Raw genomic sequence first — 71,565 nt, 5'->3', positions numbered from 1 at the left:
AGATTGAGAAGTTGCAAGAAGTGTTTAACAAAGACCTAGAAGAACTAAAGAACAAACAAACAGAGATGAACAATACAATAACTGAAATGAAGAATACTCTAGAAGGAATCAATAGCAGAATAACTGAGGCAGAAGGACGGATAAGTGAGCTGGCAGATAGAATGGTGGAAATAACTGTCACAGAGCAGAATAAAGAAAAAAGAATGAAAAGAAATGAGGACAGACTCAGAGACCTCTGGGACAACATTAAATGCACCAACATCGAATTATAGGGGTCCCAGAAGAAGAAGAGAAAGAGAAAGGGCCTGAGAAAATATTTGAAGAGATTATAGTCAAAAACTTCCCTAACATGGGAAAGGAAATAATCAGCCAAGTCCTGGAAGAACAGAGAGTCCCATACAGAATAAAACCAAGGAGGAACACACTGAGATACATATTAATCAAACTAAAAAATTAAATACAAAGAAAAACTATTAAAAACAGCAAGGGAAAAGCAACAAATAACATAAAAGGGAATCCCCATAAAGTTATCAGCTGATTTTTCAGCAGAAACTCTGCAGGTCAGAAGGGAGTGGCAAGATATATTTCAAGTGATGAAAGGGAAAAACCTACAACCAAGAATACTCTACCCAGCAAGGATCTCATTCAGACTCAATGGAGAAATCAAAAGCTTTACAGACAAGCAAAATCTAAAAGAATTCAGCACCACTAAACCAATGTTATAAAAAATGCTAAAGGAACTTCTCTAGGCAGGAAACACAAGAGAAGAGAATAAAAGAGGAAGTGAAGAAAGAATACCTACATAAACAAACCCAAAATAATTAAGAAAATGGTAATAGGAACATACATATTGATAATTACCTTAAATGTAAATGGATTAAATGCTCCAAACAAAAGACATGGACTGCTGAATGGACACAAAAGCAAGACCCATATATATGCTGTCTACAGGAGACCCACTTCAGACCTGGGGACACATACAGACTGAAAGTGAGGGGATGGAAAAAGATATTCCATGCAAAGGGAAATCAAAAGAAAACTGGAGTAACAATACTCATTTCAGACAAAATAGGCTTTACAATAAAGACTTCAAAGAGACAAGGAAGGTCAATACATAATGATCAAGGGATCAATCCAAGAAGAAGATATAACAGTTGTAAATATATATGCACCCAACATAGGAACACCTCAATATATAAGGCAAATGCTAACAGCCATCAAAGGGGAAATTGACAGTAACACAATAATAGTGGGGAACTTTAACATCCCACTTATACCAACAGAGAGATCATCCAGACAGAAAGTTAATAAGGAAACCCAAGCCTTAAATGACACATTAGACCACATAGACTTAATTAATATTTATAGGACATTCCATCCAAAAGCAGCAGAATACACTTTCTTCTCAAGTGCACATGGAACATTCTCAAGTATAGATCACATCTTGAATCACAAATCAAGCCTCTGTAAATTTAAGAAAACTGAAATCATATCAAGCATCTTTTCCAACCACAATGCTATGAGATTAGAAATCAATTACAGGGGGACTTCCCTGGTGGTGCTGTGGTTAAGAATCCACCTGCCAATGCAGGGGACATGGGTTTGAGCCCTGGTCCAGGAAGATCCCACATGCCACAGAGAAACTAAGCCCATGTGCCACAACTACTGAGCCTGCATTCTAGAGCCTGTGAGACACAACTATTGAGCCTTCATGTCACAACTACTGAAGGCTGTGCACCTAGAGCTCATTCTCCACAACAAGAGAAGCCACCACAATGAGAAGCCTGCGCACCGCAACAAAGAGTAGCCCCCTCTCGCCACAACTAGAGAAAGCCCATGCACAGCAATGAAGACCCAATGCAGCCAAAAATATATAAATAAAATAAATAAGTTTTTAGAAAAAAGAAATCAATTACAGGAAAAAAATTGTAAAAAGCACAAACACATGGAGGCTAAACACTGTGCTACTACTAAACAACCAATGGATCACTGAAGAAATCAAAGAGGAAATTAAAAAAAAATCTAGAGGCAAATGACAATGAAAACACGTTGATCCAAAATCTATAGAATGCAGGGACTTCCCTGGTGGAGCAGTGGTTAAGTATCACCTGCCAATGCAGGGGACACAGGTTTGATCCCTGGTCCAGGAAGATTCCACATACCGTGGAGGAACTAAGCCCATGCACCACAACTACTGAACCTGTGCTCTAGAGCCTGTGAACTCTATATCCTGCACACCACAACACTGAGCCTTCAGGCTTCAACTACTGCAGCCTGCACTCCTAGAGCTCATGCTCTGCAACAAGGGAAGTCACCACAATGAGAAGCCCATGCGCCACACTGAAGAGTAGCCTCTGCTCACCACAACTAGAGAAAGCCCGCATGTAGCAACAAAGACCTAAAGCAGCCCAAAAAATCAAATCAAATAATAATTTAAAAAATTAAAAAATAAAAACAAAACCTATGGAATGCAGCAAAAGCAATTCTAAGAGGGAAGTTTATAGCAATACAATCTTACCTCAAGCAACAAGAAAAATCTCAAATAAACAACCTAGTCTTACACCCAAAACAACTAGACAAAGAAGAACAAACAAAACCCAAACTTAGTAGAAGGAAAAAAATAAAAACCAGAGCAGAAACAAAAAATAGAGATGAAGAAAACATTAGCAAAGATCAATGAAACTAAAAGCTGGTTCTTTGAGAAGATAAAAAAAAAAGATAAACATTTAGCCAGACTCATCAAGAAAAAAAGGGAGAGAATGCAAATCAATGAAATTAAAATGAAAAAGGAGAAGTTACAATGGACACCACAGAAATACAAATGTTCATAAGAGACTACTATAAGCAACTATAAACCAATAAAATGGACAACGTAGAAGAAATGGACAAATTCCTAGAAAGGTATAACCTTCCAATACTGAACCAGGAAGAAATAGAAAAAATGAACAGACCAATCAAAAGTACTGAAATTGAAACTGTGATTTAAAAACTCCCAACAAACAAAAGTCCAGGACTAGATGTCTTCACAGGAGATGTCTATCAAACATTTACAGAAGAGTTAACACCTATCCTTCTGAAACTCTTCCAAAAAATTGCAGAGGAAGGAACACTCTCAAGATCATTCTATGAAGCCACCATCACCCTGATACAAAAACCAGAAAAATATATCATGAGAAAAGAAAATTACAGGCCAATATCACTGATGAACATGCAAAACTTCTCAACAAAATACTAGCAAACTGAGTCCAACAACACATTAAAGGGATCATACACCCTGATCAAGTGGGATTTATCCCAAGGATGCAAGGATTCTTCAATATACACAAATCAATCAATGTCATTCACCACATTAACAAACCGAAGAATAAAAAACATCTGATCATCTCAATAGATGCAGAAAAAGCTTTGGACAAAATTCAACACCAATTTATGATAGAAACTCTCCAGAAAGTTGGCTTAGAGGGAAACGACCTCAACATAATAAAGGCCATATATGACAAACCCACAGCTAACATCATACTCAATGGTGAAAAGCTGAAAGCATTTCCTCTAAGATGAGGAACAAGATGAGGATATACACTCTTGTCACTTTTATTCAACATACTTTTGGAAGTCCTTGCCATGGCTATCAGAGAAGAAAAATAAAAGGAATCCAAATTGGAAAAGAAGAAGTAAAACTGTCACAGCTTTCAGATGACATGATGCTATACATAAAAAATCCTAAAGATGCTACCAGAAAACTACTAGGGCTCATCAGTGAATTTGGTAAAGTTGCAGGATACAAAATTAATGCACAGAAATCTCTTGCCTTTCTATACACTAACAATGAAAGATCAGAAAGAGAAATTAAAGAAACAGTCCCATTTACCATATCATCAAAAAGAATAAAATACCTAGGAATAAACCTACCTAAGGAGGCAAAAGACCTTTACTCAGAAAACCATAAGATACTGATGAAAGAAATCAAAAATGACACAAACAGATGGAGAGATATAAAATGTTCTTGGATTAGAAGAACCAATATACTCCCCAAAGCAATCTACAGATTCAGTGCAATCTCTATCAAATTACCAATGGCATTTTTCACAGAAGTAGAACAAAAAATTTTACAATCTGTATGAAAACACAAATGACCCCGAGTAGTCAAAGCAATCTTGAGAAAGAAGAACGGAGCTGGAGGAATTAGGTTCCCTTGTTCAGACGACACTACAAAGTGACAGTAATCAAAACAGTATGGTACCAGCACAAAAACAGAAATATAGACCAAATGAACAGGATAGGAAGCCCAGAGATAAACCTATGCACATATGGCCACCTAATCTGTGACAAAGGAGGCAAGAATATACAATGGAGAAAAGACAGTCTCTTCAATAAGTGGTGCTGGGAACACTGGACAGCTACATATAAAAGAATGAAATTAGAACACTCCCTAACACCATACCCAAAAATAAACTCAAAATGGATTAAAGACCTAAGTGTAAGGCCAGATACTGTAAAACTCTTAAAGAAAACATAAGCAGAACACTCTTTGACATAAATTGCAGCAATATCTTTTTCAATCCACCTCCTAGAGTAACAAAAATAAACAAATGGGACCTAATTAAACTTAAAAGCATTTGCACAGCAAAGGAAACCATAAAAAAGACAAAAAGACAACACTCAGAATGGGAAAAAATATTTGCAAACAAAGCAACTGATAAAGGATTAATCTCCAAATTATACAAACAGCCCATGCAGCTCAATATCAAAAAACAACAAACAACCCAATCGAAAAATGGGTGGAAGACCTAAATAGACATTTCTCCAAAGAAGACGTACAGATGGCCATCAAACACATGCAAAGATGCTCAACATCACTAACTATTAAAGAAATGCAAATCAAAACTACAATGAGGTATCACCTCACACTGGTCAGAATGGCCATCTTCAAAAAATCCACAAACAACAATATTGGAGAGGATGTAGAGAAAAGGGTACCCTCCTACACGGTTCATGGGAATGCAAATTGGTTCAGCCACTATGGAGAACAGTATGGACTTTCCGTAAAAAGCTAAAAATAGAGCTACCATATGATCCAGCAATTCCACTCCTGGGCATATATCTGGAGAAAACTATAATTCAAAAGGATGCATGGGGGCTTCCCTGGTGGCGCAGTGGTTGAGAGTCCGCCTGCCGATGCAGGGGACACAGGTTCGTGCCCCGGTCCGGGAAGATCCCACATGCCACGGAGCGGCTGGGCCCGTGAGCCATGGCCGCTGAGCCTGCGCGTCCGGAGCCTGTGCTCCGTGACGGGATGCTGCAGCACTCTTTACAATAGCCAGGACATGGAAACAATCTAAATGTTCATCAACAGAGGAGTGGATAAAGAAGATGTGGTACATGTGTACTCAGCCATAAAAAGGAAAGAAATAATGCCATTTGCAGCAATACGGATGGATCTAGAGATTGACATACAGAGTGAAATAAGTCAGAAAGAGAAAAACAAATATCATATAATATTGCTTATATGTGGAATCTAGAAAAATGGTACAGATGAACTTATTTGCAAAGCAGAAATGAAGTCACAGAGGTAGAAAACAAACTTATGGTTAGCAAGGGGAGAAGGGGATGGGATAAATTGGGAGACTGGGATTGACATATATACACTACTATATATAAAATAGATACCTAATTATTTTATACTGTGATAATGGGAGGAGGACCAGATCTGCCCTGGAGTGGAGTTTGGGACAGGAGGAGATTCAACCTCCTCCTTGAAGCATTTCCTGATAACCCAGACAGAAGGGCTCTTTCCCTCTTGGAGATTTGAAAACTCGGAAAGATTGTATCTTGTTCAATCTTTAAAAAAAGAAAAAAATCTTATGGGAAAATTGAAGAGCCAAGTGAGCCTCTTTCTGCATCCCCTTTGCACTAGAATCTGTCCCATAACTAAATAGTCATGAACAGTGGGATGTCCACCTACCCTGGGTGTGGGCAATAAGGGAGAATATTGTCTGTACAGAGTGTTAAAGCAAATAAAAGTTGGTCTACTTTTAATGATCACCATGTACCAGCAATTCTGAAAAATATCAGTGATAAAATGTTCCCCCATCCCCAAATATTTTGGTCTAAGTTCTAAATAATGACCATGGTTACTCCTAAATTTTAATAATATGTATGTAAGTTTCAAATTAGCACATTTTCAGTACTTCCCCTTTAAGAAACATTGCATCTACCTGAAAGTTAACTCAGAGAACTTCAAATTCAGCTATATGTGTTCACTTCAAGAGCAAATTCATAAACGTTCAGAATCACATGAGCTTGCTCTAGGCATAGTTTGTGTCTCCAACCCCTGTGGTACTATATATTTCTACATTTAAACAGTAGATTTTAAATAAACAACAATACCACAGTGATTAGAGAGCCAGAAACAAAATGTGTGTTGTTTCATTTCTTTCATTCTATGCAACCATTTTGAATATTTATTTGTTTAAAATTTAAAACAGTGAAACAGAATACAAACTGTGAGATACAATTGTTTTCTCATGCATGAACTAAAGTTTATATCTGAACTGTTTTATTGATTAATATCTTTATAATTTATAATCTTTAAAGTGTTGTTTTAAAATTAAAGAATGGATCAAGAAAATAAAACTTTACATTAGCGATTAAAAAAAAATAGATACCTAATGAGTACCTACTGTATAGCACAGGGAATTCTACTCAATGCTCTGTGGTGACCTAAATGGGAAGGGAACCTAAAAAAGAGTGGAGACATATATATATTTATTTATTTATATATATGTCACTTTGCTGTACAGAAGAAACAAACACAACATTGTAAAGCAACTACGCTCCAATAAAAATTAACTAAAAAAGAAAACAACTTCTAAAAAAAAAAAAAGCTACTAAGGGCTTCCCTGGTGGTACAGTGGTTGAGCGTCCGCCTGCCGATGTAGGGGATACGGGTTCATGCCCCGGTCTGGGAATATCCCACATGCCGCGGAGCGGCTGGGCCCGTGAGCCATGGCCACTGAGCCTGCGCGTCCGGAGCCTGTGCTCCGCAATGGGAAAGGCCACAGCAGTGAGAGGCCTGTGTACTGCAAAAAAAAAAAAAAAACTTCTGTTCATCTAAAGACAATGTTGAGATAATAAAAATGCAAAGCATCAGAGAGAAGAAATGTTCACAATATACATATGTGACAAAGGTCTTGCATCCAGCCTGTATAAATAACACCTACAAATCAAAAGTTAAAAGACAGCATAATAAAACAGTGTGTTAAACACTCAAACAGATACTTCAAAGTAAGAAGATATACAAATGTTATAAAAAACTGCAAAGTAAAACCACAGTGAGCTACCACTTCACACCCACTAGCAGAACAAAAATTTAAATGAATGAATAACATCAGGATTTTTGCTTCCATGGAGTAACAGGGAGTGGATTTACCTTCCTATCTAAAACAACAGCAACAAAGACTAAAAAAGAAAAGAAATGGGCAAAATACATAAAACAACAGACAGTGAGTGTGAAAACAGTGCAAGACAGTGATCCCTAAAAGAGGGAAAGCAAGCAAGGTCAGCTCTACAATTGCTCAGTTGACTGTCTGGGGAGAGTCCACGTTGAGGTAGGGAGAAGGACCCAGAAGGAGCCTGGGGTCATCCTGAGCTGAGGATACAGAGTCGGGAGTCTAAGAATCCAGACTGGATTGAGTTCACAACACAGAGCACTGGAGAGGAGAGAGTTGCATGGAGAGTGTTCTTGAGAGTTGCAGAGGGCTCCCTCAAGTCATCCATGACTGCTGATCAGCACATACATGCGATGAAACTACTCAAAGCCAGAGAAGGGACCACCTGAAAGAATCAGAGAAATAATCTCCATAGCTCACACAGGTCAGCAACAGTTTATGTTCCCAAGAGCCAGACTGGAAAAGCCTCATAATTCAGAGGACATCAAATGGAGTCATCAGAAGTACACTGCCTCAGTGCTAGGGAAAAGTTAGCCCTAGACTAAATCCTGCTCGGGTCCTGACAAACAAAGCTTTAAAGAAAGCCTCAGAAGAAGTGTTCAAGTAACTTAACTGTATTCAGAATAAAGCTGAAGAATTTTTATAAGAATACAAAAGTATTCAGCGAAATAAGCTAAAATTCACAATGTCTCTCAATTGAAAATTACCAGACCTGCAAGTAAGCGGAAAAATGACCCATGATGAAGAGAAAAAGCAATCAAGCAATAGAAATAGACACAGATGAGACAGATGAGAAAAATAGTAGACAAGCACATCAACACAATGACTGTAGGGATTTCACATATTTGTGAAGGTAGAGGAAAAACTGAACAGGTTATGTAGAGACAAGGAACATAGGAGGGTAATCACACTTCTAAAGTTGAAGACTACAATATTTGAGATGACACATACACTGGATGGGATTGATGGCAGATCAGACATGGCAGAAAAGAGTATTAGTGAACTAGAAGACATAGCATAGAAGAAAAGGCTGAAAATACGAACAGTGAATCAGTGAGTTGTGGGAGAACTTCAGGCAAACTTGTATAATTGGAGTCCCTGAAGTTAGGACACAGATTTATTTATTATTAGAATTGCCTTTTACATTTGTGGAGGCAAAACAAATCCAAAACCCACAGAAATTTAGGAAGAGATCACAGGAAGTTTCAAACCATGGGCTCTTTGAAAAGATCACTCTAACCAGACTTATAAGGAAAAAGAGAGAGAAATTAATAATACCAAGAATTAGAAAGGTTACATCTCTACAGATATTAAAAATAAAAAATATTAACATCTATATGCCAATAAATTTAACAACTTCTATGAAATGAACAAATTCCTTAAAAGACAGACTATCAAAGCTCACTCAACAAGAAACAGATAACCAAAATAGCCCTACATTTATTATAGAAATTAAATGGATGGTTACAAACCTTCCTATAGAAAACTTTTCTTCCTGAGAACACTTGAGGCACAGAAGGTTTCATTGGTGAATTCTACCAAACATTCAAGAAAGAAATAATAGCAATATTCCACAAATTCTTCTAGATAATTAGGTTTGGTAACACTCATGAGTAGTCTATGAGGCCAGCATTATCCTGATGGCAAAATCAGAAGAAGATATTATAAAAAAAATAAAATATCAGACCAATATCCCTCATGTACATAAATGCGAAAATTCTTAATTAAGTTTTAGCATATCCAGTTGAACAATATATAAAGAGGACGATACACCATGACCAAGTGAGATTTATCCCAGAAACGCAAAGTTGGTTTGACATTTGAACATCAATTAATTAACTCAGTAAAATAACAGACTGAAAAATAAAAACCATATAATTGTCTCAATAGATGCAGAAAAATCAATTGACAAATTATGACGTTTGTATAAAAACTTTCAGCAAACTAGGAACACAAGGGAACTTCCACAACCTGATAAAGGACATCTCTGAAAAACCTACCATTAACATCATACTTAAATGAAACACTGTGGGCCTGTTCCCCATTATCAAGAACAAAGCAAGGATATCTACTCTGACCACTTTTATTCAAAATTGTCTTAGAGTTTCTAGCCAATGCAACAAGTCAAGCAAGAGCTGAAAGGCATCCGGAATTGAAAGGCAAAAGTAAAAATGTCTTTATTCACAAACAACACCATTGTCTATGGAGAAAATCCTACAGAATCTATGAAAAAAACCACACTAGAACTAGCAAGTGAGTTTAGGAAGGATACAAGATCAATGTACTCAAATCAATGGTATTTCTATGTACTAGCAACAAATAATGGAAATAGAAATTGAAAGAAACAATATCATTTAAAATAGCATCTATCTCCTAGACTAAGAGGAAAGAGCTGGTCTAGAGGGCAAGCGGAAGATTTAAGAGAGAGAAGAGCCTGAAGACAACGAGAACAAATGTCTGCTGAAACTTCTGGATGAACTGGGCTGGTGGAAATTTCATCCTCTGAGGCAGGAGAGATGGAAGCCCCACAGCAGGTCATATGGGGAACGCTGATGTCCTCGATTTCCCAGTACAACCCTCTGGACGACATGAGAGAGGAGGGATACCTATTGAGAGCAGGCAGAAGGAGCTGCACTGGTAGGGGGAGGTGGGGATGCTAGGTAGAAAGGCTCTGCAGAGCAGGGAGGTAGGGAAAAGGCCCACCAAGAGGCTGATGGCCTCGTAGGAAACATATTGTCAAGTCTCATTGGAGCCAGAGAACAGCAAGAGGGGAAGGGAGTGGTCAGAGAAGACCTTGGACAGCCTCAGCCCCCTGCCCCTCCCTCCCATGATCACGCCTCACCTTTCCTGACCCACTGACCACGACCTGGAGGTGTGGGAAGGTAACACCCCAGCCTCGCTCAGCCCAGGGAGATGGCAGCCGATGGTGCATATTCTTCCCCCACCATCACTGATGGAGGCACCAAAGGTTATGCTGAGGGTTCAGTCCTCCAAAGGAGAGGGCAATCGAGTGCAGAGGGAGTTGCAGACTGTGAGCCTGGGCTACAGGGAGGCAGGAAAGATGCTGCGTAGGAGGCACCCAGTCCCTAACCCTAACCCTCTGAATGCCAGCCCCATGGATCTTGCGCTCAACTCCTCCAGGCCTCAGCTCTGACTCATGTCCTGAGGATGGTAACACCGCTTCTCAAGTGGTTCTGGGACCAAGTGATCACCCAGCTTGCCTAATGCAGACCAGCCGGGACTGTGGTCACTGCCATTACCAGGAGGAGGATCATCTGCGCTCAAGACTTGGGAACACCAAAGGCTGGGGAGGTGCTGAGGCTTGTTCCACCCACAGCTGTGCCCAGCTGGGCACTGACTGCAGGTGAGGGACCTAGGAGTGGCCCCAGGTGTCCCATCCGTGCCACCTCATTCAACATCTCCACATGGTGGCAGTATTGTCCTAGAAGCGGAATTTTGGCAGGTGGCCCCTCAAACACTAATGGCACCACGGGGAGGCTGTCACAACAAAACTTAGCACATTAGAATGGCTGGGATAGGACTTCCCTGGTGGCCCAGTGGTGAAGAATCCACCTGCCAATGCAGGGACATGGGTTCGAGCCCTGGTCCGGGAAGATCCCACATTCCACGGAGCAACTAAGCCCATGTGCCACAACTACTGAGCCTGAACTCTAAAGCCCGCGAGCCACAACTACTGAAGCCCACACACCCTAGAACCCGTGCCCCGCAACAAGAGAAGCCACCACAATGAGAAGCCCGTGCACTGCAAGGAAGAATAGCCCCCATTCTCCGCAGCTAGAGAAAGCCCTCGCACAGCAAAGGAGATCCAACACAGCCAAAAATAAATATAAAAATAAAAATAAATTTTAAAAACAAAAGAATGGCTGGGATAATATAGAACCCTCATTTTACAGGTGAGCGAGGCCTCAGAGTCAGGATTCTAGGCCCCACAGGAAGCCAAGATTCTGGGACAATTAATCTACAGATCCTAATTGTTGTGATGAGAGTCTAGGATTCCAGAAATTCCACAATGTTGATTTTGAAATTCTTTTTTCTTATGGTTCTAAGACTCTATCTGTGGCTTCCTGCTTTGAGAATCAAATGATGCCAAGATGTGACGACTCTACTTATTCAGCTGCTCTGGGCCTCATGATTCTATGACTGAGTGCTGCCAGCATTTGGAGAGTTCATTCATTCCTTTAAGCAGAATTCACCACATGGCTACTTAGGAAGTTAGAAAACTCAGCAGCCCTACTTCCATGACTCTTGGATTCCACCCTCCCTTCGCTCCCCACACAGAGATCCACAATTCCCACAACATCAGGCCACCTCTGTCCATCTGAGGAGAGCAGGCTCAAGAATCATGCAGCCTGGGAATTCCCCGGCGGTCCAATGGTTAGGACTCGGCGCTTTCACTGAAGTGGCTCAGGTTCAATCCCTGGTGGGGGAACTTAGATTCCGCAAGCTGCATGGTGTGGCCAAAAAAAAACCCCAAGAAGAATAATGCAACCTGGAACCAGAATAGGACCAGCCATGTCTCTTGCGTTCCAAGTCCTAAGTGGAGGGGATGGAAGGTTAGGGTGCTAACACAGAAAGACACATGAGGTAGGGCTGCACACTGGAGACTGGATTATGGGGGCTATTTGTCCCACAAGCCTTTGATGATAGCTTCCCATTCGACATCCAGAGGCTAGGTGCTTGGTGATCCAGGAGCAGATGTCCTGAAAGGCGTGAAGAATCCCTGGGGTATGAGATCTAGAAACCAGGGTGCATTCATCCTCACTCTCTGCTGCTCACCCTGAGCCTACTTTCTCTGTGCAAAGAGGGGGCTGACCTAAGGTTCCAGTCATTTCCATAAATCAGACCCTGTGATCAAAATCAAAATGGAACTCTCAGGGGAACTTAGAAGAGGTAACCATGTGAGGGGAGAGCCAGCTATGGGATGGTATCTTGAGACAGATGGATTTGTTCTCAAAGGGACTTCCTCAAACCTCTGCAAATGCTCTCTCCAGGGACTCCAGAGGGCAGGTAACCCAGCCCAACAGGTACCTCACCCTTCATCCACAGGAGTCAGCTCAGAAAGATGAGCAGACACAGATCAAGTTTGCTCTCCTATGGACACATGCCTCCCTGCATGCCCTCTCCATCCCAGCCATAAGATTTTCAGGCTCCTGCCACACAGCCTTCAGAATTATGAGTCCCGCCACCAGTATTCAAATCTTGGAGGGACTTACTCTTGTGAGGAACACATTATCTCCAGATACACAAGTCTCAGAGAGACTGAGACCCCAATCCTTCCTTGACTCCCTCTGGGGACCCAGGGAGAGTTGTGTCATAACCCTCACTGAGCCTCCTTGCCCAGAATGCAGAGACAGATGCTTCTAGGGGGTGCTGGGTGAGACCATGGCCCCACAGCACTGGGCAGAGCCCTGGGCACCCAGAGCATTTGGTATTGTCACCATCTCAAAGAGCACTGGGGAAGTCATCTGATCCAACAGCCTGTCTTTACAAGGAGAACCTTCCAGAGAGACAAGAGGAGGCAAAAATTTCACCAGGGATCTGAACTGGAGAGGAGAGGCTCTTAGAACACTAACAAAACTACAGACTAAGATGGAAAGATGTGGACAATAGTAAGAGCCAATGAACACACAGCAGGATTAGACACAAGGTAGGACACATGAAGAGGTGCACCTGCAGCAAAGAAGGGGATGGGGGAGGCAGAAAAGCCAAGAGGACCCATGCACCTCGAGCCCACCCAAGAATCATGGTTCCCAAACTTTGTGCCAAGGAACTCTGGGGTGCCACAGCAAATTCCCAGGGTACTGCAGGATATTTTAAATGTTCAAGGAACACGTGGTGATATGGTCCTCTCTGTAGGACAGACACCTACTGGCTCCAGGCAGTTCTGTTTCAGCTTGGACGGTGGCACATTCCTTTGTGAAGCTGAGTTTCTGGCTTTTGCTGTGATTAAAAAACAAGTACCAGACTTCCCTGGTGGTGCAGTTGTTGAGAGTCCATCTGCCGATGCAGGGCACACGGGTTCGTGCCCCGGTCCGGGAAGATCCCACATGCCGCAGAGCGGCTAGGCCCGTGAGCCATGGCCGCTGAGCCTGTGAGTCCAGAGCCTGTGCTCCGCAACAGTAGAGGCCACAACATGAGAAGCCCGCGTACCGGAAGAAGAAAAAAAAAAGTACCAAATGAAAACTGCTGAAGAACAGAAAGTAAGCTGTCCTCCCTGGGGCTGCAGGCACACACTTCCCATTGGTAAGTAACTGCAGTTATGTGACAATGAAACAAAAATAGTATTTTTTCTTTTAACTTATAAACATTTCTTTTCCCAAGAGCTACTAATTAATACATTATTTGGACCTAATTGTTTGCTAAACAAAACTATTAGGCATTTCTTTTGGCCTGGGGCACTGTGAAAAAAATGACAGAGCATGGACAGAAAGTCTGCCTCTGAGTACAAGTACCCCACCCCTGAAGAGCAGGTGTTTCAGGAATGACAGCCGCCCAGGCAGGTCAGGGAAGCTTCCAGAAGGGGCTTAGAACCAAATGGGCCTGGAGGTAAGAAGAGCACCCACTCTTCTGACCCTAGACCTTCATCCTGTCTGCTTGTGGCCCCTCTGAGGTGACAGCTGCAGGGCTCCTCGGCTTCCAGCCACTGGCTACCCAGAGCCTTTCCTGCCCCCCCTCAACTTTTTAGCAAAGAAGGAAGTGAATGAATAATTAGGCAGTTAGTGTCTGAAAGTCTGGCTCCCTTCTCTCCAGTACAGGAAGGACCACTACCTAATACTTGCCAGGCAGGGATTCAAATGCTACCACAGATGACAGTTCACTACCTCAGAAAGCAAAGTGCCCTCTCATCTGGCCTCTTTCCTCCACACTAGGTCCTTGCCTTCCCTCCCCCACCTCCCAGCAGGGGCCTCCAAAGCTCCTGGGTCCATACCTTCCTTCCCCTCCAGGACTATTCTGGAAGGAACACAGCCCCAAAGGGGCCTCTGGAAGACCTATGGTGAGGCAAAAAAAAAGATCTTTTCTCCAGGGGCATCCATAAATTCTTCAGAATGTTGAATTAGACCTGTGACCAAGGGTCCGCCATGGAAGCTCCCTCTGTGTGACAGCAGAGGGCGCTGCCAGGAAGACATCCTCCCCTTCACCTTCAGGGAGGGAGCCCAGACTCCATGGCCAGGGTGAGCAGCTGCGTGGAGCAAAGGCATGCCGCACCACCAGGTTGACTCTATCCTTAAGTCAGGTTGCAGAATTTCCAGCTGAACATCAGGGAGCAGGAAAGAATCCCACTCACTCAAGTTATGATAGAAACATCCCCCTCCTGCACCTGCATTCTCTCTACCCCAACCTGGGGATGGCCCCCATCCCCATGCTCCTGGGCTTCTGGGAAACAGACTTAGGGAGCTTCTATCATGCCCAGAAAATGGGGTGGGACCCCCGTTCCCCCATGCCGTAACCTGTATGTAAGTCTCACAGGGTCTGTGGAGGGCTGGAGGCCCCTGCCATCCAGATTCAGGTGGCACCACTCTCCAGCCTTCTCTTCGAGGTCCCGCCACCTGTCTGGAGATCCCTGCTCCCCCTCTTCTGTGCACTCACATGGGTTGTTTGAGGTCAAAGCTTTCAAAAAGACCACAGGATGGGGACAAAGGAAGAGCGCCCTGCAAGATCACCATGTGGAAAGGGCCAGCTCTGGAAGCTTCCAAACCAGTGCCATCATGCAGCTTGCCCTGGTTGCAGCTCTCCCAAAGGAACGCTGTGATGCACATTTTTCAAGGAACTCTAAAGAACTGGGAGTCTTCACGTGGGAGCGGGAGCGGGGCAGTTCTCAGCTCTCCCTCTCTCTCCCTGCACCATGGGAGGCTCCCCCAAGCTCAGGGTGCCCAGCTTACTCTCCCTCCCTACCACCTAGTGTAGGCAGAGGGCAGGGACCAAATGAGGGAGAAGAAAGCAGCAAAAGGAAGAAAGAAGGGGTCTGGCAAGTGAGGTGGCAGGAGGGAGGACTGAGGCGGCAGCGCCCACCTGCTCCATTCTCTGCAGAGCCCATCACAGCGGGACAGCCAGTCCTTTGGTCCTTCGGGAGGGCACAGCCACCGCCTTTTGTGTGTGAGGAGCCAGCAGCCTCTAGGGGGCTCCTCATAACAGCTCTAATCCCAGGGCCCCACAGTTGGGAGGGCGGGGGTGGGAGCCTGCTGCACTGGGATTGGCCCCCACCCCACTCCCACAGCCCCGTCCCCAGTAATGCGATAATTGGGTGGGATTTTCACTGAGAGAGAGGGGAAGTCCAGGGGAAGACGAGCTAACTACCCACCCCGCCTCATTCCAGAATTCTTCCGTCCTTCCCTCTTCAGGTGAGGGGGCACAGTGACTCAGAGGAGGGGTAGAAGGACAAGGCATGCGTAGACTCAACTGGATCCCACTGGCAGTGCAGAGAAAAGAGAACATTCCTTGAAAGAGAATGGCTTTCCCTCCACATCTGGGAAGGAGTCCCTGATGCAGTCACCGAGGTGACCCCTGGTCCAGAGTCCGCAGGACCCCACAGGCTCCCTTTACAGATGGGAAAACCAAGATGGATAGGGGCAGCATACCGTGGGGTACGGCCTGCCTCTTGTTCTCCAGCCACTGCCTAAACCTGGAGGGTTGCTGAGTCACTCCCTGCCCCGAGAAGCAGCCACATGCCAGCCAGTGGCCTCTCCATCGGGCCCCCACATTCTGCAGGTCACATGGTAAGGCAAGGCTCAGGCACAGTGGAGGAGCCGATGTCCACTTGAAAAGAGACATCATAGAAGAGCCTGGAGTGGGGATTTTTATTCACGGCTCTCCTCCCCTTAGTTGCGAAACGGTGACATGGATTCCTGCTACCCTTTCTTCACAATCACTGAGACTGACTGGGTCTCCTGCTAATGCACAAGGTGGGGGAGAGAAGGGAAGTTGGGAAGACATCTCGACTTGGATCTTCCTCTTCCTCTCCCCAAATAACCCTGGCTCCTTTCTCCCTGGGCTGCAGGTGAATATGCAAACAGAGCTTTGCGTTGGACTGGGAGCTGGAGAACTGGCTAGCCACTAACTTTGTGACCTTGGATAAGTCACTTTCCCTCTCTGGTCTTCCCTTTCCCCATCAGCAAAAATCGTAAGGCTTACCTAAGTTGTCAGAAATCCCTTCTGGCTGAAGAGGCCAGCAGCCCTGGGCAGACTCGGCGGTCAGTGGTCCCAGAGCCAGGGCGCTAACCGGCTACACTGTCCCTGGGGACCGGAAGCACCAAGACTGCCGTTCCCTTCCCTGGTGGGGTGTAGGGGAGAAAGAGGAGCCGTCAACACCTGGGCCCTAAACAGAGCTGGACTGTTTCCCAATAGTGACTTTCAGAAACGTGGTTGCACCCTAGATGCCCACCCAGCAGCTGTCCCCAGACAGGCCGCCCCCATTCTGGCCGCTCGCCATCGGCCCAGCTCCCAGCGGATCGGCAAGGGGCCGTTCGAGGAGACAAGCCTCGGACGAACGGAACCCCAGCAAGGAGATGGACGAAAGGGAGGCGCAGCGCGACCACCTAGAGGGCAAGGGACAGAGCGCGCGACAGAGCAGGGGCAGGAGCGAGAGCTGGACAGCGCGTCGCACGGTGAGCGCAGGGCGCGCGGGGCTCCACACCTAAGGAGCCGCCCATGAGCCCCGAGGGGGCGCGGCCCGGGAGGTCGGAGGGGATACCTGCGGACCATGCAGTCCGGGGCGCCGGCCGGCCGCCAGGCCAGCTGCCCATCTGGCACAGCGCAAAGCTTGGAGCCGGCGCACCCGCGCACCCCCGCGCACCCCGCGGCCACGGGAGGGGCCCGCGCTGCAGCCGTCACCGAGCTAGCTCCCAGGGCCCCGCCCGCCCCCTGCCTGCCCCGCCCCGGCCCAGGCCCCGGCGGGCGCCCCCCGCGGCGCTGCCCCGCCCCCGCCGTCCCGCGCCGCCCCGGGCCCCGGCCCGCCGCCCGGCCGCCGTCCCACCTGGCGCAGCGCCGCCCTCGGAGCCCGCGCACCCGCGCACACCCGCGCACACCCGCGCACCCCGCGCACCCCGCGGCCGCAGGAGTGCCCAGCGCCGCCGCCCGCGAGCTCCCAGGGCCCGGCCCGCTCCGGCGCCCGCGCTCTCGGGGCGGACTCCTGGCCCTCCGAGATCTCCCGCCCGGCGATGGCCCCGCTCGGATATTTCATATTCCTCTACGGCCTGAAGCAAGCGCTGGGCAACTACCCGATCTGGTGGTGAGTGAGCCTTCCTCACGTTCTCCCCGGCCTCTGTGCGTCCCCCAGCCGCCGTCCCCTCGGGCAGGGCCCCGCGGTGGCCCAGAGCCCGCGCTCTGTCCAGCCCTCCTGTTCCGAGGGTGGTTTGTTTTCCTTGGCGGCCAATTTCGACCTGTTCGGGCCGGGGCTGGGACGCGGGTGGCGGAGTTTCCGCGGACATTGATCCCTCGGGCATAGAGGGGCTCCCGGCGTCGGACGGGGCGAGCAGTGAGCTGGGGAGAGGCAGGAAGTGGGACAGCACAGATGGCATGAAAGCTCGGGCACCAGAGGCCAAGAGAAGCCAGGAGGGCGAGCTGGGAGAGGGAGATCCGCCTGAGACTTTCCTTAAGGACATGTCTCACACACACACACACACACACCTTAAAACAAAGTCAGTGAGACAAGACCGAACAGCTCGGAGCAGCGTAGTTACGTAAAGACTGCGGGGACCCGGCCGGGAGTGGCGGGCGCATTGGGGCCAGCACCCGGCCCTCCTGCGCCTTCCTGCCGCTGTCCCGACCGCGATGCTAAGGAGGGGCTTCTGGAGAGGTAAAGAGGGAGAAAGCATCGCGTTTGAAGGCTCCTTAGTGAGAGGCTCCGCGAACCCACATCTGAGAGGGCTGGGGCGTTCCGTCTTCCACCCCAGACAAGACACATTCCCGTGAGACCCTCCTAAATCTGGCGATGGAAGTGCAGATAAACCAAGGGAAGGGTCCTGAGGGTCTGCAGCACATATCATGAGGGGAGGAGGGAAGCGAATTTGGTAGAGCTCCCACAGGCAAGGGCCACCCCGGCTCCCCAGTGGAGAGGGGAGGGGCGCTTTGAGATGCCCAACATTTGACGAACACAACTGGGGGGAATGCGGGAGCCGAGCGGCCTGGGCGCGCCGCTGGAGGAGACCCAGATCGGAGACAAGCCTTCACACACACATGCGCGCGCGCGCACACACACACACACACACACACACACACACACACACACACACAGAGAGCCAGGAACTCTCTCCGACGGCTTGCCTGGAATTATAATAATTACGCCAAGGGGAAGTTCGGGCGGGGGGAGACTGAGTGAGCCGAAGTACATCTAATCCGATAATAATTTTTCTCTTCGAGATTGTTCAGGAGCGGGGGCGCCCTAGGTGTGGGGCGCGGGTCCAGGCGCAGCCTGGCGGGACGGGGCGGGGCAAGAAGGAGGCACCGGCGGGTACGAGGGCCTGGGAGAGGTGGCGGGGCGGCGGGGACTTGCTTCGGGGACCCCCGCGCGTCCCGCACCCCCGCGGCACCTGCAGCGCCCGGTCGTCTTCTGGAGCACAGGATGCAGCGGGCGTGCCTCTTGACGCGGGGACACTGACGCCGGGGGAACCAAGGGAGCGCGTCTGAGAGAGCCCCGCGGCCGCCCGCTCCCGCGCAGGCTTCTAATTAGAACCCGCCGCCGCCGCCGCATTCCTGGGCGCTAGTGGAAGCGCTTTCGCCCCTGCGCTTCTTCCATAAACGAGGGCCGTGTCACCAGCCTCTGGCCACCCTACGCGGTGGAATCTTTGTCCTTTTGGCCCTGAGTGTCCCTGACCTTGCTCCCCTCAACACACATATGTCACCCTTTCCACCTGGGACGTATGTGTTCCATTTGAAAGGATCCTGGGACATGCTTGGTGTATCCGGCATTCTCCAGATCCGTGGGGAGGGGCGTCCCCTCCCCACCGACTCCTGGTCAATGACCCACCCAATCAAGAGTCTAGAGCAACCTTTTGGCCCCAGAGGGAAGACGGCGCCATGGAACCCCCCACTTTGCTCTCCATAGGATTCTCACATTCAGTGATTCTCTTGTTTCCTGGGAAGAAGCATCTTCGGTGGCCACAACCTCAGGGCTTACTGAGGACCAGCAGTTTCCTCTCCTCCTCCCCTCTGCCCCCAGGCTGGACACAGGAAGGACGTGGTGTCTCCACGGTGGACATGAGCGTAATGAAAAGGAGGGCTCACAGAGAAAGAAATGGAGTGTCATAGCAGGCGGAAGGCTTTCTATCTTCATACCCTACCTGATGGAGTTTCCCACAGGTGGCTCCTTCTTTCTCTTGCCAACCCCCTCTCCCACTTCCCTCCCTTCCCCAAGTGAGGCCTTGGAGGGAGACCCTCTCTCTGTAACTTCTCACCTTCACACTCAGCCTCCCTAATTGGTATTCTGTTTCACCTTCCCTCCCCAAAATAAAGCCACTGTTCTCATCACTTCTCTCCACCCCACCCCCAGCTCCTCGCATATGAAAGTGAAAGTGACAGGGACTTCCTCACCTGGAGAAACAAGGAAACAACCCAAATTGGGAGTAATTAGGCTTTGAAGTTGGTGTGGTCTTGGTGGGAGGGTGGAAAGAGAGGAGGAGGTGGTGCTGCATCCTGTGGGAATTTAAAGAGCCAACTGCCTCCCCGGGACCGTCTCGGAAGAGTGTCCTTCACCCTAGATGCTCAAGGTCCATAGGCAGGTCTCGACAGAGGCACAGAGAGACAGCCCTAAGACCAGAATGTTGAAAGCTACGGAGACCTCCAAGAGGTCTGTGCTCCTTGTGTGACAGACAACGGGGTGGGGGGTGGGATCCAGAGAAGAGACCTGGGAGGTGACAGGACAGAGGCCTGGGCACCTGACCCTAGAGGCATAGCATGGCCAGACGCCAGCTCCTCACAGGACCATGTACTGCAAACCTACAGGGAGGCCCTAGCCCCCTCCCCCTCATTCCCCTTGTCCAGACTGAACTCTTGTTTAATTAGAATTGATCAGAAGGATCCAAGCGAACACAGAACAGGCATCGTGGTCGAGGGGTGAAGACCAATACCCAGTGTGCACCTGTGCTCCATGATGTGCTTTGGGCACCTGCCTCCTACTTCCCGTGTCTGGGCTGATGGCATCTTGTGATCCCCCTGTGGCCTAGCCAGGGCCCTGGAGGTCAGCCTGTTTTCTCCCCTGCCCCCTCACCATGGGGCCAGGCCCCTTCATTCCCCCCCCCCAGGTTGCAGTGCTCCATTGCCGCCATCTTCTGCCTCTGTTCTCACTGCCCTCCCACCCTCCACTCTAACCCCGTACCCTCACTGCCCCCAGAGCTCCAGCAGCAGTGCTTTTACCTGCCCAGAGAGCCCGGTCCCCCTTTCCCTATCGGGACCCCCTTCCTGCCACCCAGCTCCTCACCAGTTTCTGAGGGACCTAGGGCTCCCCAGCACTGAGTGGCACCTGGAGTGGACATGACCCCAGCTGGCCCGGGAAGTTCCCATGTTCACGTCCCGTCGTCTCCCACCCCTGGGCCAGCTCAGTAGCCTGAGACATGCTCCCAGTGCAGCATTCTCTGGTTCTCCCACCTTTCACTGCCTCTTCACCCTCCTCCTTAGTCCCCGGCACCCCACACTCATGTGCACGCAGACACCCTGCTCTGAGAATGTGTCCAAACCCCAAGGAAGGCCAGCTCAGCTGTCACCTGCCCCCCATCTTCTAGAACCTCCTCTCTGCACAGCCTTTCCTGGCGCCAGCCCCACTGGTTCTTCAGGCCCAGGGGTCTTCTCAGTCCCGGGTGGGACATAGGCTTCCCTCAGTGGGACGCACTGTTTGGGGGTGAAGGTGCATGTGGAGTTCAGGGAGAGTGAACAAGGGCTCTGGAGGCACTGGCCAGGTCCCACAGCCTCAAAGCGTGGGTGAGGTGGGGGCTGAGGAGGAGGAGGGATGAACACACACAAGGTGAGGGGTTGCCTGTGTCAGATGACACGGGACCTGGTAGGGCTGAGCAAGGCTCTGAGGCTTCTCAGGCAGGCAGGGCCCAAGCAAGCAAGGCTTCCTGAGCTGCCCTGCCTCTGTGAGCCTGCACCACTGCGAGTCCCTCCCCAGGGCAGCCCTGTCCCTCCCTCCAGTCCTTCCTTCTCACTCTGCCCTGTTTGCCTGTCCCTCTCTCTCTCTGTTTCTCTCTCTCTCTGTGTCTCTCTACCTCTCTGTCTCTATCTCTCTGTCTCTCTGTGTATCTGTCTGTCCCTGTCTGTCTCTGTCTCTCTGTCTGTATTTATCCCTCTCTACCTCTGTCTCTGTCTCTAGCTCTCTCTGCCTCTCTCTGCAGCTCTGAGGCTGGTGATGGTAGTGGCTAGCCTATGAAACTAGAGAAATCCAGACACCAGTTCGACACCCCCAGCGTTGTAGGATCTCAGGGTGCTGGGAACGATGTTCCTCCGCAGAACCACCAATGCACATCCTTTTCTTGAGGAGCAATGTTAGAAACAACCATAGGTAAAACACATGTGGTCAGAAAACTTGTTTTGTACCACCAAGTTCAATACCCATCATCTTGATTCCTTGACAGCCCACCACGGCACACGCTCCTTCCAGAGCACAAAAGCATCACTCATCTCTCACATCCAGCTCTCTCTGACTTGGCCACCTAAACACTTGGGACTCTGTCTGGGGCTCAGGTGCAGCAGCTTCTCCCAAGCTGGCTAACCCTGCATTTTACGGGGCTTCTTGTCATTTTTTAAAAAAATAATTTTGTTTTATTTGCACAAGCCTGCTGGAATTCTTTGTGTTGGGGAAGAGGGTGAATAAATACAGTTGAGGAGGAATACAGTCTGGAGGGGTTGTAAAACCACACTTTCCACGGTGGGTCCCAATGACAAATCTCCAGCCTGCAGGAATAGGAATTGCCTCGTTCCAGAGGGGCTCTGCCACCATCCTGCAGGTGTGGCCCGGGACAGGGCAACCAGGGCTTGGATGTACCACCTGTCCATGAAAGTATCAGTTATACTCAAATGTAGTCCACAGACCAGAGCCCATCCATGAATGGCTGTCCATGGAGAAATAAGAACGGAAGTTGAAAATACGTGTTTGGGAACAGTCGTGGCAGTTTTTTAAATGTATTATTTTGTGCAGCATTTTAATGTCATCTATAAGAATGGGTTAGAAATTTTAAAAAAAAAACCCAAACCAAGTTCTCTAGCTAGTTTGAGAAGCCAAAGCCCCCCACGGTAGGCAACCCCTGCTACACCCAAGTCTGGGGTCATCCGTATGGACCACATCCCCTCAAGGCTTTGCCACCCAGCACTTGCCATTTGCGTTTTGGAACCAAATGCCAGAGTTTGTATTTGCCCCTTTTAAGTGTAGTTGAAGGACTGGAGCCACCCATTGTTGAGAAGTGTCAGGGGAAGACCCCCACTGCTGTTCAGTGTGTGAGAGGCTCTCGGGGAAGGAGGACTGGACTTCTGTGCGGCTCCAGCAAAGGCTGGGAGCAGAGGCTACAGGTGACCAAGAGGCAGATTTTGGCTCTGTATAGGAAAGGCTTCCTGGGTCTGAGAGTGGTGGTGGTGAGCTGCCCGTCCCCGGAGAGGTAGAAACAGAGGCTGAGGAAGGAGCAGCCTGCTTTGGGTGGAGGGTTCCCATGGACACGTCAGCGGCTGAGAATCCGAGGTTTACAAGGCCCACATCCTCCCCCCACCCCCACCGTGGTCAGCACTGCAGCTAATAGTCTTCCTGGTTAAGTCCCCTAGACTCTACCAGGCACAGCTGGGGTAGTTTGGTTCACAGTTACACAGCAATCGATGACCCCATCCTGGCATGCCTTTACCCACCACCCCCTAGCAGCATGCCCTCCCCACCGAGTGCACCTGCATCACATCACACTTGCCCCTAGCCTCGCTCAGCTGGTCCTGGATCTGACTATACCCGCCTCCTCACTCCTCACCTGGCTGGGCTGGACGCTGTGGGGTGACATGAAGAGATGGCGAATAAGGCTCTGACTCCGGCCAGGCTGCCTGATCCCAGGGGAACCTGTCCTTCCCTTTGTAGAATTGTCACAAGGACGGCACCTATATCACCAGGCTGTGAAAGCCCATGGGGTATTTGTTCTCCTTCCTCCCCTCTTGACCCTTCACCCCTTGTAGCTCCTAGATAAGATTTGGTTGAACAAATGAATGAAGGAATGAATGGATGGAATCTTTCCTGTGAAAAACAGAAATTATCAGGTGGCCTGTGCTTGGGGACATGAGGACACAGCTGACTGTTTTTACAATCCCCCTGACTGAGCCCCGGCTCTGGGGCTGGGTCCCCACCATGCACCAGAGCAGCTCTGCCTCGGTCTCCCTCCCAGTCTCTCCAGGTGACACCCTGGAGGTGTCTCACACTTTGGTGCTTCCACATTCCATCCCCGACAAAACGTGCCGCTGCCGCCCAGGGAAGCGGGCAAATGCATGGCCGCGGGCACGGGAGCCTCTGCCCGCCTGCTGGGACTTGCGCAAAGTATGTGTCAGTAATCCCGGCTCGGCCCGCTGGGGCAGGAGGGGGTGCTGGGAGGGCTGCAGGCAGGGCCATGCAGCCCAGGGGCTGGGAAGAGATGGCCCCCAACACCAGGGACCCAGGTCCTGGGACCCCTCCCCATGGGCCCTCCTATCGCCAAAGGTGTTCCACCTCCTGGGGAGGGGTCTTCCAGGCAGGAGAGAGAGAGAGCATGGAGGCATGTGGGCTTTTCTCGGAGACGCCATAGTGGGTAGAAAGAGAAGGCAGAAGCTGGAGGGCTCTGGGGCAGGTGAGCACCCTCGGGGGAGTCTGGGTCCTGTAAGCCTCCTGGACAGCTCCATCCAGAAAGGACAGAGCCTACCCATCAAGCTGGGTAGCCATCAACCCACAGGGCAACCAGCCCCACACTCAGGGCCTCTGGTCTCAGGACAGCAACCTGGTCCAGCTGTGGAGAGGCCCTGACCTTAGAAAACAGCAATTTGGGACAGGACAGGCACTCTAGAATCCTCATGTGTCACCAAGGGGAAGGCGCATGAGACCAGCCAGGGTCCTCCTCAGCAGAGGCCCTGCAGGCAGAGTGCAGAACAGAGGCCCCCAGATGAGGACTGAGCAGAGATCTGTGCCTTCGAAGGACAAGAGAAGATGTGGCCTTGCTCTCTGGGAGCGGCCCCTCCTGGCTCAGACATGGGAGGTTGTGCATGAGGAGCGGCAAGCTTCAGCAGGGTCCAGAGAGGGCGGCTAGCAGGGCTGGGAGCACGGAGCACTTCCTGGAGAGGTGGCCCCGGATGACGTGTGGACAGAATGTGCCCCAGCCCCGCCAAGGTGTGAATGAAACTGCCATGCCCATTGCTCACTTCCCCTCCAGGAGCCTCTGATAGAATGTGGTCCAGCACCTCCTTGGACAGACGGAGAAACTGAGGCCCAGGAAGGAAGGGCAAAAACAGTTAATTCAGTGAATAATACAGCTGGTGACCACATCCTGCCCTCCAGGCCCAGCCAAGCTGTCCTCTCCCCAGAACCCCTCTCTCTTTGAGAAATGCTGTGAAGTCCCAGCTCTCCCTCCAAAATGCGCACAGCCACAGGCAAGGGCAGAGCTGTGCCCACAGTGTACAGGTACCCTGTGTTTGCTGGTCTTGCAAAAAGAAATCAAACCAGGACTCAAGAAAACTAAGAGCCTGTGACTCCGTTAAGATCTGCCAGGTAACGGTGCACAGGCACTTAGCCTCTCCGGTTGAGGATCCACCCCCAGAGGAGCCAGGCAGGGGCGGGCAGAGAGGGGGCCTGCTCCAGGTCCTGCCTTTGCCCCCAGCCTCTTTCCACAAGAAGAGCCTTCTGTCCTCTGGTTTCACGGCACATTTACGGTAAAATCCGCTTGAGTGAAGGCCGTCAGCTCAGGTTGGGGCAAAGCTGGCCCAGGCTGGGTCCTGAGTGGCCTCCTTCCCCTGCATGTCACAGCCAGCGCCTTTGCTCTATCTTGAGTAAGACTGCCTGGCAAGGCGCCTGGCCTTTCAACAGTGCAACAGCGCAGTCCTCAACAGGAGCGAACCAGGGAGGAGGGAGAAAAACCATTAGTACTTTCAGGAGGCAGCCGTGGCTCACATGGCCCCAGCCACAGGCTGGAACCGGAGTCTAGGAGCCACTTTGCAAACTGCCCACGTGGTTGCTTTGGGTTGAAAATAGTACCCCCACCGAGAAAAAAATTATTACTAAAAAATTAACCAACAATAGCATTCACAAAAACCTGGAAAAAAAAAAAGTCCATCATCTTACCAACTTAATACAGGCATTTTCCTCACTTCAGGTTCTTATTTCATTCATACATTTTTCATGATCATAATAACAGGGTGCAGAGAAGATCGTGGTCTGTTTTCTAAGGCGTACCGTCTCCCATTAAACATTTTGCATTTGTGGGGCCTTCTCAGCGATAGTGCTAGCAGTTACTCAGGCCTGTGATGTGAGCGTGCTGTAATCTGCTTGCCTGACCATTGGCCCTTTCTGCTGTGTGGATGGCCCTGCAAGGAGGATCTCTCCAGAGTTGGAATTTGGGGTAAAGGCTCAGGGCTCAGAGGAGTTGGGGGGGTCCTCCCATATCTGCGCAGGGAAGGGTGCATTCAGTTTGGGACAATCTGGTTTTTTAGGGGCCTTCGGGACATCCGATGTGACATCCAGTTGAGCATTTAAAATTCTAGCTCCCAGCCATGGGGCAGCTGAAGGTGAGGGTGTGGGTGTTTCCTGGTTGCCAGCCTGCACTTCAGGGTTGGCAGCAACAAGGGAAATGGAACAAATTCCTCGTAGGGTGAACTGTGGTGGCCAAGTGCAGGGTGAAGGAAATGGGTGCAGTGAGGGCAGGCTGGCCTCTTGGCCTCTGCCCGCAGACTGGGCAGGGCCTTCATGCCCCTGTGGTTCCCAGGCCCCCAGGCCCACCGCCCCAAGGGAAGGGCAGCACAGCCCCCTCCTGCCTGGCTTTCCCTGAGGCCACAGGACACAGCTTTCGCCCATTAGGGCAGAGCCAGCGACCCCTGAGGTCATTGTCGGTAGAACATCCTGCATGGGCGATGGCCGCGAGGAGGAGGAGAGGCATGGTGATCCCAAGGCAAGGTCAGGACCTCACGGTGACCCAATACATGGGCCCGAGGGTAAAGGAGGGGTGACTGATTATGGGGTTCCCACCCCCAGCGCTCACCTGAACACCACCACCCCTCCTGTGAGTGGCCCTAAGTCAGGCCCCTTCCATCTCCATCTGGTCCCCAGTTTGCACACCTGTCAAGCATGTGAGAGGCTGAGGGGGAGATTGGAAAATTAACCTGAAGCCCCAGACACCCAGGTGAGAGCTCAGAGTGGGTTCCTGGGTTAATGAGGCCTGGTCCACGCTTGTTACCCCTCCAGAGAACCCCTCTTAGTAACACTGGACAGAAGACCATGAATTTGCCTCCTCAGGGTTTGGAAACGGGCAGTCCATGCCCTGCCTCAACATCCCCCTTCCCACCACAACACTTCTGGAATGTTCACCATTGCTACTTCCTTCGTCTGTCACCACCTTGCTCTTTCTAGGATCTTCACCACCTCTGGAAGAGAGATGTGGGGTCCGGCCCCTGCTTATTGCTGGCTCTGGGACACTGGACTGGAGGGAAGCAAGTGGCCAGCCCCATGCAGACAGACGGGGCTGTGGAGGGCGGGGGCTCACGTCCTGAGCCTGGCTGAGTGCGCTCTCCCCTGCCTCTATAACAGACCTCATGTTCTCAAAGAGCATCACTGGAAGTTTCTGGAAGCCTTGGGATTCAGAAGCAGAAACCAAAGGAAAACCTTGACTGCCAGACCAAAGGGTTTGGACTTGAAGCCTTGGGAGGCTCCTTGGACTCAAAGTCCCAGGACTCAAAGCTGGGCTTACCTTCAGTGATCCCAGAATTGGTGGTTTTCAAACACCAGCAAGCATCAGAACCCCCTGAAGGGCCTGTCAAAACAGGGCACTAGGGCTTCCCTGGTGGCGCAGCGGTTGAGAGTCCGCCTGCCGCTGCAGGGGACGCAGGTTCGTGCCCCAGTCCGGGAGGATCCCACGTGCCGCGGAGTGGCTGGGCCCGTGAGCTGTGGCTGCTGAGCCTGCACGTCCGGAGCCTGTGCTCCGCAGCGGGAGAGGCCACAGCAGTGAGAGGCCCGCGTACTGCAAGAAAACAAAACAGGGCACTAGCCCCGGGTTTCTGATTCAGCAGGTCTGGGGGTGCACCGCCTTGGAACTTGCATTTCTGACAGGTTCTGTGGTGCACCTGTTGCCTGCCCAGGGGCCACCTTAAGAGGACCCACCTGTCACCCAGCTACCTGGCATGATAGCTGGGGAAACCAAGGTGCAAAGGGTCCAAAGTAACAGGCAAAGTTGACCAGCCAGGGGACAGATTGGGGCCACCACACACATCGCCCTTCAGTGATTGTTCTATGTTGGAAACAGGGTCATATTGAATCAGGGAGACCAATAGTGTTCTGTGTCTTTGGGTTTAGTGGTGTCTGTGTGGGATTTGTTTATTAATATGATGTTTATCTTACTCTCTGTCATGTTCACGTTCCCCCAGATTTATATGTTGAACCCCTGACACCCAATGTGATGGTGTTAGGAGGTGGGGCCCTTGGGAGGGGATTAGGGTTAGATGAGGTCATGAAGGTGGAGTCCCCATGTTGGAAATAGTGTCCTTAAAAGAAGAGGAGAAGACACTAGAGTTCTCTGCTATGTGAGGACACAGCGAGAAGGGGGCCATCTGTGAACCAGGAACCCTTCGCCAGAACCCCACCATGCCTGCACCCTCATCTCAGACTTCCAGCCTCCAGGGCCGTGAGAAATGAATGTGTGTTGTTTCAGCCATCCTATCTACTCTTTGCTGGGGTGGCCCACACTGGCCAAGATAATTGTTCATAAATGTTATCTTGTATGTACTGGTATTTAATACATTTTAAGAGCATAATAGCATATTAGAAAGGGGGAGCCTTGGGAAGCCAACCTGCCAAAACCCCATCCTGCCGCGTTAACTCGTTGACGTTGGTCAGGTGTCTTCCTCTAGCCCCAGATTCTTGGTCCAAGAGATTCCCCGGGGTTCCACCTACCAGGTTGTGTAGGTTGGAGAGAGTCATATAGTGGGCAGGGCCAGAGCCAGGACCACACAGGTGATGATGATGGAGCAGGTAGGCCAGTTAAGTAGCTAGGCAGTGGCTAATGGCAGGTGGTGGCAGAAGTGATGCCTGGGGCTTTGAAGGAGGAAGTAACCAACCTCCAAGAGAGAGGCACTGGTCCCTGAGGAGGGGTGGTGCTGGGGACACAAGCAGAGGAGGGGGAGGGAGGGAAGAGCTGTCTAAAGGCTGTGGTAACCAGCCCTTGAAGGTGGCAGACCCTTGGGCTACACATGGAGGGGCCACCTCCTTGCGAGGTTCAGTTCCTTCTGGCCTGAGCAGCTTGGAGGATGAGAGAAAAGAGCCAGCATGAGCAGAGGAGGAAGATGGGGAATATTGAGTCTTCACTGCATGACAAATGACCAGAGTTATGGCTTCAAACATTCCCTGTGCATTCACAGAGTTCACGGCTCTGCAGGTCGGAAGTCTGCGCAGCTTGTCTGGGTTCCCTGTTCAGGGTCTCTAGAGGCCAAAATCAAAGTGTTGACCAGTCTGGGGAAGAATGTGCTCCCAACCTCACCCAGCTGTCAAATTCTGGTCCTTGCAGTCCCCATGTACTTGCGGCTATCTGCCAAGGGTGGTTCTCAGCTCCTCGAGGCCACTTTCTGGTCCTAGAACACAGCCCCTTCATCTCAGAGCCAGCACCAGCTTCAGACGCTGCTGATGTCTCCAACTTCTGCTACCAGCTGGAGGCTCTGCTTTGAAAGCATGCGTGTGGACAGATTAACTCAGCTTGGTGGCCCTGATTTATGTCTGCTGTCCACTGCAGGTCCTGCAGACATAGCAAGTGTGATCTGTCTACGTTAAGAGTTCTGGACAGGAAGGTGGGCACTCTTCATGCCATATCAGAATCTGGGCTTGGGGGGTGGGAGAACAGGAGAGCAGCCACCTCCTTCCAGGGGTGCATAGCCGCCCTCTGTCCCACCCCCCCAAACCATGTCCCCTCCCAAATGCTCCTTAGATGTCCCCCTCTGGATGCCAGGCCCCTGGGACAAGAAAATGACATCTTTATTTGTACCCACCAGTAACAGCAGTTGAACTCACCTTCAATTATGAATGGAGGTGACAAACTGCAGCAGCATTTGTGGCTTCTGAGATGCTATCACCAGGAGAAAGCAGATACTTTCGTCTCAGATGACAGTTTGTTCAGAGATTACAAAATGCCATTGAGCTCTCGGCCCATCATGTAGGCTCAGTAAAGAAACACACAGCCCTGAATCACAAGCTTGTTCCCTGTTGTAACCCTATGTCAGTCTGCTTGTTTTCTTGTAACTGTTTCTTTCTTCTCCACTTGGTCTGGGATGATGACTTGACTGTAGTGCAGAGAGTTTGTGCCGGCCAAACCCACTTCCCCTAGTGGTCACATCTTAGGTAATTATCAGAATGGAGACCACGCTAGTGCACAGCCAGACACAGGCTGACTTCACCAGTCTCTCCATGGATGCCCTTTCTCTGTTCCAGGATCTGACTCGGGAGCCCAGGTCGCATTTGGTGTCGTTGCATTTTATGCACTCTGAGAACTTGGGGAGGCGTAGAACACCAAGATGGTGGTGCCCTGTAGTTGCAGCACTTTCCAGTTTACAGCATTCCTCTCCCACTAGGCTGTCTCTGGTCCCTGGCGAGACCCTTAGACAGGACAGTACGTGGTTATCCCTGGGGTCAGGGGCCCAGAGTCCTGGATGCTCCCCAACATCCTGTCCAGCCCCCAGCCCCAGGCCAGTGCACCCTCCACTTCCTCCTGGATGGGCATGGGAGGAAGGAGTTACAGATCTTGGTTTTCCAAGTATTAATTTACTGGGGGCAACTACCTTCTCAGATTAGAAATTGGAATCCTGGGGGTGGTAAGGAGGTAACATATGTCCAGTTTGGAATTTTTTCCAGCTTTATGGAGATATAATTGACATATAACATTGTGTAAGGTTAAGGTGTACAACATAATTATTTGGTGTATTTACATGTAATAGTGATGTATATATTGCAAAATGATTACCACAATAAGGTCAGTGAACACAGTTTAGATCTTTAATATGAACTTTTTATGAACCAATTTATCCTTCAAGGCCCAGCAAGATTCAGTGACCTGAGTTGGGCCCCCTTGACCCTTCCCTGCCCACTTTCTCCCACACACTGGACCCTCCTGTGTCTGACAGGACCCCCCCCCCCCAACCTTTCTGCCCTCCTTGGGCAGGGTCTGCATCACCCAGATCCTCTTGGTTGCCCAGCTCTGGAACAGAGGAAACTTTCTGGAAATAATTCAAGGAACTAAAGGGGCCGCCAGGTCCAGAGGGGGTGGGAGAGGGATCCAGTCAGGCTTGCTGGAGGCCAGAACAGCTGGAGTGGCATCTGGGCTGGGAGCTGGCTGCCAGTACTCTGGCCGTGCTCTCGGAGGTGGTCATACGGGGCCTGACTGGGAGGAGGTCTGGGAGGAGACAGGGGTAGGGGAGCCGACTCAGCACCCCAACCTCGGAATGAGCTTGGGGAGAAGCTGTGAACTTGAAAGTCCCGCTCTGCTTTCCCTGGAGCTGCGGTGCGGCGGCGTGAAGGGAGGTGGGGAGGGGCCGAGGTGGGGGCAGGCTCTATGCTTTCTGTGGGTGGTGGTGGGGTTCTGGGGATGCGCAACTCAACCCCCACTCAGAATGGGTCCTGGCCTCTGGCGTCTGGCAGAAGGACCAGCACCTCGGGAATGGTGAGGACCAAGAGAGACTGAGTCTTCTTTCTCTTTCTGTCTGAATTGAGTGACCCCTTCTTTTTCCACTTGTTCTGAGTCTCCAAGTACATTCAGCCAGTAAAAAGAAATCAACTGAGTGGACTTGCCTTCTGACGGACCCTCTTCGTCCCTTCTCCAGTTCGAGCCAGGCTGCCAGCAACAGAAGAGAAGAAGGAGAGAACCCCCATGAACCTCAGGAGCCAGCCCCTTCAGAAAGGCTCCATGACCAGAGCCATGAAGGTCAAACCTTACCTTAATGTTCCATCAGGAAATGTTCAAACATCCAGAAAAGATGCAGGACGTCGACGGAGAACATCTATGTACCCACAACTCACATTTTACCTGACCCAGTGCATTCCATACCTAAGCATCCCTCTATCCACCCACCTGTTCATCTCATGTTTTATGTGCCCTCAATCCACTCTTTCCCTGAACACTTTGGCTGGCTCATCGTTAACTAGAGTTCAACATTTGTTGACAAATCACATCCCACGTGGAGCATCAAAATGCGGCACAGATAGATGTGAAGTACCCTGGCTCACGGAGTGGAAGAGCCACAGCCTGTCAGGGCAGCCTCGCCCGGAGTGACAGCTCATCCCTGCTTCCAAATGGAAACCCCTAGTCCCAGGCAAACTGGGACAGTTGGTTCCAGCCCCACCTCACCTGCCAGCCTCTGAGGCACCTCTGCTGGGGCTCCTGTGTGCTCCAGGGAACATAGGTTGAAAACCACTAGCCTGGCCCCCACAGTCACGTCTCTGGCCTGGCCCTCCATCGAGGCCTCCAGGACTGGCCACTGCAGCCCTTTCTTGGCCTGAGACAGAAGGAGCCTGGTGAGTGACCAACCAGACTAGCCAGAGATGGACTCTGAGCTATGGGAGGTGCCATAGGAGCTGCTGAAGGATCCTGAGCCAGAGTCCTGATTCTCCCCCAATCCAGCTCCTGCCCTGTGTCCTACCTGCTGTCTTCACAAGGCTGCTCAGTTCCCGTGACCTTTCCACATGAGCCTCTCCACTCTTTGCAGAAGATGTCATCCCAAACTCTTGTGCTGCCAGTTCCACGTTACATCCTGTTCATGCTGAGTGGAGCGGGGGAATAATGCTGGGCAAAGGTGGGAGGCAGGGAAATTCAGGGTCACCGGGAGGGGTACCACATGGTGGAAACAGATAGCCGACCTCAGCCAAGGGCAGTCCGAGGCCAGCCACACGCGCCGATATAGGCAGAGTGGTCACCGGGGCCGGGATGGGATGTCTCAGTGGGTGGAAGGGTGTAGAAATTGGCTGGAGTAAGTTGGGTAGGAAGTGGAGGTAATGATGTTCTGGAGGAGAACTGGGGCCCAGGGAGTTTTGCCCTCTGATTTACAGGTGGGAGGTTCTCCACGAAAGCATGGGCTGAGAGTGGCAGCGGGCACGCAAGTTAGACACGGCCTACCTCCCCCGCTGCCCACCACCAACCCGTCCTGGACATCTGACCTCAGCCTGGAGTGGGCAGAGCTGGCCCATCTTCTCCACCCTGAAATCCTAACCCTGCCCACTGGGTGCCTCCAAGAGCAGACTGCTGACCTTGGCCTGCATGCCACCTCTCAGTCCAAGGGCCAGCTTCCCTCGCACCCTCCCATCCGTGCCTTCAGCCTGTCCATCAGGAAGCTAAGCACCTAGGGCAGCCCAGGGGTCCTGGAGAAGCAGCAGAGCAGCCCCTGTGGTCTCCGCTCAGAGCCATCTGTGCAGGACAGGGTACAGGAGAGCGAGGCTCAGATCACAAAATACTTCCTAGAGAGGAAAGACCTCACAGCTGGGTGAAAGCAGAGGGCTGGCCTTTCTGAAAACCTTGGGGTCCCAGACTGTGGGGTGGGTGTGAGAGAGAGCTGGGGAGGGTCAGGCCTGGCCGGGCACCCAGCACCCAGTAGGCTCTGCAGGTAGTGAAGGAACAAGCAAGGGAATGAGCCAGCCCCACAGTTGAATGCCACTCGGGAATACTGACTCAGGCGGTGGCATGGGGATGTCCGTGATATCTGGCACGAGGTCATGGCTGGTCTTTGGCTCATCAAGTCATGAGGATGGACAGGATGGGGAGTGTGCCCAGGGAGGGGGGTCAGCTATTGGAGCATGGATGTGGGAGGGACCCAGGAGGCCAGGAGTCTGGTCTGGAGGCTTCGGGCCTTCCCCAGGAACGGGGACTCTAGGGCTGGCCACTCATTAAAAGAAGGCTCAGCTTCACTTGAACACCTGCCTGCAAGGTGTCATGGACAGTTCCTGGGGAAAGACAGGTTTTAATTCTTGAGAGATGCACTTGATCAGGCAGGGAGAGCAAGCAGAGGACAAGGGCTGCATGGTTGCCCAGAAATGGTGGGCAGGAGGGCACGGGATGAGAGGATACCATACATGGAAACCCTGTGTTCAGGACTTCAAGGAGCAGTTGCCCTCTCCCAACCAGCTAACTGAATACAGAACTACATAAATGCTGCCGAGGCGAGGCGTAGAGGGTGGCCCTCACACAGAAGGGCAGGGGGACTGTGGGGGACACCAGGGACTCCGTGTGGCCATGGAGATGCATGGGACAAAGCCCCACGTCAGCTGAGATGGGTGGAGACAGGAAGTGTGCGGGGAGGCTGGTGTGACAGGAGCAGGGAGCTCACAGGGTGTGAGAGGAGTGAGCTGGACAGATCCAGATTCTAACAGGACTGTGCAGTGAGGAAATGTTCTCTCTGGGTCATCCAATGAGGCACCTCCAGGTACTGAAGGGCGTGGGTTTTGTGCCTTAAGGCAAGGCAGCCTCTGAAGATTCTGAAGACGAAGAGGGAAACATGTTAGGATATGATGTGTATTTCCAGAGGGTGGGTGTGTTTCTCTGAGAGACAGTGATCCTGTTTCCTACCATTCTCACCACAGCTGAATGGAACTGGTTTAGACTCAGAGTAGGACTTCCTGAAAGTCAGCATCTTAATGCAGGTGTGTGGCTTGCTGAGGGACACAGAAACCTTTGTCCCACCTTCTCAGGGGTGCTTAGCCCTCCCAGGGGAGAGGAGGTGCCAAACAAGAGGAACCTCTCGGGGGGGGGGGGGCAGCTGAAACGTTTATAAAGCTGCCATTGCCTTGGTTTCCCCTCCAAACAAAGGAAGGGGAAACAGACATTTCCACCTGGATCCCACCAGAGAAAGCTACCAGATAAGCAGGAAGCGTCCTGCCAGGCAGAGGGGCCACTCTGGGCCTGGGACACACCACACCAGACACCCCACAGGGAGGAGGAGACCCGGCTCCCTGAGGAGGAGAGAGCGCAGAGGCCAAAGGCCTGGGTGAGCGTGGGTAGCATCTGCACCTCTCTGTGCCAAGAGAGTCCACAGATCTCTGGGGACTAGGTAAGAAGGCACAGAATGCTGTTTCCCTGGAACCACCCCACTCCCAGTCGCCCTCCTAGATCCGTGGGGCCTCCCATGCTTTGGTCTTCTCCTACCACCCTAAGGGTCTTCATAGCCCCTTCCAAGAGCTGAAGAGCCTTTGTGATATCAGCGGTTGATGGGGGGCAGGCTTCCACAGCCGGCCCTGAAGAGTAGCAGAGGCCGCACAGTCATTCACATGGAACACCCGCCCAGGGGTGAAGGAAGCACTGAGACGCAGAGGAATCAAGCAGAGCTCTGCCAGCAAGAGCTCATCAACCCACTACAAAGACAGATGCATCCACAGGTGACAGGACTGTGGGTCATCCATCGGGATGGGCAGATATAACAACACGTCACCATGGGATTGGAGAAGCTCTTTCCCCTCTGCCCCAAAAAGGACCTCGTGGTTCTTCCTCTTAAATCAAGGTGTAATTACATATAGTAAAATGACCCCATTTCAGTCAGTTTTGACACATAAACACATGTGTAACCAACACCTCCATCAAACACAGAGCGCTTCCCTCACCCTAGACCAGTATGGTCCAGTAGAACTTTCCACAGTGACTGAAATATCTAACCATCCAATGTGGTAGCCACAGGCCATGTGTAGCTGGTGTGACCGAGAAGCCAAATTTTTCTCTCATTTATTGTCATTTTGCTTAATTTAAATTACATAGGCATGTGTGGTGAGTGGGAACAATTTTGCAAAGCACAGACTGAGAAACATTCTCTCGTGCTGCCTTCAGGTCAGGCCAGTCCTCCCTATGAACGAGGAAACTACCCTGATTTCTGTCCCCATCCACAGTGCCGCCTGGCCTTGGTCTCCATCAGAGGAATCGTGGTCACTCACACTGGGTCAGGCCTCTCTTCAGCACCCTGCCAGGGAGATCCCTGCCCTTTGCATCAGTTGTCCACTCCTCTCTGTTTCCAAGGAGAATTCCACTGCAAGAGTAAACACCGTCTGTTCCTCCACACTTCTATGGATGCATACTTGGGTGGTTTCCAAGTTTTTCTCTGATGATCACAGCCCTGTGAATATTCTTGAGCACATCTTATTGTGGACATATGCTCTTATATCTGTTGGATAAATAGCCAAAAGCCGGCTGGCGTGGTCGGTATGAGTTCAGCGGTGATTTTCACGCATATGATTTAGCCACTGCTGTACCCATCTCACCGCTGCTCCAGAAGTGGCCCTCCTCCCTCCTACCACAGACCCAGCCGCTCCTCTCTGTGCTGACCCAGCATCACACTGTATCCTCGAGTCCTGTCCTCTGCACTCCTGAACAGTTTCAGGGTGCTACTGTCTCCACCGCAACAGAACGGGGGACACCTGCAGTTGCGCAGAGAAGCAGGCAGGCCTCCACCGCTTCCTTGATTTACTTTCCGTCAATCCACGTGCACATCATGACGTTTTGTGCTAAGTCTCAGGTACAGGTTAGGGACAGGCTTCCTGCACGGTAGAAGCACACCTTGCCCTGGAATGCACAAGCGTTTGGAAGGAAAGGGCCTGTGTGCATCCTCCAAAGAAGGTTCACGCTAAGGCAAGCCTGGCTCCTGCTCCTGTTTCATGGGCCAGCAGTGCACCCCTCTTACTAACCAGGCCCCCTTGTCCTCCTCCCCCAGGTCCCTGGCTGTCGGGCCCCAGTACTCCTCTCTGGGGACGCAGCCCATCCTCTGCGCCAGCATCCCAGGCCTGGTCCCCAAGCAGCTGCGTTTCTGCCGGAACTACGTGGAGATCATGCCCAGCGTGGCAGAGGGCATCAAGATCAGCATCCAGGAGTGCCAACACCAGTTCCGTGGCCGCCGGTGGAACTGCACCACTGTCAACAACAGCCTGGCCATCTTTGGCCCTGTGCTGGACAAAGGTACACGTGGCACCCGTCATGGCTTTTCAGGCAGAGGTGGCAGCCCAGGGATGTGCGTGCAGCAGGGTCCAAGCCAGCTTCCCCCTCAGTGAGGGTGGGCACAAGCCACTACATTCCCCTCTGCCTTCGTGTCTCACCTATGCTCAAGCGTGGGAACAGTACTTCCAGCAGAGGGGGCAGTGCTGCACAGACCTCATTACCATAAGCATCTCCCATGTGGGTCCTTTCCAATGCTCACCCACTCTGGAGGGTGCTCCTGACACTGGGAAGGATGTAAGAGAACACAGAGGTTCCTCCTGCTTCCCCTTTCCCAAAAGCAATTACGTAGTTCCACGGGGACAAGATTAACCATTGCAGGTTTCCTGTAGGAGCCAGGACTTCAGGCAGGTCTTAGAGAGAAAATATAAAAACAAACAAAAAACACAGAAAGGGAGAGGGTTGGAGATCACAGAGGCACACAGCAGAAGTTATTCAGGGTCATGGAGCCAGGGGTTTCTTTTGGGAAGGAGAGGAAGATTGGGAGTGCTGGGTATTGGTTAACTTACGGTGAAGAGCAAACGTTCACAAAACCTAGTAGTTTAAACAATATTAATCATGTGTTATATGTCCCAACATCTGCAGATGTAGACAGATGCAGTAGGCGGGGCTGGTCTCTGCACCTCTGCTGGTCCTCATTTCTCTTACATATCTGGTGGCCAATGCTGCGGTCAGCAGGAACACCCACAAGTAGCCTCTTCACGTGACCTGGGTTCCCTTAAATATAGTGGACAGGTCCTCCAGCAAGTGGGGGGAGAAGGAGGGAGAGAGAAAAAGAGAGAGAAAGAGGGAGAAAGGCTACTTTCACTGAGCAAAATGTTTTCAAGATTTATCCACCTGTAGCATGTTTCAGCACTTTATTCCTTTTTATGGCTGAATTATATTCTACTGTATGGATGGATCACCTTCTGTTTATCCATTCATCTGTTGATGGACACTTGGGTTGTTTCCAACCTTTTTTGGCTATTGTGAATAATGTTGATATGAGCACTTTTTACAAGTATCGGTTTGAATACCTGTTTTCAATTCTTCTGAGTATACTCCTAGAAGTGGAATTGCTCAGTCATATAGTAATTCTGTGTTTTGAGGAATTACCAAACTGTTTTCCACAGCAGCTGCACCATTTTATATCCCCACCAGCAGCACATGAGGGTTCCAGTTTCTCCACATCTTGTGCCAAATGTTTGTTATTCTTTGTCTGTTTTTTCCTTTAGCCCTCCCAGTGGAAGCGAAGTGATGTCTCATTGTAATTTTTATTTGCATATCCCTGATGGCTAATGATGTTGAGCATCTTTTCATGGGCTTGTTGAACATCTGAATGTCTTCTTTGGAGAAATGTCTATGCAAGTCCTTTGCCCAGTTTTTAATTGGGTTGTTTGTCTTTTTGTTGTCGAGTTGTCAGAGTTCTTTATATATTCTAGACACTAGATACTTATCAGAAATACAATTTGCAAATATTTTCTCCCTTGTATAGATTGTCTTTTCAGTTTTGTGACAGTGTCCTTTGATGCACAGAAGTTATAAATTTTGGTGAGATTCGATTTACCTATTTAGATGTCATATCAAAGTAAGCATTGCCTAATCTAAGGTTACTAAGATTTACACCTGTGTTTTCTTCTAAGAGTTTTACAGTTTTACTTCTTACATTTAGGTCTTTGATCTGTTTTTAGTTATTTTTTGTATATGGTGAGAGGTAAGGGTCCAGCTTCATTCTTTTGCACGTGGGAAACCAGTTATTTCAGCACCATCTATTCCAAAGACTAGTCTTTCCCCCATTGAATGGTCCTGGCACTCTTGTCAAAAATCAATTGTCCATAGATGTCTGGGTTTATTTCTGGAATTTCAATTCCATTCCATTTGTTGATATTCCTGTCATTCTGCCAATATCACACTATTATGTTTTCTGTAGTTTTATAGTATGTTTTAGAGTTGGGAAGTATAAGTCCTCCAACTTAATTTTTGTTTTACAAGATTGTTTTGGCTTTTTGGGGATCCCTTGTAATTCCATATGAATTTTAGGATGGTTTTTCCATTTCTGAAAAAAAGGCAGTTGGAATTTGTTTTTTAACATCTTTATTGGAGTATAATTGCTTTACAATGGTGTGTTAGTTTCTGCTTTATAACAAAGTGAATCAGCTATACATATACATATATCCCCATATCTCCTCCCTCTTGCGTCTCCCTCCCTCCCACCCTCCCTATCCCACCCCTCTAGGTGGTCACAAAACACTGAGCTGATCTCCTTGTGCTATGCGGCTGCTTCCCACTAGCTGTCGGTTTTACATTTGGTAGTGTATATTTGTCCACGCCACTCTCTCACTTTTTTATGGAGATTACATTGAATCTTTGAGAAGTATTGCCATCTTAACAGTATTAAGTCCTCTAATCCATGAACATGGGATGTCTTCCGCTTATTTAGGTCTTCCTTAATTTTTCAGCAGTATTTTGTAGTTTTTAGTGAACAAGTCTTGTACATCTTTGGTTAATGCATTCCTAAGCATTTTTATTCTTTTTGATGCTATTATAAATGAAATATTGTTTTATTAATTTCCTTTTCAGAGTGTTCACTGATTATGTATTGAAGTACAATTGATTTTTGTGTTTTGATCCTGTATTCTGCAAATTTGCTTAATTGTTTCATTAGTTCTAAGAGTTTTGTGTGGATTCTTTAGGATTTTCTATATATGAGATCATGTCATCTGTGAATAGAAACATTTTTGCTTCTTCCTTTCCAATTTGGAATCCTTTCATTTCTTTTTCTTGCCTAATTGCTCTGGCTAGCACTTTCAGTACTACGTTGAACAGGAGCAGTGAGAGTGGGCACCCTTGTCTTCTTCCTGATCTTAGGGCGAAAGCTTTCAGTCTCTCACCATTGAGTATATGATGTTAGCTGTGGGATTTTCATAACTGCCCTTTATCAGGCTGAGGAAATTCCCTTCTATTCCTAATCTGTTGAGTGTTTGTATCATGAAAAGGATGTTAGATTACATCAAATGTTTTTTCTGAATCAATTAAGATGATCACGTGGTTTCACCTTCATTCTATTAATGTGGCATATTATTATTGGTTGATTTTCATCCATTGAACCACCCTTGCATTCTTGGGATAAACCCCTCTTAGTCATGGTATATAATCCTTCTAATATGCTGGAGGACTTAGTTTGAAAGTATTTTTTTGAGAACTTTTGCATCAATATTCATAAGGAATATTAGCCCGTAGTTTCTTTTCTTATAGTGCCTTTGTCTGGTTTTGATATCAGGATAATGCTGACCTCATAGAATGAGGTAGGAAGTGTCCCCTCCTTTTCTATTTTTTTGTAAGAGTTTGTGAATGATTGGTGTTGACTCCTCTTTAAATGTTTGTTACAATTCACTAGTGAAATTCTTCTTTGCTGGGAGGTTTTTCATTTCTAATTCAATCTCTTTACTTGTTATAGGTCTTTTTGGATTTTCTATTTCTTCTTGCGTCAGTTTTGGTAGTTTGTGTGTTTCTAGGACTTTCTCCATTTCATCTAGGTTAGTCTTTCATTTTTGAAAGATAGTTTTGCCAGATGTAGAATTCTTGGTTGACAGTGTTTTTCTTTCATCACTTTAAGTATATCATCCCACTGCCTTCTGGCCTTATTAGTCTCTGATGAGAAATTGACTGTTAGTCTTATTGAGGATCCTTTTTACATGATGAATAACTTCTTTCTTGCTGCTTTCAAGATTCTCTCTTTGTCTCTACCATTTGATAGTTTGATTAAAATGTCTCAGTGTGAAGCTCTCTATGTTTATCCAACTTGAAGTTTGTTGAGCTTCTTGGGAGTATCTTGAGTCTTCAAGGTTTTTTTTAAATCAAATTTGGAACTTTTGGCCATTATTTCTTTAAATATATCCTTTCTGCTCCTTTCTCTCTATTATCTTCTTCTGGGACTCCCACAATGTGTTTGTTGCTACATTTGATGGTGTCCCACAGGTCTGTTCATTTTTCTTCATTGTTTTTTCTTCCTTCTCCTCAGACCGTATAATTTCAGTTAAACTATCTTCAAGTTCACTGATTCTTTCTTTTGCCTGCTCAACTCTGTTGAAAACTTAAAGTGAACATTTCATTTCAGTTATTGTACTTTTCAGCTCCACAAATTTTATTTGGATTCTGTTTATAATTTCTGTCTCTTTATTGACAGTCTCTCTTTGTTGAGAAATTTTTCTCCTGGTTTCCTTTATCTCTCTGAGAACATTTAGGACAGTTGATTTAGAGTCATTGTCTAGTATGTTCAGTATTTGTGCTTCCTCAGAGATAGTTTCTGTTAATTTAATTTTCTTTTTCCTATGGATGGGCCATACTTTCTTGTTTCTTTGCATGCCTAGTAATTTTTTGTTGAAATGTGGAGTTTTTGAATATTATAATATGGTAACTCAGGAGATTAGATTCTTCTTCCTCTTCAGGGTCTGTTGTTGTTACTATGGGTTGTTGTTGCTTGTTTGTTTAGTGCCTTTTCTAAACTATTTTTAATTACTGCATTCTATGTCATGTGTGGTTCTCTGAAGTCTGTTTCTTTAGCTTAGAGTCAGCTAGTGGTTTGGCAGAGATTTCCTTAATATCCTGGGATAACAACAACAACAAGAAAAAGGCCCCCACTCTGTCATATTGCTGATGCCACTTTGTATCATCTTTTGAGACCTAGCCTCAAAGGCTGGGCAGTGCCACATTCTGTTGGTCAAGGCAGTTACAAAGGCCCACCCAGATTTTAGGGTAGGGGACACAGACTCCACCCTTGATAGCATGTTAAGGCCACCTTGGGAAATGAGCATTAAGGATAGGACATTCATTGGTGTGGCCACCTATGGAACTGCCATCCAATCTAGGATGGGCCAACAGAGATTTGATGCCTGAGGTGGGTCCCCAGGGGCCACCGCTGAACATGCTGTCAGTAGCAAGAGTAGGCCACAGAAGACATAAGAAGAGAGGATGCCAAAGGAAGGCTACTAGGACAGAGGTAGGGTGGGTCACATCAGCAAAGATCTGCTGGGGGCCCTGTAGTCCCAAGGGGCATTGGTGACAGGATGGCAAAGGCCATGTACCACCTCTTCCACACACCTGCTTTCCCATCTTGTAAAGGGCAGCCCCATCCTTCTGTTACTTGGCGTCACCCATGATTCCTCTCCGTTGCAAGTCCCATCAGCAGTACCTTCAGAGTCATTCCTGAATCCAACAATTTACCACCAAGCCCAGCCACCCTGACACCCTGCATGATCAGAGTGGCTCCTATACAACTGCTCAGTCCCATTCCCAATGTCCCTGAGGCCAAAAGAGCTGTGTCAACCACACCCCTCCTTCACATGGGCCCTCCAGGGCTCCCAGCTCTCTCGAATCCTCTGGCCCTGCTGCCTCTTTGCCCTCCACCTCTTCATCCTCCCTGTGCCCCTCTCCAGCCCCACTGGCCTCTTGGCTGCCTCCCAAACACTGAGTACAAGTCTATCTCCACCTTTGTTTTTGCATATCCCTCTGCCATTGCTCTTTTCTCTGCCTTGTGTGTGATTCCCTGCCCATTTCCCTCAGTCTCCTTCTAAATGCCACCTTGTCTCCTGTGTCATGCAGCATCCCCCATGCTGACCCTCTCTATCCCATCACCCGCTATCACATCTTGCTCCCCGTTGTCCTCAGTCCTTTACCATCACATCCATCAACCACCCCATGAGTACTGTGAGGCCCACCCCAGCTGCCCTGTCTGTCTTGCCAGCACGTGGCCTGTACATATGGGAGGAACAAATGGCCTTGCTCAGACCTGGCAGCCAGAATGCAGAGGAAGGAAGAACAAAAGATGTCTGGGAGGAAGACACACCAGGCCCTGAGACTGCTGGCATACTGTGGGCAGAGGTCCTGAGAGTGCAACTGAGCATTGCATTAAGGGCAGGCGGGGCCCGGTGGTGTTTGTTCAAGGGGTCGGGGCTCTCCGACATCAGGCAGTCATGGTCATGCCCCTCAAGGTTGGTCTGTATTCTCTAGGAGAAAGAAGGGGCAGAGGAGAGTCATGTCATGTGACCTTGACCAGCAAGTCAGCTCACTTCCTGGAGCACTAGCGTCCCCATCTATAAAATGGGAGAATAATTGCCACAGCCAACTTCACAGAGCTACTGGCTGGGTTAATTATACATCAGCTCCTGCGGGGATGGCCACTGACATGTGTGGGAGAAGTTAGGGCCACAGGGTGATGTGACACATTGAGTGTGGGGGCATGTGTGTGTGAGTGTGTGTGTGCATGCATGTACATGTGCATGATTGTGTGTGTGGTGCCTGCACGTGTGTGTATGCATGTGTACGAGTATGTACTTGTGTGTTTGAACACGTATGTGTTCACGTTTTTGCATGTGCATATTTGTGTGTAGTACGCATGTGCATTTATGTACGTGTGTGTGTGGTGTGTGGTGTGTGTGTGGTGCAGGGTCCCATGCTGTGCCATGGTCAGGGAGGTATGCCCATCAATTTCACCATGCCCGGGAGGGCACAGACAGGATCATGGTGCCATCTGCGTTCCTGGCTCCACAGCCTGATGCGGGTGTCTAGGGTCCCCACACTCCTAAGTAAGAAGAAATGTCAGGGATTTCAGGAAGAAGGCAGAAGCCTGTACACCTGACACGGCTGCCATCCTGGTGGTGGAGGAAGGCTGTGTCAGGTGGGGTCAGGCCCCACCTGGAAGCCAGAGAAGGAAATGTGGATTTATTTCTGGGATCTCTTCTACCCCATTGGTTCACATGTCTGTCCTATGCCCAGGCCACACTGTCTTGACTTCTGTGGCCCTGTAGTAAGTTTGAAAACAGGGAAGTGTGAGTCCCCCAACTATGTTCTGCTTTTCCAAGCTTGTTTCAGCTTCTTGGGGCTCCTTATAAAGGGATTTTAGGATCAGCTCATCAATTTCTGCCAAAAAAAAAAAAAAAAAAAACTTGGTTTTTTAGAGATTGCATTGAATCTGCAGATCACTTAGAGGAATATTGCCATCTTAACAATTTGAAGTCTTCTGATTCATAAACATGGAATGTCTTTCCGTTTATTTAGGTCTTTAACGTCTTTCAATGACATTTTGCAGTTTTCAGCAGACAAATCTTCTATTTATTCCTAAGCATTTTTTTCTCTTTGATGCTATTATAAATGGAACTGTTTTCTTCATCTCATTTTTGCATTGTTCATTGCTAGTGTATAGCAACATGGTTGATTTTCAGATATTGATCTCATACTCTATAACCTTGCTGAAGGCTTATCAATTCTAATAGATGTTTCATGCATTCCTTAGAATTTTCATGTCATTTGCTAATAGAGACAGTTTTCTCCCGTCTGGACACTCTTTATTTACTTATTTTTTTCTTGCTCAGTTGCCCTGGCTGGAGCCTGCAGGAAATGGTGAATAGCAGTGAGCAGAGCAGGTGCCCCTGATTTCTTCCTGATCTTAGAGTAACAGCTTTTGGGGCCCATTCTGTTCTTAAAATTTAAAGATCTAGGCATGAGGATCATCCTTCAGAAAAATAAACAGATAAAAGGGAGAGTTTTGATATAATGTCTCTTGATTCTTTGAATTTTTTCTGAGTTACCTGTGCCAAAAATCTCACAGTGATATATTATCAAAAAGTTTAAAAAATTTTGTCAGCTCATCATTCAATTGGGTCCTCTTTCATTCTGAAACAAGAAATTGGAAACACCTGATTTACACAGAGCTTGTTGTCCCAGTCTTTATAGATGGTACCAGGGCTGGACATGTGCCAGGAAAACTGGGCGTCTCTTCATGGGTCAAATGGGAGATGGGTGGTCCTAGAAGGGGAGACAGGAGAAGAAGCAACAATGCCAGTGAGGTTGCCTTGGAATCACCCATGCCGACCTACGCACCCCTAGGGATATGTGAACCTGCCTTGGAGACCACTGGGGCACAGCATCACCCTCACAGGCCCACAGGCTTCGTCCCTTTTCTGCACGTTCAGACATAGGATCCTGCCATGCTCAGCTCCAAACCCGCAATCTTCCAGCTATGGTCAAACACACAAGCACCTTAGTCAGGACAGCTGTGGAGGCCCTGAGGCCTGCCTCTTGACCCCTGCCCATACTCCCTTCTGTGTTACCCACATCGGGGTGCCACATCAGCCATGCTGTCTCCCAGGCGACTTTTCCAACATCGCCATTATAGATGGACCTTCCCTGCCAGTCCAGAGCTGCCTGCACCTGCCCCTCGCTGGACCCCACAGTCTGAAATGGAGTCAGTTTTTGTGGGCCCCATTTTTGCAATCCTCATTCTCTCCAGATCCTTCTTCTCTTTAGCTCTCAGCCCACAGGAACTACCTGGGGGGCAGCTCCTGGCCTCCAGAGCAGCTCCTAGTTTCCTGCCTCCAACCTCAACATCACTCTCCCGGGACAAAAGCTGAGCCCTGCAGGGTGATCTCAGGTCTGGTGTGGGGCCTCCTGCCATGCACAGCAGGCACATAGGGCAGTACCAAGGTTTGCTCTGGCACAGAATGGGTGCTTTATAAGGATGTGCTGAGTGAGTGACTGAAGGATGAGCACATATGCCTGAGGGTGCCCACATGGGTAGGGTTCCCTGGGGAGGGGGGCGTCTGAGCTGGATCTTAAAGGGTTTTCTCTCTTTCTTTAAAACATGTATACAGTGCTTTTGGAGCTGTGTGTTAAGTGTTTTACACACAGCAGTAAACTGAATCCTAGCACCCATCTCATGAGCCAGCACTATGGTTACAAGTTAAAGAAACTGAGGCACAAAGAAGGGGCTAGGCCAGGACTCCTAAGAATGTGCCAGCCTGTGGTGGTGGTGGGGGTGGTGTCTGTAGGGGCTCTCCAGGTGAGAACAGGTGCTGCAGGTGCCCAGGGCCTGCCCCAAGGAACAGAGAAGTCACTAACTTCTGGGCTGGGGGCCCAGGGAGTTCCCCCTCTTCCTCTGCACTCCCTCACTTCCTTGAAAGCCTCTCAGGGGGAATCAAGACTCCAGCAGGCCTCTGGGACCCTCGTGTGGCCTTGGTGTCCCAGTCCCTTTGCCCCCATATCCACCCTTCCCATGTCCACTCTCCCCTCTTGTCCTCTCTCCCCCGTGTCCACTCTCCCCCATGTTCTCCCCTTCATGTCCACTCCCACATGTCCATGCTCCTTCCTCTGCCCTTTGCCCCCTCTGCTCCCCCCTCCCCCGACCTGATCTCTGCCCCTCCCTCCCTCCTCCATTTTCAGCTGGATGAAAGTCATCTCAGCTCCCATACGCCCTCACCACTTGGTCTAATGAGAAAGAGGAAGCCCTCTCTCCCCCATCGCTTGCCACGGGGCTGAGAAATGGCCGGATTCATTGTGGCGCAGAGCTGAATGGCCCAGGAGGAAGGAGCCTGCCAGGTGCCCCAGAGAGAGGCCAGCTCTGGGAGGCCATTGTGGAGGCCCCCGCCTGGCCACCGGGCCACACTCACAGTAATCAATCTGATTGGATTAGGGTCAGGGCGACCCTAATCGTGTCAGAGGTCACTCAGGCTTTGTGGCAAGGTCCGTGGGGTGCTTGACCACCCCTGCTGAGGCGGCCTAGTTGAACAAAGCTTAACACTGTCAGCTGAGCAGAGGGCCCCAGCCCCGTGTGGAGGTGTGCGAGTGTGTGCGTGTGGGGTGAGGATAAGAGGGAAAGAGCGTGTGCTCATGCCTCCTGCTTCCAGCTCACACACACACACAAACCACCATCTGCCTGGCCTGGGGCTGGGGGCTGGGTGGGCCAGGTGGACCCCTGAGAAGCTGCCACCGAGGAACGTGGGGTTGGGAGACAGAGGTGAGCCCGGGCTCAGAAGAAGTACCCTCCACCCTCACTTTCCGCAGCAGCAGAACCATGGAACCTGCATTAGCCAGAAAGTATTTGAAGAATTTTGAGTGCATGAAGGCTGGCACACGATTGCGGCTTATCTGTCCCTCCAGGCAGGCCCCTGGACACCTGGAGCGCCTGCTTTCCCTGAGACCTGCCCGACACCCACTCTTGACCCCCAGTGAGGTGAAGGGGTGGGGAGGCCAAAAGGCAGGGAGGGCAGGTCCCAGACCTCAGCGCCTTAGCAGACACTCCTGGAGGAAGCCCAGCCAGGGCCATGCCCCTAGGGAAGCACAGTGGGTGCAGCCGGTCCAAGGTCCAGGCCAGGGGGTTTGTGGGTGGCACACGACTTTGGGGGGACCTGGGTCTCAGCTGGGTGGAGCATTTGCAACTTACAGAAATGGAAGGGGCCATAAAGAGGTGAGTCATCCACAGTGGGGAGCAGGACCCTTGATGCCTCTCCCACTGGTGCCCCAGCACGTCAGCACGAACAGGTGGGGCATGGTCCCCAGCTTCATCATCAATGACCTCTAGAAACCGGACCTCAGCCTGTGTCCATCCACTAGTTTAGTGCCCTCGGTAGAGTGCCCTTGGCAGTGGCTTTCCCAGGCACCCCCAAGCCTGGGCTACAGTGGCTTCCCTAAAGAAGAGACTGGGGGAGCCACTCAACCCTGCCTCTGATTCCAGCATATGTGCCTCCAAAACTCCCTTCGGGGGTCTCAGGACCTGGAGGACACAGGGCCTGCACATCTGCATTCCAGGTGGGGCAGCCCCATTGGCAGAGGGAACCTAGCTGCTGGTAGAAGTGGGCTGACTCTCACTGTGGGGTCTGCACTTGGACCTCACCCATTGGGCAGCTGAGCTGGGGACCCTGGCTGACCCCTCAAAGCACATCATGTCAGAGTCCTGGCTGGTTACCCTAGGGGCAGGGTCTGTGGGTGTCAATCAAGGTCTCCGCAAGTGTGTTCCGGGTGCCTGTTGCCTTCTCTGGCTCCCCAGACAGTGCTCATATCCCCTCGCAACCCTCCGCCCGTGCCCTTGGACAGCCCTGGGACAAGCACCCACGTCTGCCTGCCTTCTTCCCCATTCTCCTTGGGGGTTGGGCTGGGGAGGATCAGGATGGGGGACAGCGTGGCCTGTCCCCTCCCCAGCAGAGTCCCTTCCCTTGGCCAGGCTCCAGGGGGTGGTCTGTCCACCTCCTTGTGTGTCCCGGCTTGATCTGCGGAGGGCCGGCGTGCAGGCACGGGGCCGGGGCAGGACAGCCAGGACGGCACAAGCCACAGGGCTCAGGAGGGGTCAGAGAGAAGAAGGGGCCCTTGAGGGAACCGGCATCCCTGAATCCAGGTTGCAACCCCTGACCCTCATCGGAAAGTGTTTCGGTTCACGGTGGTTGGGGAGCTCCGACTGTCTCTGCGGCCTCCCCCGTATATCATTAACTCTCCCCAGTTGGGGGTGTGTGTAAAGGGGCCAGGAGAGACCCCGGCGACACCCTGCCGCGCCCGGCTCAGAAAACAATATCCCCACGACGACGACAAGATTAAGCACAAGAGAAAAGTGAAAATGCTGCTGGCGATTCACACGCCCTCGGGAGTGCTGTGTTAAAGCGTGTGAATAGCGAGCTCCCCTCGCGCCCCAGGCCCCTGGGCTGCGCATACCTCCCGGTTGCTATGACTGGCTTGCTATGGCCTAATCGCCGACGAGGGGGGAAATTCATATAAAATATCGAGAGCCATTGTGGGCCTAACGCGGCGTGACAGTGGCTCACAAAGCCAGATTCATTAGCCCCAGCAGGTAATCAGGACGCCGGCCGTGCTGGCGGCCGGGCGGTGTCAGGGGCCGCAGCTAGAGCGGGGCGCAAGCTGCATTCCGCTCTCAGGTGGCTCCATCCTTTGTGCAGGACGGGCCAACGGGATTACCAAATGCCATTGCCCATTGCGACACCCCCTCCTGGCCGCCCCGCTAGCTCTGAGACCAAGGAAGGTGGGCTGTGTGGGAAGGGAGCAAACTGCCGGCTAGGGGCTCAGGCCAGTCTCCCATCTCTTCTTCCCTCACGTTGGGGCGTTGGTAGAGGGAAGAGGTGCCAACCTCTGAATGCTCTAAAAGTGCCCTTGAGGCCTTCATGGGCCAGGGAGACAGACACAGAGCATTTGCTGACCTCTCTGCACTTGCACAGGCACTGCAGGACTTGCGAGTCTTTTGGGGGGTGGCCATCCCTGGAATTGCCTCTCTGCATCCTCCCCCTCCTACAGCCTCTCACCTGCCAGGTGTGCAGAGGCCCAGGCCTGGCCCAAGGAGGCTGAGTGGTGCCTGAGAGGGAGCCACAGTCACTGCCCTTGAGTGTGTGCTAAGGATGTGGCATGAGTGAGAGCACTGAGTTCTCTGTGTCCTGCCAGTGATGCTCTGTAGACAGGTGGGAGCAGAGAGCGGCCCCCACAGAGGCTCCCATGGAGGCTCAGTGCCCACAGGAGCCATTTGCCCTGAACTGGCCTCTCTGTAGTCCTGTCCAGCTGTGAGCACCAGCAGCTGCCACAAAGAACTCTTTACCTGGAACGCCAGGGAAGACTCACAGAGGGCCCCCAGCTGAGTGGGGACGAGCCTGTAGGATGGGGGATTCTCCTCACATACCTGGCGAGAGAGAAGCTTCCCTGCAGGGCAGTAGAGTGATGGGGCTGGGGTCCAGGACTCCCCACCCTGGGCAGGTGATTGTGGTTGCAGCCATGGTCCTGACCGTGGGGAGGGCGTCTCCATGGAGACAAGGGAGCCTGCCTTAGGGCTGCACCCTCTCTGCTGACCAACCCCAGCACCAAGGCAGGGAGTCTGACCCAAAAGTCAACACTGCCCAGGGGAGTAGTGGAGCCCCAGGTCTCCAGGGGCCACGGGGGGCAGGCACGCCCAGGAGAGAGAGGGCTGTCCCTCAGGCCAGAACTCAGGCAGGAGGAGGCTTTGACAGGCAGGTCCTACAGTTCCCAAGGAGGAGGTCACACCCCACCCTGCCCCAGGCTGAATCCCCACCCAGCCACCAGATGATAGCAGCCAGGCCCCAGTGACCCAGGGCTTCACTTCACATACGAGCCAGGCCAGAAATGCACAGCCCACTGCAGGAGCCCGGAGCAGGGGGAGTATGTGAGACCCTCTGTGTTAGCCACCTCCACGTCCCACTAATGGGGGGGAGTGTGTCAGAGACACCCTTGCCACGGTAAACTCCTCCCCTCTCCCTGCAGAATCCTGTCCTGGGACCTCCCTCCCAAACACCTCCTGAGTCTGGCCAACTTCCAGAGGAGGGGGCTTAGGAATCTGAGACCATAATGGAGCCTGAGTTCAGCTCAGGGATGCATCAGAATCACCAGAGGACTGCTTACAGATATAGATGCCCCCCACCCAGAACAGTGGGCCTGGGTCCACTGGTAGGTCTGCAGTGACCACTGCTGGGGCACCTGGTTACCTGCAGAGCTTCTCAAAGGGTCCACTGGGTGGACTCCACAGATAGAACACCCAGGAGCTTGATCTCATTGGTCAGTGGTTGAATTTGAACCACAATCCCCTTCCAGGAACTTCCACTGCCAGGGGTCACACTCTATCCTCCGAAAAGCGCTCCAGCGCCCCCTCAGGCCAATGGGCTTATCCCAGGAGCCCTTGGCCATCCCCTTCTTCTCATCTGGTATCAGGCCTCCATAGCCTTCCCCTTCCAGGAGAGGACAGATGGGCCTCTCCTCACTCCCTGTGGCTGTGAAGTATGGGGCCCAGCAGGGCAGGTGGGCCCTTCACCTCCTGAAAGCTGCAACTACTGAAACAGCCTGGTGGTCATGGGACCCACGGCTGGGGGGTGCAGGAGCCTCTCCTGCGACCCCTGTCTGGGCTCAGTACTCACTGTCGGGCAGCCTGGGACCGGGGCTGACCCATTTTGAGCCTTCACACATCATTGGGACTGAGAGGGCCTGCAGGGTCCATGGTGGTGGCTCAGCAGAGAGGAGCCCTCTCTTTCTGTCTGGACCAGTCCTCTCAGCAGTTATAAAAAGATGCGCAGGGCCCAGGGCAGGGAGGCCTCTGGGCAGTGCTTTCCTATCAATTCCTGATAAAAGGGCCTTCTGGGTAATCTCCCAGAGGGAAAATCAGCTCTGGGACAGAGCCTGCAGCCTTCTTGTCCACTTAGAACACAGTCAGTGCTCAATAAGTAGTTGCCAACCACCAGCTTCATGGTGAAATGTGAAAGGCGAGGCCCTTGGAGTAATTTTTTTGAACTTTCTTCAGCATATAGGACTTTGGAACTGTATCCTTTTTTAATGTTAAAAGGTCCTTTTCTGAAATTATGATAGTCATTTCTTATGTGTCTTATTCTCTCAAAAAAGTAACAACATTTTGCAGTCCTATTTCAGTCCCCAAGTAATTTCTAGTACTTGCCAAGCCTATGAAATCCAAATCTGGAGACAGGATTTGTTAAAATCTCTCTAGTTCTAAAGTTCTGAGACCCAGGGAAGTGAAGTAACTGCCAAAGCCCATCTCACATGTGACACTCAACCCTCGTGCCCAGGGCTGGGCTGGCCTCAGTGATGATGCAGCCCTGCCAGGTGACTCCCCCTGCCCTCCCCCAGACTTCCAGCTCTTGCCATATAGTCCTCCTTCACCTGCCCCAGACTCTACCTCTACCCTTCCATCCATCCACAATTCATCCACCCTTCCATCAATCCATCATCCAGCCAACATCCACCCACTATCCTCTGTCCACCACCACACATCCAACCATCCACTCGCCCATCCACCCACTCTCCACCATCCACCCATTCATTCATCCATTCACCCATCCACCATCCATCCATCCCAGGCCTGCCCCAGAGCTCACATTGCCAAGCCTACTGTGTGTCCTTGTTCCCCTTACTCTCTTCATCATAAACTGTAAGCTCCCAAAGGCAGGTGACTCAGCACAGCCCAAAGCAAGGAACCTGACTTGAATAGCAGGGCCTCCCACTAAAGGAATGCAAGGATTCCTCTGGTTCACCCTCCTCCTTCCCAGTGCAGGGATTCCCTCCACCTAACAGTGGGTCATCCAGTTCATGCTTGATTACCGCAAGAACAGGTAGCTCCTTCAACCTTTCAGAAAGCCTCGGTTGTTAGACATTTCATCAGATAGAGCAGCAATCCACTTTCTTGCAGACTTCTTACCTTGGTCCTTGAGAATGGGCACCCTGCATCTTACTTATTTTATATTCCTAGTGTATGGCTCATTATAGACTCTCAGGTCCTGGAAGGGTGGATGGATGGATGGATGGATGGTAGAAGAATAAATGGATGGATGGGTGGATTGTAGATGGATGGATGGCTAGATGGTAGAAGAATGAAAGGAAGGGTATATCACTGATACTTTAAATGAACTCAATAAATAATTGCTAATGAGACAACTTCAAGTTTCTGGGGAAGATGTTTCTCTCGATGGAAGACGCTTGTCTTACAGAAAGACTTTGTTACAAGATTCCCTTTCTTCTTCCTTTTCCCAAGCCCTAATTGCAGTGTGGGATAAGAGTCCTGGGCTGGAACAGAGCAGGACTGAGATAGCTCAAAACACTCATGCAGGCTCTACCGCAGCAACTTGGTAAATTGACAAAATTGGTCCTTAAGCACCCCCCTCTCATAGCCCGTGTCGCCTCCTCCTCTCTTGACCTGTCATAGCCCATTCAAAAGAAGACATTTTGCTGGTGACAGAGGTATTTCCAGTCTCATCTCTGAGATGCAATTCTCTTCCCACAGGCAGGATGGTTCTCTCTCCCCCTCCCTAGCTGCCTGTGTTGTATAATCTCTGACAAGGCTGCTGTCTGTGGCTAAAAACTTTGCTGTAACTGGGGCAGCTGCTGGACTTCAGACCCTGGTCTGAGTCCTGGTTGTGCCTGCCCCACCCATGACCTTAGGGGAGCCCTGTCCCCCTTCCTCTGTAAACTGAGGCTACTCCAGCCAGTCAGTCATGACCTTCTTGGTTCAAACCCCTGTGGAAATCTGATAAAAGCAATCTATCCAGAAAAACACATGAGTTTTCAGACATGCCCTGGAATTCCAGCTCATGATTTTGGCAGGGTTAAGAACCCCCTAAAGCCTGCCCATGGCTTCCTGGGTTAAAAGCCCCACCACTGTGGGATGTCATCTGGGCATTCAGGGGGTCTTCCTTCTGCACAGTCTCAGGATGTGTTTTAACTTTTTCTTTGGAAATAGTTGTATACTTACAGAAATACTGCAGGAGTCCAGATCTCTTCCTAGGCCTCCCCAGTGCTGACATCACACAAACCCAGCTAGATCCATCAAAACTAAGATCTATCACTACTAACTGAACTCCAGACTTTACCCAGATTTCACCCAATTTTCCACCAATGTCCCTTATCTGTCCAGGATCCCATCCCAAGTCCCTAAACCCAGCCCAGTCCTGCCCTTCATGCCCTTCAGACTGGGAGGAGCTTGGTTAGGCCTTTGGGTTTTGTTTGTTTAACGTTTCCTGATAATTAGATGCAAGTTACGACTCTTCCGTTAGAATGTCTCAAAGGAGGTGGAATGTCCTGGTGGGGGCCTCGTCTTAGGAGGCATGTGGCATCCATCCGTCTTCTGTCCCATTGCTGTTGACCGCAACCCCTATTTCTCTGGTAAGGCGGGGTCTGTCAGATTTCTCCAAGGCAGAGTTTCAGTTTTTCCCTTTGTGATTGATCAGTATCTCGGGGAACTACTTAAAGACCTGTGTCTTCCATTTGAAAAGGGACTTTCTTTGCCAGAATGGACCACCTCAAGTTTTTCTGGCTCGTGGTCTTCGTAAAGGCTTCTTTTCCTCATGAGCAATTTAAAGGCCGGCTCCAGGGTGTCCTTGGCCCTCGGGACTTTATTTGTGAGGAGGCCCTCTCTTCATTTAGCAGAAGAGGAAATTGAGGTCCCCAAAGGAAAGAGAAGTGTGCAGGGTCACACAGCTAGTTGATGACAGAGCAGGGCAGGAATGAGTTCTTTTTCCTCCAAGTTCAAGGGGGAACACCCCTCCCAACCCCTGCACACCCTTCCCCTCAAGTGTGTCTGGCAGCCCTGAACTGTTTACCTGAGCTCGATAAGCAGAGATCTCCGAGCCCTGTTCAGGGCAGAGCAAAGCCCCAGGCCTGCTTTCTCTCCCCTTATCTCAGAAGCTGGAGAAGGGGAGGTAAGGAGGGGCTAGAGGAGGGGGCAGAGCAGAGGCAGAGACAGAGGCAGGATCCTCCTATAGGAGTTAGCCCTGGGCCCTCAGGGGGCAGAGTCAGAGGGAGTTGGGGGAGCATATTCAAGGCTTGGAGAATCTGAGGCTTGAGAAGGGCCACCAGAGAGGATGCAGTGGAGGAGGTGGGTGCCAGGTTGTGTGCAGTGGGTTCCAGGAATGCCCAGGACATACTGGCTCTACCCTGCCCTGGGAGGGGTGGTAAGGAACCCCCAGGCCACCAGCTCACAGCCCCTAACCCAGGGTCATTGCCTGGGCAGGAGGGCAGATACCACACCAGGGCCCTGGAAGGGTGAGAATGAGGATCTGAGCCCACCCTCTAAGGAGTTGGAGGTGGGGGACAACCTGAGTCCTTGAAAAGACAAAATAAGGGCAGGGGGTCTTCTGAGTGGAGGGACAAGAAGGAAAGGGGTCTGTGTCCATGCAGTTGTTTATTCATGGTGCTTTGAGTCAGCAGAAGGTGGCTCTAGGCTGGCCTGTAACTAATCAGTTGTATTATAAAAGGAAAACGGGGCAGGGGCTTCAAGTGTCTTGAGGAGGCAGCTGCCTGGCTGACATTTGGGAAAGGGAGCAGTGAGGGGAGCTGTCTTGAATTCATTCAAGGACAAGCTGAGTAGAGAGGGGCAGAGAGCCAGGTCCCATGGGGTAGTCCTGCCCAGGTGGGCTCAGACCCTCCTGGACTCCCTGCCCCAGCCCAGGGCCCGTGCCCTGTCCTCTGACCAGGCTCTCACTCCCCAACAACCATCTGTGGGATGGGCTGGGACTCCAGGTTAGAAACAAAAGGTGAACAGGACACAGCCCCCAGCTCAGGGAGCTTTCAGGCAGAATGGATGTAAGAGGGTGCTCCTGAAGCACCTGGGGAGCCCGAGGGCTCCAGGGCCAGGTGTGGACCGAACCCAGACTGCAGGGTCAGGACCCTGGCCTGTGCCTCAAAGAGCAGGGATGGGGACATGACAGATGCACATGAGCAGAGAAGCAGTTGGAAAGAACCCAAGGGAAGGACGAGGGCTGAGTGTGGCTGGAGGCCAGGGAGTGGTGGACAGGGCTGAGAGGGCAGGAGGTGGGGCAGAGTCAGCCTGTGTGTGAGCCAAGCAAGGACACAGTGGCAAGAACTGGAGAAGGGCTGGGCAGAGCCAGATGGGCACTGGACAAAACACTCCTCCTACAGTATGTGTGAGTGTGTGTATGGGCATGTGCGTGCATACCTGTGTAAGAGTGTGTGCCTACGTTTGTGTCTGTGTGTCTGTGGATGTGTGTGCATACATATATTGGTGAAAGAGTGAGAGAGAGAGTGTGTGTGTGTGTGTGTGTGTGTGTGTATGTTACATGTGTGTGGATGGGTGGGGGAAGCTGGAAGCTGGAGGTGCCTGTCCCAACTAGGAACCTCTTCTGGTGCAACTGGGAGATACTGCGGGCTGGACTCATGGTGAAGAGCCAGGAGAGGCAGGATGGGTTAGGGCCATTTCGGGAGGCCAGAGCAGCCTTCAGACTTGGGCAGTCCCCAACCAAGCTGTCAGTGGGAGGCTGACAGAGAAGAAATGGGGAGTCCCTTTCTGGGTTTGTGGCTGGGTGCTTACCACCTGGGAGTTTCCAGAAAGCAGCAAGAGTCCAGGCCTGCTCTGGGCAAAACATGGAGAGTACACAGGTTGGCCGGGGCCTGCAGAGGACCATCCAGAACTGTTGGCAAATCCACAGAAAGAGTCACCAAAAGCAGGGTGGGGCCTGACAGCTATCGGGAGGCTCGTGCAGAGGGCACTTCCTCAGACACATCTCACACTGTGTGTTCTTGGTATAGGAGTGAATGTGCTCTTTTCAGTGGCAGGTGTGTGTGGATGTGTATGAAGATGGGTGGATGAGTGTGTGCACGTTGCTGGCTGGAGCTCTATCTTACCATTTTCCTGCCCCTGCCACCTGAGCTTTGGGACACACATGCTCAGATGCAAACCTGGGAGCAGGCGAGACCATGCAGCTGGAGGAAGTGTGGGGAGCAACCCAAAACTTCTGCTCACTCCCCAGGGTGAAACCCACCTGCCTCCAGGACACTGATGTGGGGTGAGGAGAGAGCAGCCCCCTTTGATAACTCTTCTGTAGCCATTTGGAGCCCTAGCAGTGTCCAGGCCTGCAGTGGGGCATCTGCCCAAGAGGAGCTCAGGGACACAGCAGGGCACACACCCCTTGTCTGGCACAGAAGGTCCTAGTTGGTCCTGTTCCTACATCTCTCCTGCTCACTCCACTGCCCATAGCATTTTTTTTAACCTAGGATTTTAAAATTCCTGCTAATCAGCAGGTAAGCTCCACGAGGTCATCTTGCTCCCTGATGTTTCTCCAGCAGGGCTTGGCAAACAGCAGCTACTCCCACACACACATGTGGAATGGCGAGTCCAGGAGTGAGTCCTATCAGCTCACACAGGACCCAGGGCACCCCCAGGCCCTTGTCCTCCACCTGGAGTGGATCGTGGCTTGGTGCCCTTGAAGAAATGTTTACACACACTCAGGAGGCATGATGCATTCATTCATCCCGTCTGGGGAAGCCTGGCTGGAAGTCCAGCCCCTGCAAATTCCAGGCTGTCCCCCACATGCCCTGTACTTCCCTCTGGTCCTGCCAGCCCAACCCCTCCCCACCTGAGGTCCTGCCCTTGTGGGCCTCCCCATGCAGAATACCCCTGCCCCCTGCTTTTCCTCTGTCGATTTCCTGCCTGTCCTTTGAGACCAGCTCCTTTAGGCTTCTGTCTACCAGGGTCAGGCTAGGCCTCCCACACCCAGCGACCCCCTGCAGCTGGCCTTACCAAGGCAGGCCTCCCTTGACTCCCTCACATGCCTGTCTCACCCAGTTCGGCCCCACCGGCTTTTCCTTCCCAAGCTCCAGCCATCACCCCCTGGCATTCTGAAAACCGATGCCACATCCTCTGACTCATTTTCTCCATGTGTAGAAAGAGAAGGCTGCATGCAGGCGGCAGCTCCAATACCAGGTCAGAGACAGCCTGGATGTGGTTCCTGGCAGGCATTCAGTTCCAGACCCAAGCACGTGGGGCCAGCAGGAGGCGAGGTGCCAATGGAGGCACTGACCTTCGGAAGGTTCCAGAAGAGGCAGCCCTTCGTCTGGGCCTCTCAGTACCTGGTGTCCGGAGTGGAAGAGGGGAAGGGTGTGCAGGCAGAAAAAGAGGCACAAGTGGGCAGCATGTGGACCAGGAGCCATGCCCTGGGCAGGGCTGTGGGAAGCTTCCAACCAGGACATCTGGGCATGGGGGCTCCACCATGGGTTTGGTGGGACACTAGAAGGACCCTTTTTTGTATGCCTTTTAATCAATCCGCATGATTGCTTTGAGATTCATCCATGCTCTCTCCTGGTATGCTAAATAGAATTCCATTTCATGGATGTGCCACAATTTTTAATTGAAATGTAATTGACATACAACATTATATTAGTTTAGGTGTACAGTATAATGATTCAATGTTTGTATATATTGTGAAACGATCACAACAATAAGTTTAGCTTAACATCTATTACCCCACACAGTTACAAGATTTTTTCTTATGATGAGAACTTTTAAGATCTATGCCCTTAACTTTCTAATATACAATATTATTAACTCTAGTCACCATCTGTACATCACATACCCACGACTTATTTATTTTATGCCACAATTTTTCATCCATTCACCTGTTGATGGACATTTTGGAGCTGCCAGTTTGGGGCTATTACAAATAACGCTGCAGTGACATTTGCTTCCTGGTCTTTGCAGGGACACAGGTTTCCTCCAGGGTAAATACCTCAGAGGTGAATGACCAGGTCATAGGGTAGGTGTATGTTTTCAACAAGCTGCCAAATCCATTTCCAAGGGGCAGCACCAGTTTCCTTCCAGCCAGCAGTGTACAGCGTTCTGATTTCTCCACATCCTCACCAGCACTGGTTATGATCTGACTTTCTGATTTCAGCCGTCATTGCTGTTCTCCATGACAAGTTATGTCCAGCATCTTGCCTTGGGCTCCTTAGCCCTCCGTATACTTTCTTTGGGGAAGCTCTCCCTCCTCCTTGGGTCCTCCCTCGGGGACGCGCGCTCCTGTCCCACCGCAGCGCTGCCTCCCCGACTCCCACGGTTACCGTGCTGCGAGTCTAGCACCCCACGCCCACTGTGAGTACCCAGGACCCAGCCCGGGAAGAGGCAGCCACGCCCCCACGCCAGTCCCACCACCTCAGCCCTGCCGGGTCCTGCCAACCACGTCGCCTCTTTCCGCAGCCACCCGGGAGTCCGCCTTTGTGCACGCCATCGCTTCCGCTGGCGTAGCCTTCGCTGTGACACGCTCGTGCGCCGAGGGCTCCGCTGCCATCTGCGGCTGCAGCAGCCGCCACCAGGGCTCGCCCGGTGAGGGCTGGAAGTGGGGCGGCTGCAGTGAGGACATCGAGTTCGGAGGGATGGTGTCTCGGGAGTTTGCAGACGCGCGGGAGAACCGACCAGACGCTCGCTCCGCCATGAACCGCCACAACAATGAGGCTGGGCGCCAGGTACGTCCGCGGCCCCCGCCCCCATCCTGGGTTGTGAACCCGAGAGCCCTGAGACCACACCCCTGAGGGTCCCTGGGAAATAGAAGCTTTCTGAGCAGGGTATGTGCCCTGGTCCCTTGAGGAGTATGGCATGGTGTAGGCAGGGTGGTGGGCTGTGGGAGGGATGTATATGGTGGCCAGGCTGGGGGTCTGCTCACCTCCTGCCCAGCGGTGTCTGAAACACAGGGCTGTCCAGTTGCTCCACGAGGTCTAGGGCATTCCCACAGTATGGCAGGTCCACCTGTGCAGCTGGGGTCACAAGGAAGGAGGGATGGGAGAAAGGCCTGCCCTGCAGGAGCTCCTGCACATCCAGGGAGGGAGACAGCCAGGCTGCTACACCACAGTGTGGTAAGTTCTACGATGAAGAAATGCACACACACAAGGTGATCTGGACATAGTGGACAGGTCAGACCCAGGCTGGATTCTCACAAAAGACTTCTCGCAGAGGTGGTGAGTGGAGACAAGCAGAATAATTGGCAGTTATCTAGGTGAAGGGAAACCAGGAGAGCCTCTGGGTAGCTCAGAGGTGAAAGAATGCATGTGAGTTAGTCCAGGTAGAATATGGAGAACAGAGGAAGAAAAAGATTTGGGGGATGGAAAGGCTGGCAGAGACCAAGCTGTACAGGGCTTTGTGAGCCCTACTGAAAAGGGGGCTTAGTGAACTTAGTCAGAGGTTCAGTGGGGCACTGCTGATAGGAAGTGATATGTGTAGGGACTGAAAAGTGTTTAGCAGAGCTGGCCCTGGCCTTGGCCAGTGGAACCAGGGCACTGCAGAGAGCTGAAGAGTGAACACTTAACTTCTAGCAACAGGGAACTAGGTGACTCACATTAATCTTCCGGCTAAAGACAGGTACAAATGTAGGATGAAATGTAAAAAGTACCCTTTAAAAGTATAGAATATTCACCTGTATAAGTTATCTGATTTATCACAGGGAAGATAGTGCAGCAGAGGGGGAAGTGGTCTTTTCCATAAATGGTGCTCAGTCAATTGGATAACAATGTGGAAAAAAATTAATCTTGACCCCTACCTCACATCATATAAAAAATCAATTTCCCATTTCCAAATGGGAAAGATAAAACAAAGAATGTTTAGAAGAAAACATAGAAGAACATCTCTGTGACCTTGGAGTAGGCAAAGATTTCCTAAACAGGCCAAAGAAGCACTCACAAAGAAAGAAAAATGTAATAATGTGGACTATATTAAAATTTATAAAAAGGCACCACCATGAAACTGAAAAGGCAATCCACACAGAAGGAGATGTTCACAATATATACACACAACAAGTATATGAAAGTTATAGTATAAAAAGAACAAAAGGACTGATAACCCAATAGAAAAGTTGGCTGAAAAATGGAAAGCCACTTCACAGAAGAAAATCTAGAAATGTCCAATAAATATGTGAAAAGGTGATCAATATCATTAGTCATCAAGGAGATGCTGTTAGAATATATGCCCTGGAGAGGGGAGAGTGTAACAACTGGAACAGATCATGGTGGGAGTTCCTGAGGAGCTGGTGTTCTGAGGCTAGTAATTTATGAAATTTTGTCATATTCCATGCTTATGATATATAAACTTTTGCATGTATATTACACTTCCATAAAATAATTGTTAAGTGTCAAATAACTAACCATATAGTGAGGAATTAGCAGTCCAAAGTCCAGGAGAAGACAAGACTCTGAACCTGGTGCCTGGGGCAGCTTTTGTCCAGGGATCATTTGCTGGTCTGGGAAAAAAGTGCATATGCTGAGCTGCATTTTCAGCAGCCTCACAGAGCTAAAAGGGGCCCACCAAAGGTGCTATGTCTAGGAAAAAACTCCTCTGTTTAGGCTGGGATCCCGAGGAGTAAAGGAAGATCAGAAGTAGACAAGCCCTTATGCACATGTACAGGCTAGTAAAATCTCTAGACTGAATGCATTAAGGTGATCCCAAATTGCTGGTATCCCCATGTACCTGGAGAAGGCAGATAAATCCTCTTTGGAGGATGATAACCTTATGCTAGGCTGAAATTTTTTTCTACAAACAGCTTTTCAAACACAATGTTCCACACATAATCAAAGATAACCTGTTAAATGAGTGATAATCAGCAAAACAAAATAACAACAACAAAAAAAAAACAGAAACAAGACTCAAATACTGGAATTATTAGACATAGATTATGAGAAAAAAATACGCTTACTTATGTTCACAAAGCTAAAATGTAAGATTTGGGAAAGAATCCCATAGAAATTGTAGACCTGAAGAATGACTGGGAGTTTCCAGTTAAAGATGACAAACAAAATACAAACATTTTCCTCTGCATTCTCCTAGAACTCCACTAAAATGACAATGAATTAATTTTAAGATACATAAATAGACAATTGAGAACATGGAAAACAGAAAAGGTGACAATGGCAACAAAATTTTGAAAGCAAAAAGCAGATAGATGAATACTCAATATCTTAGTACACTCGAGAAAGCTGAATCTTAAGCCAGTAGAGAACTCTGAGAACCAACTAAGGAATTTCTAGTATCAGATATCTTGAGAAGTAGAGATAGATATGGGGCTGGAAACAGAAAGACTGGTCATTTGCTGGTCTGGGGAAAAAGTGTGTATGCTTAGCTGCATTTTCATTTTGAAGTCTATTTTAAAAGCACTTTTTAACGTACCAGCTCTTCTATCCAACCTCTTGCATCCAGACAGCACCCCTCCATCACCATGGCCGAAGTCTGGAGGCTTATTCCCTAAAAAGGGTAGAGCAGAAGGCGTCTGGACTGCTGAGGGTGAGGCTGCCCAAGTGAAAGTAGTCTGTCTACATACACATTTGTCTTCCTAAGGTCCTAGTGCCACAGTGAAGCTTGATTATGCTCTAGGCAGGAAAATGGAAGATTCTCCCCTGAGAATCAGGCCATCCCAAGAGAAGAAACTTGAAGATATTGAGGTGGGGGTTCCCCCAAAAGCAACGTGGCCAGATCACTCTACAGTAAGGGCCCAAGTAGATGAGTCCCTCCCACGTACAGGAGGTTCCAACAAGATTTTTGGCGCCCCACTTTCAAATATGAGCAGGCAGCCAAGGATCACTGAACATCTGAGGAAGGCCTCCAGCAACCACAAAGGTAAAGACCAAAATAAAGAAAAAAGAAACCCAAACTTATGGGAAAGAGACATTATAAAGGGATGAAAACTTCAAAAAACCATCAGTATCCCCAGAGAGATAAAACACTGAATCCATAAAATTGGAACAGGATGTTAATTTAAAAGAACATTCAGGGGAAAAAAGAAGCTCTTAGAAATTAAAAATAGGACAGCAAAAACAAAACTCTCAGCAAAAAGTTTGGAGGATAGTTGAGACACGCTTCCCACAAAGTAGAGAAGAAAAGACAAGGAGATGGAAAATAGGAAAGAATAGAAAATACGGAGGATCTGTCCAAGAAAGACAATGATGAACATGAAGATGAGGAATTTGGTAAAGAAATAAGACAAGAACGTTCCCGGGGCTGAAGAGCAGAAGTTCAGACAAAACAGGCCCCGTAAGTGATTAGCACAAGAAAGGGGAAGACCCACATCAAAATTTGCTGTGAAATCCACAGCCTGTGACACAGAAAAGCCTTCCAAGCTTCCCAGAAAACGCTTTGGTTTCATGCAAAGGATCAGGAATCAAAATGTCGTCAGAGTTTCTAAGAACAACAGTGAAATCTAGAATAAAATAGAGTAATGCTTTCAGAATCCTGAGAAGGGGAAATATTTTAAGCCAAGACTTTTATACCCAGCTAAATCATCTTTTCAACTTTAAGTAGAAAAGATTTGTTTTCAGACATGCACATTTCACAAAATTTACCAGAAGCCGTTTGAAAAAGATGTCTCCAAGAAGATGAAATCCATAGATCAGCTGGTGTGTTTGAAAGTCTTGAAGAGAATATTTAGACAACGAAAGGAGTTAGTGAGACTGAACCTGTGATGAGTACATTAAAAACAGCAACAACATGGGGTTTCCCTGGTGGCGCAGTGGTTGGGAGTCCGCCTGCCAATGCAGGGGACACGGGTTCGTGCCCCAGTCCGGGAGGATCCCACGTGCTGCGGAGCGGCTGCGCCCGTGGGCCATGGCCGCTGGGCCTGCGCGTCCGGAGCCTGTGCTCCGCAATGGGAGAGGCCACAACAGTGAGAGGCCCGCATACTGCAAAAACAAAACAAAACAAACAAACAAACAGAAAAACAGCAACAACAAAACGTTTTGTAGAAAAGGAAGAGTTATCATGGCACGTGGCTCAGCTAAGTATGACATTTACCACAGCCCCAATACTGCCAGCACTAAATTTTGATCTCACTGGAATTATGCTATAGATTTTAGTGTAGGAAGGGGGCTGGGAAAAGTGTGCATCAGAGTTGTGGAGTGAGGTCCCATGGGACCTCAACGGTGAGAGGTCCATAGACAATGCCAAACACTGAAAAATCAAGAAGTAGCAAGACAAGCATCTTAGCAGAGGTGTAGAGGCACAAGGTGCTGCCTCAAGTGGCCAGGAAAGTGCTGTGAATGAGAGTGTGGGGTCAGAACTCCCGTTTTTCTTAATAGGTCTTAGGAACTCTTGGACTTTTCAAAGTATGTGCATATATAACTTTGATCAAAAGTAGAACTAAAACAAGAGACTGAGGAGGCAGAGATGGGAAGTGGCAGCTCCTCTCTGGAAAAGCTTGGTCACAAAAGAGAGGAGAATGGAGATTAGACAGAACTGGACTGCGGTGGGGGAATGTAATTTACAGATACTCCTAAAAAAGTGCCAGTATGATTGGGAAGGGTTGAAGAAAGAGCAGGCAGAGGGGGACAGGGTAGAGGCAGCATCTGGACACGGAGCCCACATGAAGCCTTAGATTTATCAATTTCTAGTAGCCACATTTTAAAAGGAAACAGGTGAAATTTGCTTTAATAATGAATTTTATTTAACCCAATATAGCCAACATGTTATTGCAATAATGCAATCAATATTAAAATTTTGAATGAGATATTTTACATCCTCTTCTTTTACGAAGTCTGGGGACTTAGTATGACCCAGCATGTGGTTTGCACTTAACAGCACTTCTCAATTTGGACCACCAGCCACATCTCAGGACCTCACATGTGGCCAGTGCCCATCATAGTGGCCAGTTCAGCCTTAGTTCTGATTATGCCACAGGACCTTTCACCCCCAGCCCCACTCCTTCCCCCAAAGAGAGAAGGGAAGACAACCTGATGTTGGGATGCCCACAGGAGAAACACACACAATCCTCAGCAACTCCCCTACAATCTGATAAAACCAGCTTCTTGGGCCCTGAAGGTACCCTGCTCCAGCCACTACCATTATCCGTGCTCAGGTCAGCCTTGCCACCCATCGCATGTACATCTCCTCTAGACGGAGGTCTTGGGTTTCGCCAGTCAGAATGAACGACTTCCCTCCTACACCCCGGCACTTACATATCACATGTTACAGCCCCTTCTTTCCTTCACTCAACATAGATGGCCTAGAAGTAGACCCAGCCCAGGAGGGGGTCTCCCAGGCCCTGCCCTCCAGGGATCTTGGATCTACCAGGGGAGCCACATGGCACAAGAACCTGTAGCACCACACGGAAGGGTGGTGCTGGGAGAGGGCACCTGTTCCACCCGGGAGTCCCGGAGCTTTATGGAGCAGGTGGGGGGACTGGGTTTGCCAGGTGAGCGGAGGGGGACTACAGGCAAGGAGTACAGCCACCCTACGTGGGAGGTGGGGAGACTGAGGGCCTGCCCTGACGCCCCCGCTCGCACGCTCCTGCAGGCCATCGCCAGCCACATGCACCTCAAGTGCAAGTGCCATGGGCTCTCGGGCAGCTGTGAGGTGAAGACCTGCTGGTGGTCGCAGCCCGACTTCCGTGCCATTGGTGACTTCCTCAAGGACAAGTATGACAGCGCCTCGGAGATGGTGGTGGAGAAGCACCGCGAGTCGCGCGGCTGGGTGGAGACCCTGCGGCCACGCTACACCTACTTCAAGGTGCCCACAGAGCGCGACCTGGTCTACTACGAGGCCTCGCCCAACTTCTGTGAGCCCAACCCCGAGACGGGATCCTTTGGCACGCGCGACCGCACCTGCAACGTGAGCTCGCACGGCATAGATGGCTGCGACCTGCTGTGCTGCGGTCGCGGCCACAACGCACGCACCGAGCGGCGCAGGGAGAAGTGCCACTGCGTTTTCCACTGGTGCTGCTACGTGAGCTGCCAGGAGTGCGCGCGCATCTACGACGTGCACACCTGCAAGTAGTGGGCGCCGCACCGGGCTGGGGGTCCTCCCGGTGGCGGCGGGGGGACTCCTCCATGGATGGGGCGGGGCTCTGGGATGGAGCTCCTGGAGGGTGGCGGGGTCCTCCGTGGTAGGGCAGGGGTGAGGCTCATGAGTGGGATGGAGTTCTTCCCGACAGGTGTGGGGCCCTTCCTGGGGTGAAACTCCAGGGATGGGGCTCCTGGAGGGTGGCGGGGTCCTCTCTGGGGGCGGGGCTCCAGGGGTGGGGATTTAGCCTGCCATTACCTTCCTCCCAAGACCACATGTTTCCCTCCACCTGACCTCGTTGTGTAGAGCAGTATCTCCTGGCAGAATGAGCTGTGGAGAACCTGTGGGGGGCATCTTGTCCCCTTACCCTTCCCACTAAGGTATGAGGCCCATCCTACAACGATTCAGGTGCCTGGAGGCCTGTGGCACTCCTTCCTCAGTCTGATACCTGCCAACGCTCTCAACCAGGAACCCTATCAGGGAGAGCCTTTGCTGTGCAGAACCGCAAGAACCACCTGGGCTTGGGTGAAGGAGACAGGGCCTGATGGCAGTAGGCTGAGAAAGGGCCTGGAACACAAGGCCTGGCTCTGTCCTGGCTGCCCTGTGCTGGGCATCAGACACCCAGGCCCCGGCAAGGTGCCACTCAGCCTGGTCTGCTGTGCCTTCTACTTTGCAGCTGACAGAAACTCCTGCGCCTGGCTCTCCCTCCTCCCTGTCTTCACATTCCCACTTGCACGCCATCGCATCCACAGAGAGGAGCAAAACCTGCTGTTCCAGTCTTGCTGTTGCCTCCCTCTTGGCCTAGCACCTCTCTCCACCTCCCTCATTCACAGCCCCTTGTAAGCGGAAGGCAAGAAGGGAGCCCCTGGCCTGTACTGCTGTCCAGGTCGTACTCAGCTCCATACCCTGCCTTGGAGGCTCACTTTGAGTTGGGTTGTTTGGGAGATTGGGAGTCGGGGGGTGATCCCACACTGGTGCTGCAGACAAAGGACCCAAAGACCTCAGAGGACTGGTCTCCTTCCCAGCCCCTCATAGCCAGGACGGACCCCCAAGTCCTGCTGCTGTGGCTATGGTACATCAGACCTACCCGCCACTGGCCACTGTTGTGGAGCCTCTGGTTGGCCGCTTGACTTGGCTCTGCTCACGTCTGCCTCATCCATCCTGTCTGGGAATGAGCAAGACTGATGGACCTCTCAACCAATGCCCACAGGGGCTTCCTGCCAGGTGCTGCCATGCCAAGACCTCTCCTCCTCAGCCTCTGCCACTGTGAAATGTTGCCCAGCCCCCTGTCCCCGAGGCCCTACCCTCCAGGCAGGGGGAAGAGACAGTTGGGGCGGGGGGTGGGGAGGACAAGCTGCACGGCTCGCTAGGGATACGACCTTCCTCTGCCTTGAATTTTGCATTTTTGGTTTTAATTTTATTTCCAATGCTGCTATATCCACCATACATAGGAACTAGACAAACAGATGTGTTATTGTTGTTTTCTTTTTCTTTCTATGAAAGAAATTATTTTAGTCATAGCTTGTGAGTTTCAAACTATGGGGAAAGTAAAAACAAACAAACAAAAAACAAAAACGAAAAGAAGAAACAACCAAACAAACCTGTGGATTGTGCTGGATTTTTGGTGGTGGGTCAGCAAGGCATGGGGCCTGGATTGGTTGTGACCCTCTGGGAGGGGCCACGATGGGAGGTGGGGTGGGCATGCTTAGCTCAGAGACTCCTGGGGCCTCTGCAATAGCCTCCAGAGCCAGAATTCCAGGGGAAGGAAGAAGGATGGCCACTCCAAAGAAAGGAGGAAGCAGCCAGTGGTCTTGAAGTCTGGGGCGGGGTAGACTAGAGACCAGGGCAGAAGACCCCAGTGGAAGTGCAGAGAAAGGGAAAAGGAGGCCTGCCTGTTGCAGGGGATGTACAGTGCAGTGAGCAGGGGACCATGGCAGCCCCAGGGGGGAGACCCCATGCAAGTCAGTGGTGCAGCAGGACATCCGCCAAGTCAGCTGAAAGCCACTTCCCCAGACATCCACAACATGCTTCATTCAGTTGACATTTGAGCACCAGCTACGTGGCCATGCTCCCTGGGCTTGGGGACATGGCCCCTGTGTGGGGTCCCCTTCTCAGCCCACCAGGGGCATTCCAGGAGCCCAGTCTGGTTGGGAGGACGGACATGTTCCCTCAATTTGAGGCTCACCAGCCTGAAGCCTGGAAATCAGGCAGCCGCTTCTCTCTGGGCCTGGCCTCCTTCTACCTCCTGCAAAAGCCACTTTAGAAGTCCAGCTCATGCAGCTGGAATCCAGTTGGGAGGTCATGAGGGACATCCCTCACGGGCAGAGAGCTGCTGCATGAACCCAAGAACTCCCAGGGGCTCCCTCCTGCCTCTGTCCATCCTCAGGCCAGAGGCTAGAGCTGACCCTGGACCCCTGGCCTCCCCTCCACCATAGGGCATAGCTCAGGAATGCAAGTCTTGGCAGAGGTCAGCAGTCTCTCAATGTATGGTTGGCCAGATCCTGGCATCATGCTCAGAGCCTTGGGATGGGCATCTTTCCAAGGCAGACAGGGAGAGCCTCAAGGACAAATGAGGCATTCTGCTGGCAGAAGCCTCACGTTGTCCCTCCATGGCTATTGCCTACATCCATCCATCCAGGGTATTTGGGGTATGCAGAGCTGGGTGGGCCTCTGAAAACTTAGGCTGCAGGACCCAGGGGGTGAAGGAGTGGCTTTCTCAAGGCCACACCTTCATCTCTCCAAGCCAGGAGCAGGGTCCTTGCTTCTCTCTGCGTCCTTCCATGCCCCTCTCCCCACTACTACCACCACCTCTGAACGCTGCCCTGATATCCAGCCAGACCCACAAGGAGGGAGAAAGCTGAGGAGGGACAGGCTAGGACAGGTGGGGGCCGGGGGGAGATGATGCTGGAGCTGAGGGGAGGAGGCCTAGCCCCACCCACTCAAAGGTCAGGCCCAGCATAGCCACCCTGCATGAGCCATATGCTGGAAGGGAGGGGGCTGGGAACAGACAGGAGCCTCGTAATTGGGAGGCCCGTGCCTGCTGAAAGCAGAGGGAGGGAAACCCAATTCAGCTGGCTCCGTGGCTAGACATCAGGGCCACATGGTGTCCTTGAGAGTAGGGAATGAAGGGCCACCCTCTGCCAACAGAGAGTCGTGGCTGGCTGGGCAGGGGTCCTGGACAAGGCTGTGCAGACCCATCGTGGGCAAGAATGTCCACTCCACACAGAGCCCTGCACTGGGAGAGAGCTGTGGTAGGGTATGGGGAGCTGCCTGATGGATGGAGTGGGAACCCATCAAGGGAGGGAGGGAGGGAGGAGAGAAGGAAACATGGCTTCATCCCTCAAGACAGGACTCAGGGAACACCAACCCCACCACTTTACTGGCCACAGTGGTCTTTGCTGGAGGCTCCAAGCTACTGAAGACAGAGCCAGAAGAGGCCCAGTGAGGCTAAGGGACTAGAGACAGACGCAGGGCTCTGGACCCCAAAGCCCCTGCTTTCACACTCCAAATCACGCATCAGCTTCCCGGGCTGGCACACCAACGTCCCGCCCCAAGCCCATGGCCTTGTTGGCTCGGGGCTCACTGCTCCCCCACCAGCAGGCCCATTTCAGGCCAGGTCACCCACTGTTCTGGGACTGTAGCTGACCACCAGCAATTCCCAAATGGGGCCCCAAGGGGTTGGCTGGGTCCAGACAGACAGCAGGCAGACACTCTATAAAGAGGGAGACAGTGATTAAGCACACAGGACAGTGTCCGAGACTGGAGTGCAGGTGGCCAATCTCACCCACGGGTGTGAGTCACCAGCCGGGAGGACCCGCAAGCCCTCACAGCCCACCAGGCAGTAGAGCCAGGTCAGACACTCCACACAGGGGTTCAGCCCTGGAGGTGGGGGGTGACAGGTGCCCCACTCGAGCTGCCTATGGGCCACATCCACAGTGCAACAGACAGTACAAATGGTGCGGCACCTCTAAGTTAGGGTACGGGCAGGAGTTGCCCTAATTGGTACCTGCTGGGAACCAGGTGCCAGGGGCTCCTCAGATGAAAGGGTAGGGGAGACAGGTTGGGCAGGGGGTGGAGGCATAGCCACAAGGTCACAAGGGTGAGATGCCAAGAGAGGAAGCAGGGACAGAGCCGAGCCTCCTAAGGGAGCAGAGCCCAGATACCCAGAAACAAGAAAGGAGCTACCCTGGGAGCTGATGCAGAGGTAGGTTCTGCCTACCTGGTCTCAGCTCTCTACCAGGTGAGGCACCAGGCTCCCACTACCCATCGCCACGGCTCCGGGACAGAGAGGGGCAGAACCCCACCAGAAGAGGCCCATAGATCCACAGGACAGGCCCCAGTAAATGGGCGAGGGGAGCTAGCAAGAGCCTGTGTGAATGAGGAGGCAAAACTCTCAACTCTCTGCTGGCCAGGAGCAAGCCCCACCCGGGGCCTCAGTTTCCCTCTAGTGCCAGAGGAAGTGGGATGAGGGGGCTCCCCAGGGCCTCTCTGCTCCTGCCTTTTGCTGATGTGGGATCTATCCGGAGCCCCCTCTAGAGCCCAGCTGGCCCCCCTCACCTGCCAAGATCAGCATGTCCCCATGAACCCTGGCCCAGCCACTCAGCCCCTGCCCTTTACCCTCAACTCAGAGGGAGGGCAGAACACAGGGCAGCCTGCCTGGGCCTCAGAAGCACCTCTCCAGGGAGTTTACAGCCCCTCCCGCCAGCCCTGAAGAAGGAGGAAATGGGCCTGGTGGGCCTGTTCACAGGTAGTTGAGATAGGAGAGGAATAACCATATTAAAGGCCCGGAGGTAGTAGGGCCTCACCCCACCAGGGCCCCCCTTGGCCCAGCCCCCTGCAAATCTCACACCCCCAGGGCAGCAGCTTTGAAGTCCTGGAGGGTGTGTGGCCAGCCCCCTCCTCCTGGGGCCCCCACAGGCCCTCCCCTCCCCCCTCCTCCCCATACTCCCACTTTCTGGGTCCTAGGACCTCAGTTTCCACACACTTCAAGAAAGTTCTGAAGCACCCCGTGCTGGGCCAGAACCTCCGGGGCTGGGACCCCCAGAACAACAGGTGCAGGGCCAGTGCTGGATCACCAAGCCTGGTACAAAGGGCTGAGGACCCCTGGCCAGGTTCCCTGGTCCCACAGTGACGGCCCACACTGCCTACAGCAGAGCCTGGGCTGGATGGGCTTTAAGGTCCTGCTGGCCAGGCCTTTGGCCCTGTCCTGAGGGTCTGGTCTGGGGGACATGACACAGCCCATCCTGGGTTCTGGCCTGATGGCCTGGGGTTGCCCCAATCCCTCAGCTTTCCCCTTCAGGGGCCTACCCCCACCCCAGCCCCCTGTCCCTCCCCAAGCTGCTTGGCCCTTTTGCCTGTGACTCATTTCCCTGTTAGAAACCTGTGTCCCTTCGTGAAACCCTCTGGTTGCGACACCCAAGGACAAGGCATCCTGGCAGTCAGCAGCTTCCTCTCCAGCAGCCCCTTGGCCTCCTGGCCTGAGCAGGAACAGGACACCTTATCCGCCCACACTGCCCTCCAGCCTCCAGCCTCAAGTCCAGCTTCAGTCTGGACTGAACAGACTGAAGCTGGACTTGAGGCTTGAAGTTGTCCCTGCAGGCAACCTCCCAGGGTGATGTCCAAGGCTTGGAGGAATGAGACAGCATCCCTGCAGGGGTGGGAGTGCTGCCAGCCCTTCTGTTCATAGGCACTGACAGGTAAACTGAGACCTACTGGGCGAGGTCTCTCTCCCCAGTGTGAGTTTATGAAGGCAAAACTACCCCATTTTCTCCCTCCCTCTCCCACCATAAAGTAGGGGGACGGGAAGCAGCTAACAGAGGGTACTCCCACCTGCCACACCCCTCACCCCCCCTTACTCCCTCACCTTGGCCCCAGAGATTTGGGTGATGGCCCCTTCTATATCTTCTGGGTCATCTGGGAGGGCTCCCAAGAGGAGGTGAGCATGTGGTGCTGTTTCTATGGCTCTGACATCCTCAGTCTGGGCCCCTTAGGCATCCTATACTACTGAGAAGTCCGTCCCTACAGATGCCAGGACGAAGGGGGGTGCCCAGGGCACTGGGGAAGCCCTGGGGAGGGCCCCAGCCTGGGAGCCACCACTGCCTGGCCTGGCAGCTGGGACAGAAGCTAGTCAGAAGGTGCTAATTGATGTTTAGATCCAGGCTGGCTCCTCAATCACGTCTTTCTCTTTCTCTCTCCCTCTCTCTTTTTTTATTTGAGTCTCTGGAGCACACAGTAAACAGTCATTTGGCTCTCAGGGCCCTGCAAATTGGTGTTTATGGTATAAGGACCAAGAGTCGTCCACCCAAACACGGCAGGCTGGGAGGGAGGCGCTGGGCTGGTAGGGATGGCACGCCCTCCTGCCCATGGAGGCCCAGCGCTGGGAGGGCCTTCCCTCCACTCTTAAAGGAGGAGGCGGGCCTGCTTCCAGCAACCCCTGATGCCTGCATCCCAGCCTGAGGTGAGGAGCCAGCTAGTTCACCCACCGGCAGTGGGCCAGCACTGGCCAGAGTCCTGCCAGCTGGGCACTTGTGTGGTTGGAGGTGGCCAACACTTGAGGAATTGCCATTAATCCAGGAGGGCTTCTAGGAGGAGGTGAGTTTCTGTGAAAGAAAGGACCCTCCAAGGGGAGCTCCAAAGGTTCGCCAGCACCCTCAGATTCCCCAGGGCTCTGTGTCCAGTCACAGCTCCTGTCCAAGCTCCTCTCAGGCTTCCATCTCCTTCAACCTTCTCCAAGTTCCTATGGCAGATGTCAGGACCCTCTACACACACACCCCCTCCCAAGCCCAGAGGCCATCTGCAGAACTAAAGACAGGAATGTGGGGAGGTCTAGGCCTTAATGCGAGAGGTTGAATGGTGGAATTCCAGGACAGCAATGGGAAGGTCTTGGGAGAGAAGGGGGACTTCCCAACCTGTCTGCCCCTTGCCTAACAACCAGACTGCAGAGAGGCAGGCAGGCCTATGCAGAATCTCCAGCAGGGTTCAACAGCCCTCCCCGGCTCCTTAGCTCCCTGTGCTGCCTATAGGTTACAGGGGTTCATTTCACCTCAACTGGCTCGCCCAGCCTGTCAGCCTGCAACCTTCAGACAGGCAAAGCCGGGAGCCCTGGGGAAGGCTGTTTGATGTTTGGATTTTGGAAGGAGCCCCATAGATCACATGTGCTTCTTCCCTGAGTGTGCTCTTAGCTCCCAGG

The 71,565-nt window shown here is 51.2% G+C and overlaps 1 protein-coding gene across 1 annotated transcript; it reads left to right on the top strand.

Annotated features, from left to right (window-relative positions):
• Positions 1–17,623: 17,623 nt before the first annotated feature.
• WNT3A (Wnt family member 3A) lies at positions 17,624–64,370 on the top strand (the record flags this gene model as incomplete). Its single annotated transcript, XM_082836700.1, has 4 exons — positions 17,624–17,694; positions 36,306–36,547; positions 57,825–58,090; positions 63,891–64,370. The coding sequence occupies 4 exons, from the start codon at positions 17,624–17,626 to the stop codon at positions 64,368–64,370; spliced, it is 1,059 nt and encodes a 352-aa protein (XP_082692826.1).
• Between the last annotated feature and the right edge of the window lie 7,195 nt (positions 64,371–71,565).

The sequence above is a fragment of the Leucopleurus acutus genome, assembly GCF_964270905.1.
Source record: "Leucopleurus acutus genome assembly, chromosome: 3".
NCBI lineage: Eukaryota > Metazoa > Chordata > Mammalia > Artiodactyla > Delphinidae > Leucopleurus > Leucopleurus acutus.
Note: the sequence above shows the minus strand (reverse complement) of the source record. Positions and strands in the feature narration are given on the sequence as shown.